The sequence below is a fragment of the Amphiura filiformis genome, chromosome 2 (assembly GCF_039555335.1).
Source record: "Amphiura filiformis chromosome 2, Afil_fr2py, whole genome shotgun sequence".
NCBI classification, from domain to species: Eukaryota; Metazoa; Echinodermata; class Ophiuroidea; order Amphilepidida; family Amphiuridae; genus Amphiura; species Amphiura filiformis.
In genome coordinates, this window is record NC_092629.1 from 83,811,393 (window position 1) to 83,883,481 (window position 72,089).

At 35.4% G+C, this 72,089-nt stretch overlaps 1 protein-coding gene and 1 long non-coding RNA gene across 2 annotated transcripts in view; one reads left to right on the forward strand and one right to left on the reverse strand.

The window, feature by feature from the left end:
* Positions 1 to 33,498: 33,498 nt before the first annotated feature.
* LOC140144063 (uncharacterized) lies at positions 33,499 to 49,055 on the forward strand. Its single transcript, XM_072165896.1, has 2 exons — positions 33,499 to 34,946; positions 48,794 to 49,055. Exons 1-2 carry the CDS (start codon positions 33,499 to 33,501, stop codon positions 49,053 to 49,055), a joined length of 1,710 nt encoding a protein of 569 aa, XP_072021997.1.
* Positions 49,056 to 66,048: 16,993 nt separating this feature from the next.
* LOC140146713 (uncharacterized) overlaps positions 66,049 to 72,089 on the reverse strand; it is a 6,233-nt gene continuing 192 nt past the window's right edge. Inside the window, exons 1-4 of the long non-coding RNA XR_011858291.1 lie at positions 71,564 to 72,089; positions 70,846 to 70,963; positions 67,333 to 67,424; positions 66,049 to 66,467 (exon numbers count right to left, since the gene is read on the reverse strand). The exon at positions 71,564 to 72,089 is cut by the window's right edge and continues 192 nt beyond it. This is a non-coding gene — a long non-coding RNA (uncharacterized lncRNA). The remainder of the gene's footprint in view (positions 66,468 to 67,332; positions 67,425 to 70,845; positions 70,964 to 71,563) is intronic.

Sequence of the window (72,089 nt, forward strand, 5' to 3'; positions counted from 1 at the left end):
CTTGCTTCTGGCAATTGTACCATTCTCCTTGATGTAACTTTAAAATATATCATGACATACACACCGCTGGCACAGTGACTATTTCGAAGTTCATGCTAACTTGGTGAATCAAAATCTTTATAGTGGGCATATAGCCAAAATATGGTTTTAAGCTCTATAGCTGATAATAAACTTTGCTCATGACATTTCCTACACACAGATGTATAGATCCTAGCGATGAATCTTGTTCTGGGGCGTCCACGATCGCCACGCCGACTGAAGGTGAGTATGAACGTGCTAAAATACCCTATTTATAAGAAAGCAGTTGACTATACCTCAGACCACCTGTCCACTCCTGTGTTTCAGTTAAAGCATATACCAACAGGTTAAGGGATAATAATAATAATAATAAAAATAAAAGAGATTTCTATAGCGCCCAATGCATAAGCCTCTAGGCACTTTACATAAAATACAAGAGTTGGCTTAAAACTAATACACTTACTTAGTACTTAAAACTTAATACATCTTAATACACTTAAAAGTACACATGGTTAAAAACATATTATATGCAGGTACATAAAGAATCAAAGATAAAAGTAGTCATGCAAGCAATAAGAACGTATAAATTATCAAAATAATATAACCAGAAATACATATTATACAAAGGCATTTAATAGCGACGAAATCAAAAAATGTGACCGGCACAATGATGAGCAATGGAACGCGGTTCAACCGGTGGTCGAGTTTCATTCGTAACCATGGTAACTGCTTGTTCTCATGAAATACAGGAAAATATCTACGGTCTGGTATCGTATAACATGAAGTCGAATCAGTAAGATGAACATATAATTATTCTAATCTTGTTTGTAAACTTACACATGTTAATGATCTCAAAACAATCGCTAAAGCGACCTGAATGATGATACTCATGAATATCGCTAAAGCGACCTGATTGAGAAAAAGAACATTGCATTCTCTTTTCTGTCAATACTTCAAGTTTTAATAACCATCACAACAACAACGTGCGCGGGGGATTCAACTTCAATATAGGCCTAGCTACATCAACACAATACACGACATGGTCATAATATTTTGTGCTTGGTGTTGTCCAAGTTTCATCTAGCAATGTTCCATTCATTAGCTGAAATGACACGTTTTTATGATCTGCGCATGCTCATTACCCTTTCTGACGTTGTCAACACACGAAAATTCTACTTTTTTTTATAAATTTTTTTCAATACACTTACTGGACGTTCAATCCACTAAGATACGATTATCGTATTATGTCAACACATATATTTAACTGCAATTCCACCGAAAGGTTTTTAAATTGACGGATAATAATGTGATTTATTCAACTGTTTGAGAATAAAATCATGTCAAAAGAATTTACACAATCAGTGTATTTTCATTTATATCAAATCAGTTCATCTCAATATGAAAAATAGGAACTTGATCTTATTGTCCCTGAGATTACAGAACATTAAAATATATGTATATTATATTCATAGCTGTATCACTACTCTATTAGCGATAGAGGTTATCCACTTTACTCATGTGTGACTTCTAACAAAAGACGCTGATTCCCGTAGTATTCCTCATTCAAATGAATTCAATACACGACCTCGCATTTGGAAGAGGGGTGTCACGAAACCGTAATAGGTACACATTTAGTACCTTCTGTCAATCAAGTATGGTTTATTCTCTACATGTTAATCTTTAAACCATTAGCATAGTGACAGCAAACCAGTGAAAAATACCCCAAAACTCGGTCATTGGATTAATATTATCACGTGGTGATAAATTTGCATTGGACAATTACTGTAATGGTTTAGTACTGCATATCTCGGTTTAATCTTCACTCAGCTGGTTTATGGCTGGAAAGGTCACGGTGAATTTGCCGTGGACATAACTGCACTATGACATGTGCTTTGATGGCTACACAATATATTATTCTTTAACTGGCGCGGACGATGTGTGCTATAATAATAGCGTTAATTCTTTATTATGGTTTTATATTTTACAGGGTTAAGTGATGTCATCATAGCTGTAATCATCTTATCTACCGTCTTCGGGGTTGTTATCTTACTGATCGCGGTAGGTGTGCTGATTTATCGTATTTCATCGCTAACATCGTCTGTGCCAACTACGTTAGGTGCTGCATATCAAAGAGGAATCAAACTTGTCACTTTAGACAACAGTGGTGGTGTCTTTGGAATTGTGAATGACGAATATGGTACAAACACGTCAAATGTAAGTAATATAACTCATATATAAATAAATATCACGGTTGTTTGATGTGATCATTTTTTAATTTTTCTAACAAAAAACGTTATAATGTTCGAGTCTAGACCTGGACAATACCAATAGATATCACACTAATACACATATATTTTAAAGCTAAGATCGATTTTCGTTTCTATGTCAAATTATTCAGTTTTCTGCTTTTTTGTTATAATCATTTTCTATAACTGTACATTTGTATGTAAATTGAGGGCGCTATTTATATATATTTTTAATTAAAATTAGCCAAATAATATGACTTAGTCCTTATATTTCATGTAATGTTTTTGAAGATTTCCTTGCCAATTGTTAGTATTTTGATGATCTAATACCATTATACGCGTACAAGTGTCTACCCCTTGTAAAGATGCAAACAGGATTTAAGATAAATAGCGCCATCATTGTTTTTCTTAATGACACAGTTTTACATTACATCAAACAACTGTCATATCAAACAAACAATCATATAACATGTATTTGTTTGTGTGTAATCATAGATTGAATACAATACCGCTCTTTTCGGAGACACTAATCGTACAGGTGTGAGCGAAACGTACATGGACTCTGCATAATATGAAATGTCCATAGAATTACAATCCATGTCTTTATGCCTATTTGTTTTAATAATCAATGATGCAATGCAGATATACAGCGTATGTCTAGTGCAAGGCAATACATGCAAAAATGTTTTCACCTATCGCTTTGGTAATTAATCCTGAAACATTACTATTCCACAGCGAATAGTTTAACTATTTATGGTATGTGGTTGTGATTTGGATGCGTATGTGTATGAGGCGGTTGTGTGTTTATATCCAAATCCATAATCGTCTCTTTTTGTTTGTGTTCATTTTAGCTGTACCAAGCCGACTATAGCAGAAATACTGACATAATAAGAGGAACAAATATACTATATGGTAATGGAACTAACTTAGCACCACTTTACTGATGTATAAATCTAGACTATAGCAGAAATCCTGACATAATAAGAGGAACAAATACACTATAGGGTAATGGAACCAACTTAGCACCACTATACTGACGTGCAGCTCAAACTAGCTCAAAATGTAGTTTAATTTTATTTAGCACGTGAATATTAACGCGTTTTATAAGTACGTGGTATTCATAACACTTTTGAGTAAAACAATCCATCAGTACTTTTAGTATAAACACATTTTCTATTAACCAAATGTATTATATGCTGTACACCCTATACACTAATCCTCCGGCCAAATCATGTATTTGGCCCTCTATCGACGTCGCGATTACTGCGGTGTTCCCGCGGTGTATTTAACTCTGACAATCAGGTGATCACTGTACACCGAAATACAACACCAGTACAACAAGTAGCAATTTTAACTAATTTTTAACTTCCATTTTCATGCCTCTTATTTAATAATATTTCATTGCGATTCAATCATGGACACGTAGGGAGATGATGTTCGACAGTGACCTAATATGTCCGATGAGGGTTCGTAAATATTTTAACATTGGTAAATGCAACGAAAGCAAATGACAAAGTTTCATCAGCTTATCAGGTTTATTGTTCTTGGAACAAAAACAGCAAAATATGTAAAACTTACGTCAATTAAATATTATTTTAGACCTTGTTGTGGTTGTGTGTGATGAGATCTGTCTAGCAAAAACGTTTTCTTCTTCCAATGAATAACCTGACGTAACCCGACAGCCACCTATCCGACATAGCTTGAAAGGGAATCGAGGTGAAAATCGAAGGACGTCATAATAAATTGTAAAGCAGAAAATATAAAAATCCTAAAAAAATATTGCGGTAGCTATCGAAGAAACGCCAGGTGGAAGAGTGCACGCACTCGCGGTAGGTGCTGATAGGAAATGCTGTACTGAATCACGGATATTGCACGTAACATCAAACACGATTTTTTTCTAGGCGTACTTTTGAGACCCGATGATACGCAAAGAAGACACCCCCCCCCCTCCACACACACCACTATTAGGGCCGACTTTTGAGTTCGTTTATCAAACCTTTTTCAATTATTTATATAAATATTCGGACAATGTCTTCCAGAATGTCCAATCTTTCTATATAGATGAGTTGACATATGATGTCACATGTTTACATTCAGAAGGAGTGTTTATGGCAGACCACCCAACTTCTAAAACCTTGTTGTTTTGTTTTGTGTGATATTATGTATATAACTTGATGCATTTATAAACAAGTTTGATAAAAGTTTTAGTATTATTTACTTTGAGTTTATGACAAAATCTTCTTCAATGTAAACTTTAGTGTTTTTGGACGGCATTTTTTTCTCAGATCAACAGAGGCCGTATCAAATGTAAACACATGTCAACTCACCCCTACAGGCTGTAAAAAATTATGCTCAGTTGCAAAACTGCCTTACAGATGCGATACAGGTCTTTACTTACATTGTAATGTCAGACTTCTTCTTTTCTTCTATTTGTGCGGGGTTTTTTTTCTTTTATTTCTTTAACGTGACTTTGCAATAACATACAAACATATTGAAAACAGCCTGAAAATATTATATTTCGAAATGTCGCCCTCTATTTTTTAAATACCTGATTATGACGTTGTAAATTTTATTAGGTATTTGCCTCTCAGATGGCGCTATTTGAAATTATAAATTGGGGCGATTGTTGTATGTGTGAAATATAGTCAATTTCAATAGTTTTACTGGAATTAAAAAATTCAAACTTTACATCTAGGAGCTTTGAATTATCATTCAACTAATACACCAATTACTATCTTGATCACGTGTTAAAATGTTGGATACCTTTAGTTTCAAAATCATTGCAAATAACGGAAAACTTTTCGGTATGGAGAAGAAGCTGTATTTTTGCACCAAGCTCAAATGTCCAATTTATTTGTACTTTTATTTTGAGCTTTTGCTGGCTTCCCTTAGCATTTTGATGGATTTGAATCAACATTTAAAAAATCTTGCAGAAATGTAATAAATAAATCGAAATAATCTTTTGGCATCATTGATGCATGCCCTTTTGACACTCAAATCTGCAATAAATGCCCACGAAACAAACTTTTGGCATGTAAATATCTGAAGATGTGATCGCATGGCAAAATGCGTAATTATCATTCAATGGCCCGGTTTATTAAAGTCTTTGATAATTTACTTGATAATGAAGTCAAATATAATAATTATCTTGTATTTCAATGCAAAACCAATCAAAATGATATCAAAGGGGTTGTGCGGTAATTATGAGCTCCCCCGGATAAAATGTCGAAAACTGCGTACCAAAAATAATATTGCTTGCACGTGGGATTCCAATTAATTAACAAACATTGAATGGTCTTTTTAGAGCGTTGGATTTCAAAATGTTAAGGTGTCCCATGGCTGCTGAGCTGCCCGTGTTCATTCATTCTATTCAAATTAGCCGCCCAGACAATTTTGTCACCGCATAGGTTTGTTTGTCTGCGCCCATATTGGTACAAGTCAGCACACCCGTGAGCTGTGTGAGAGCAATGGTATCCCTTTCTCAAGTGGTACGCTTACACACACATTTCTATGCATCCCTTATTGATACTCACCTGCCAGATCGGAAAAGCGTTAATATGTTGTCGGGTCAGTGACCAATTTTATTGGCGGAACAATGGTACCACTTTTATGAATAGTCTGTCGGCAAATCAAATCGGCATTAAAGGAACAATGCAATACGTTATCTATTGCTTCTCCTTCCTATCTAAGCTCTTTGCTTAGCATAATCATGACAATAGGCTATCATTATACGTATGGTACTATTGACCAGAGTGTGTACTTCTTACACTGAAGTTGAATTTATTTCTCCATTGCTGAGCGAAAAAAATGTTTGGCACTGACCAATGAGGTAATGGCGCTAAAATAAAGCGCTCTACTTCATTGGCTAAAACCAATTGCTATCGCTCAGCGATGAAGTATAAATTACTTTCGATGTGATGATTGCAGAAATGATCTGCTCCTGTTTTGAATCCCCTGAATGTTGGTTTCTGAACAAAACAGAAACTGAATCTTAGAACTTGAAACGAGAGATTGATTTACATTTCTTGTCAAATAAATATATTTTCACACCAAAAAGAGCGTTAAAATGGCCATTCTTGGTTTTAAAAAATAATAAAAATAATTGAAATGGATGTAAGTGTAGGGCTGGCACTTTCGCAGTAAGGGGTATTCGGTGAGAGCAAAATGTAAAAAATATGGGGTCATTGGGTGAGAATATGAACTTTTTTTTAAAATGGAATCTTTGGGGGGAGAACCGAAACAGCGCCACAGAAACCTCTTAAATCGAATTTCTAGTTCTAAATGGCTTCAAATGTCTTTGTTTTTCAAAATAGGTAACAAAATCAGTGGTAAATTAAAGTTGCTGTTCAAATTGAACTTGTAAGGGTCTTTGGGTGATTTGATTTGATTTGATTTGATTTTATTTGATTCGGTATCTCCATATTTCCATATTGCACATACAACAATACAAGGTAAATAGATATAAAATGCATTAAGATAAATAACATATAATACACATAAAAAACAAAGCAAGGAGATATCACAGGATAGCCCTTTAAGCCCACACTGAAAACAAAAGCTTGTTTTTCGTTGTGTTCTACTAATTTAAATTAGTAAAATAAACTGCTTGAGCGCATGCTACCAGGTTTACGATGTCTTACGATATATGTATACTAAGCAGACGTATGCGAGACTCGTAAATGAAGGAATAATAGTTGTGGAGTAGGTCCTACCAATTGGATTTGGAAGTTCTACGACAATGCAACATTTAGTACAGCATCGATGGTTCGTAAACGCTGTCATCGCGGCGTTTACGAACTCGTTGTACCATTTGGTTTTACAAATCTCTGGTGGTTTTACGATGTTTTAAACATTCCCGCTGTTTCGATCATGTGCTCGTGCTTGCAGACGACTGATCGAGTAGCGGTTGTGCAGCGACAAACTTGAAAGTGGAAAACTATGCTAACAGATAATATTTCAAGTTATTTCTCTCAAAATGAGCACTAGATATTGTATTGATGGTGTAAGCTTTTTTTGTATGATCAGAAATGCTGTGCCACATGTACAGTGTGGTCGTAAAGACTAAAAGTCATGATGCTGTGTCACATCGCATGTAAGCTTAAAGCTGTAAGCTTACATGCGATGTGACGCAGTTGTGACTTTGCACACTGCACATGTGGCACAGCATTTCTGATCATACAGAAAAGAAGCTTACACCATCAATACAATATTTAGTGCTCATTTTGAGAGAAATAACTTGAAATATTACCTGTTAGCATAGTTTTCCACTTTCATAGCCATCGTACATCACATTTGTACAATTGATTCGTTCGACCAGACAAACGAGTTCTAAACTTTGTTGAGCCTGTCGAACTAACCAAGATTAGTAGAAAGAGACATCGTTTTTACGATCTTATAACGTTAGTACGGCAGGTTTGAAATTCGTAAACAGTTTCATTGGTAAAGCAGACTTGTTCGGCATACCCAACCAATATAATAGCATCGCTAAACATGCCTTACAAATCACTAATTAGTAGAACGAGACATCGTTTTTACTAACTTTTATTTAGTAGAACTTACGAAATAATGTTTTCAGTGCAAAGGCTTATTTCCGAAGGGGTCCTTTATACATAGAAGGGCAAAAGGCATAAATATAAACAAAAACATACAAATAAATAAATATATACAAGTGAATATTAAAAGTAAAAAAGTATTTAAACATGATTAAAATCATTAGAAACTAAATTTGGTTAAAAAGATGAGTTTTTACAGACTTTTTGAAACTTGGTTTATCAGAAATTGATTTGATTGCACTTGGTAAGTTGGCCCAATCCTGAATGGCATTATAATAAAAAGAGCCAGAAGTGATGGTAATGGATTTTGGAACACGAACATTTTGAGGACTGTTTCTGGTACTGTATTGGTGCACGTTTGAAACTCTGGTAAAATTTTAACTAAGATAGTCTGGGCCAACTTCATTAAAAATATCAAAAACATGGTTCAACCTGAGTTGTTTTGCCCTATTTTGTATGTTAAGGAAATTAAGATCTTTAAAATCATCTTCTGTAATATGATACATGCAATTCTTATTTAAAATGAATCTGATAACTTTGTTTTGAGCAATTTGTAGGATTTTACTCATCTGCTTATGTGTACCAGCATGCCAAGAAGAAATAGAATAATCAAACAATCAAAGTACAAGAGCAGAGCATAACATTTTCTTGATATTTTGATCAAGAAACTTTGACTGTCTGTAAAGAAATTTGAGTCTAGAATTTACTTTTTTTTTATGACACCAAGACCCATTTCTTCACCATTCAAGCACTGGTCAATAGTAAGACCTAAGTATTTAACCGAGGGAGTAGCATGAATTGTTTGCCCTTCATACTCAATGGTATAATTTTGCCAATTCTTCAATTTCCGTTTTGTTCCAAAAAGAATGAGTTCTGTTTTACCCATGTGGAGAGACAGTTTATTATCAATGAGCCATTTGTTACAGCTTTCCAGATTTTTGCTAAGCTGCTGCCCAATTTTTAACGGATCTTTATCAGAAACCAAAAGAGTGCTATCGTCTGCATACTGAAGGATCATACAATCAACACAGTTGGGCATGTCGTTCACGTAACAAAGGAACAAAATGGGACCCAAGATACTCCCCTGTGGAACTCCACATGTTAAAGCCATAGAGTTGGAGTCTGAGGCATTAACATTAACAATCTGAGATCTGCAATTCAGATATGACTCAAACCATTTAGTGGAGTTCATTCCCAGAGCAGTAAGCTTTTGACATAAAATAGAGTGATTAACACTGTCGAATGCTTTCTGGATGTCAAGAAGCACCATTCCAGTAAATAGACCAGCACTGATTTGGTTTCTAATATGATCTTGTGTCTGTGGAATATTTACCTCTAAAACCTGACTGAAATTTAAATAAGATGTTATTTTCCGTGAGATATTGTACAAACACTGCTTTCTCCAAAATTTTGGAGGCCACAGACAAAATACTAACAGGTCTGTAATTGCCTAATTCCAACCTGCTCTTCTTTTTATATAATGGTTTGACCTTGGCAATTTTCATTTCACTTGGAAACACTTCAGTCCTGATAGAGAGATTAATAATAGATGTGATTGGAGTTTTAATGACCTCTGCAGCATCTTTCAGAAAACGAGCCGGCAAGCCATCTAAGCCAATGCTTTTATCGATGTTAAGATTGGTTAGTTCTCATCATAGACAAAGGCCTCACTGACCTCATGGAGATCAAAGGATCCATTTCTAATCATTATGACTGTAATAGCTTTGAAACCTGTTGGAGTTAACATCATAAAGACCACTTGGCTCAGGTAGCTCACCAACAAGTTTGGCAGCAACCCCAGTAAAGAATTTGTTGATATGATTAGCAACTTCTTTGTTCTCAAAACACTTTTTACCATCAATATCTAAAACCATATTGGTAGAGTCTTTTGTTTTCTTTTGGTACCCAAGCTCTCTGAGATTTTCCAGAGCTTTTTAGAATCATTTTTATTTGGAAAAAATAGGGGGTCTTCGGGTGACAGAGCATGTGTTCGTAAAAAAATGGGGTCTTTGAGTGACAGCGACGCTGAAAAAGGAGGTCTTAAGAGGAACTATCTGTTATTTTTGAGAATATAATTGCCACGGTCAAAAATAGATTTTCTTTATACTTTCATATTTGATGGACCTTGACCTCAAACTAACACACATGGGATAAATTTCGGAAAAATATCCCCGTTGCCATGGTAACAGGCAAATTTCAATTTTAGGCCTATTTTCACAATTTTGCATTTTTCAGCAGTCAAATTGTCAAGTTTTGAGGCCAGTGTTATTAATATACACAATATAAATATGATTTTTTCTTTATAAGGTATGAATAGGTCAAACCTTAGATACCGCAATGAAAGTATAAAAATAATCACCAGATGTCAGGGTGGGTTATACCATTTATTTGAAATAGGGTGTTTTTCAATTTTTCAAAGTATGAAAATATACCAACTTTGTATAGCTCATAACCCATATGGTAGTGTTCCGATTTCAACATCGACCACAGCATGTTGAGATGATACATTGGTCTTATGAAAAAGTTACATTTGAGCTTGGGGAAAACACATCTGTATATACAGTGTTGCCAGACATTTTCCAATTTTTCGAAATTCAACACAAATCTCACCTTAAGTTAAATGATGTGAAAATGAAACATCATCCTTTCAAGGAACATTTATTAGAAAGAGAGTTTTTATTCATATCAAATTTGATCAGTTATAATGGTCAGTGTTGTTCTAAACCACATGGGTGTTGCCATAATTGGGGTTTAATTGTGATTTGTGGATATTTTCAACTTTTTACAAGTCATAAAAATACCAAAATGCATTTCTATAATAAAGAAAGAAACATCGACCTCGTCATGTTGAGATGATATATTGGCCTTATGAAAAAGTTATTTTGATCTGGGGGCGGGGTAAGACATCAGTTTATACAGTGTTGCCAGATAAACCACATGGGTGTTGCCATAATTGGGGTTTAATTGTGAGGTGTGGATATTTTCAACTTTTTACAAGTCATAAAAATACCAAATTGCATTTCTATAATAAAGAAAGAAACATCGACCTCGTCATGTTGAGATGATACATTGGCCTTATGAAAAAGTTATTTTGATCTGGGGGGAACATCAGTTTATACAGTGTTGCCAGATATTTTCCTATTTTTTCAAAATTCAACACAAGTCTCGCCCTAAGTTAAAAGATATGAAAATGAAACTTCACCTTCATACGGAACATATCTTTTTAGAAAGAAAGTTAATTTCATATTCAATTTGATCATCTGGGATGGTCAGTGTTATTTCTAAGCCATATGGGTGTTGCCATAGCTGGCGTTTAATATGACAATTTAGATATTTCCAGCTTTTTACAAGTCTTAAAAATAGTACACATCCTTAAAATTATTGTGGAATGAACGCAATATTAAGGTTAAAAATTACCCTAAGAACACTTAGTATGTGAATTTAAATTTTAAATTTGAGTTCGGAAAATATTTCCTTCTATACAGTATTGCCAGTTATTATCACATATATTCAAAATTCAACGTATGTCTCACTTTAGGATTTATATTGTTTAAATCGCTGCCATGAATAAACCACATGGATGATGCCACTATAAATGGAGTTAATAGTGAAATGTGGATACATTTTTAATTTTAAAATGACACCTTATTAAAGTTACAGCTATAGTATTCCAATTTTTCACAAAAAACGCCCAAAAAGCACACACATTTGTCCTAATTTGGCGCTTTTATGGGCACTTTTTTGCTTTAATGCACCCAATTTGGTGTATTGTCTCCACTGCAAACCCACCAATCGACATACCAAAATTGCTAAGGTACCCCCAAAACCGTGGCATGTGTTGTATTTTAAGGGGTTGGTCACCCACCTTTGCACAGTATTTTTGTCGGACCTGAGAGCTCATCAGACATACCAAATTGCATTTTGAATACAAGGAATGCATGTCCTTCTGATATAAAATCATTTTGATTTTTTTTAAATTCGCGATACAATAAAAATTTTAGGGTAAATTATGCATATTGAATTTTTTTATTTTTTGACATATTAAAGTTAATTTAATAAATCTAATGATGTGTACTTAAAGTGTATGTAGCTGGGATGAAAAGCCGACCACTAATCAATTAATTAATGTTAATTGAAAAATTTGACCTTTCATAGTGAAGATATAGATTTTTCCCCAAAAGACCTTAGGTGTTTTGGTGAAAAAACCTATATCTTCAATACGAAAGGTCAAATTTTCATATGGACGGCTTTTCATTCCAGCTACATACACTTTAAGTACATATCACTAGATTTATACAATTTACTTTTGAGATCTGTTAAATTTCAAAAATATCAATTTTTAATCATTTGCCATAAAATATGTATTATATCGCAAATTTCAATATATGTCTGATGTGCTCTCAGGTCCACAAAAAATATGTGAAAACGTCGCTATTTGAACCCTTATGACTTATAAAAAATATCGACATCTCACTATTAAACCCTAATTATGGCAACACCCATGTGGTTTGGAACAACACTGACCATTTATACAACTGATCAAATTTAATATGAAAGTAAATTTCATTTTAATAAACTTTCCTTGTGAAGGTGAAGTTTCATTTTCGCATCATTTAACTTAAGGTGAGACTTGTGTTAAATTTCGAAAAAATAGGAAAATATCTGGCAACACTGTATAAACATATGTTTTCCCCAAGATTAAGTGTAAATTTTTCATAAGACCAAATATGTATCATTTCAACATGGTGAAGTTGATGTTTCACTTCCACATATTTTTTAAGAAATGCATACCATGGTATTTTGGTATTTTTAAAACTTGTAAAAAGTTCAAAATAACCACATCTCGCTATCTAACCCTAATTATGGCAACACCCATGTGGTTTGGAACAACACCGACCATTTATACAACTGATCAAATTTAATATGAAAGTAAATTTCTTTCTAATAAACTTTCATTTTCAACCTAAGGGGAAACTAGTGCTGAATTTTGAAAAAATAGGAAAATATCTGGCAACACTGTATAAACAGATGTTTTTCCCCAAGCTCAAATGTAAATTTTTCATAAGACCGATGTATCATCTCAACATGATGAGGTCGATGTTTCATTATCACATCTTTATTTTAGGAATGCATGCCATTGTATTTTGGCATTTTTAAAACTGAAAAATAGCTGAAAAAGCTGAAAAAAGCTGAAAAAAGCTCAACATACGTTGAATTTTGAATTATGTGATAATATCTGGCAATACTGTATAGAAGGAAATATTTTCCGAACTCAAATTTAAAATTTAAATTCACATACTAAGTGTTCTTAGGGTAATTTTTAACCTTAATATTGCGTTCATTCCACAATAATTTTAAAGGTGTGTACTATTTTTAAGACTTGTAAAAAGCTGGAAATATCTAAATTAATATTGTCATATTAAACGCCAGCTATAGCAACACCCACATGGCTTAGAATAACACTGACCATCCCAGATGATCAAATTGAATATGAAATTAACTTTCTTTCTAAAAAGATATGTTCCATATGAAGATGAAGTTTCATTTTCATATCTTTTAACTTACTGCGAGACTTGTGTTGAATTTTGAAAAAATAGGAAAATATCTGGCAACACTGTATAAACTGATGTTTTACCCCCCGATCAAAATAACATTTTCATAAGGCCAATGTATCATCTCAACATGAAGAGGTCGATGTTTCTTTCTTTATTATAGAAATGCATTTTGGTATTTTTATAACTTTTAAAAAGTTGAAAATATCCACAAATCACAATTAAACCTCAATTATGGCAACACCCATGTGGTTTAGAACAACACTGACCATTATAACTGATCAAATTTGATATGAATAAAAACTCTCTTTCTAATAAATGTTCCTTGAAAGGATGATGTTTCATTTTCACATCATTTAACTTAAGGTGAGATTTGTGGTGAATTTCGAAAAATAGGAAAATGTCTGGCAACACTGTATATACAGATGTGTTTTCCCCAAGCTCAAATGTAACTTTTTCATAAGACCAATGTATCATCTCAACATGCTGTGGTCGATGTTGAAATCGGAGCACTACCATATGGTTTATGAGCTATACAAAGTTGGTATATTTTCATACTTTGAAAAAATGAAAAACACCCTATTTCAAATAAATGGTATAACCCACCCTGACATCTGGTGATTATTTTTATACTTTCAATGCGGCATCTAAGGTTTGACCTATTCATACCTTATAAAGAAAACAGTATATATATATTGTGTATATTGGTAACACTGGCTTCAAAACTTGACAAATTGACTGCTGAAAAATGCAAAAATTGTGAAAATAGGCCTAAAATGAAAATTTGGCTGTTACCATGGCAACGGGGATATTTTACCCAAATTTATTTCATGTGTGTTTGTTTCAGGTCAAGGTCCATCAAATATGAAAGTTTAAAGGAAATCCATTTTTTGACCGTGGCAAACATTTTAAAAAAATTCTCCAAAATAACAGATAATGCCTCTTAACAGCCCTACATACGCGTCACCTCCAAAGTTGGAGTGCCCCCCGGAGGTAATATTAGGCCCTTTTCTAACTATAGGATATTCCTCATGTCTCTGTTGAGTACCTATACTAATAATATCGGTGTTTCAAAACAGGCATCTGTGTTATAAACATGCATTATGACGCTGTATGTATCATTCCGAAGGTAACAGACAAACTTGATTCCATGAAATTAGGAAAAAGGCAGATTTTAAAAAATATTACCCAAACTACGGTAACTTTTTGATTTCCAAATATTATTAACCGCGGCGGCTTGAGGGAAATGCTCCGCACTGATGAGGTGACAGGAATGTCGATGTTGATATCAAACGTATGCGGGCGCCCTTCATTTTGTCCTACGCTACCAGGGGGGGGACGTTGAGGTTTCGATACTAGATTTGGGGTTTTGAGGTTGCAAATGGCGCGAAACTTTGTGTTAAAAGCAATGGTGGCATATCCGCTAAGATCGATTACGTTGCCCAATTTCCGTCATCAATATCATTTAAACTACCGAACGCACCTCCACAAGTTTTGGAATATAGCTAGAAAACGTTATTTTAAGCAACTTTTTTCGGCTCACCTCAGAGGTGGAGCGAAGAAATGTTGAGATAAAAGCATTTGAAATTTGAGATTTCGCGGGGTTTTGGGGGATTTTTAGTTTAAAATTTGCCGTTGCATTAATCTCTTCAACAGACTCAAAAGCAGTCGGTTGTATGGGAAGAGGTTATAGTAGCGTACTGGATGTACTGTTTCATAGATGGACAAGTACATTGTAGCTCGTCGCCGGTTATTTCCTGGTGATACGAAGCATCAGCATGGTATGGAGAAGTCAGCTCTTCTGTTTACAAACAAACTAATAGCTCTGTTTACAAACGTGATGACAACCTGAGCATAATATACTTGATGGTGAGTGTGCGGAGTATTAAATTGGTATAGTAATTTCACTGAGTCGCTTTCTCGAGCTCACTGTTTTCGTAGGGTCAGGGACACTGCCACTGCACTGATGCAGAAAGCTTATAATTATTGCGAGCGAGCACACTGATCAGTGCATGATGTCCCGCATGATGTGTCTCTAGTCCACAATAATTATCCATCTCATGAGAGCGGCGCCTGACTTCATGTATTTTTACAGAGCGGCGCCGCACTTTGGCGCCGAGCCGCGGCGGCAGTGGCGGTTGCTCGGCGCCCCCTCTATTGAAAATTCCTGGATCCGCCCCTGATTATAAACTGTCACTGTAAACTGTACGTGTAACCCTGACCATGCTGACCCTGGCCATGGTAATTGCCGTAATTGTAATTTCACTAAACTTTTAACCCTTCGTAACTCATTACAGTTCGACGCGTTCACGTTCGTAAAGTTACGAATACCCAATACTAGATGTAACTTAAGGGAACTGTTCGTAAGTAATTTAGTGAAATGGAACTTACAACTCGTCACAACTCACAAGTTACGAATAATTTTGAGACTTACGAAAGCTTTGTAAAGCTTAGTCAAGTTAGTGAAATGGACACCTTGATCAAACTGTAACTGGGGCTGGGCGCACTTAACACAAATGACCATACAAGTATAGTCTGTCCACATAGAAGTACAAAGTAAATAAACCTCGGAAACGGGAGGTATGGGAATAATTAGTTCAGTGCAATGCTTCTTTGGCGCGCCAACTACTGCGCGATATGTGTACCATGCTCTTTACGCGTCGCGTCACGCTCGCGTGTGACGCAAAGCATCGACTCCCGGTGCCACAGATTTGGTTTGTACTTCTAAGTGGACAGACTGTATGTTCCCCCGTTTAAGGTGCAGCTCTGAAAGACCCCCTATAAGTGACCAAACTAGAGCTCCAAAAGACCCTTGATTTTGATAATTTCAGCTCTAGAAGGTTTTGTCAGGCAATTTTAAGCCAGAAAGCAAAGAAGGACCCTTGATTTTGACTGTTCGCAGCTCCAAAAGTCCTCATTTTGCTTGTTTGCAGCTCCAAAAGACCCCCTTTTACCGGGGCAGCTCCCAAAGACCCACCACTTCAAAATTCCAGGGGAACATACCCACCAAATGTTGTTGATGTGCCCCCCGGCCGTAACCCTGCCTATCCCCTACTACCCCTGCTAACTAGTGACGTACTGGACGCTTTAATGTTTTTTGTAATTGTAGTAGGCCTACAGCTTTTAAACACGGCAGTAATTTGAGCCAACTCATCCGATTTAAATTTGAATAAACATTACTGGAGTTTGCACAGACATCACTCTCTCGAGGAAGTCAAATGGACTATTATGCCTCACCGACTTCGGGCGGGGGGGGGGAGGGGCATTTTTGAATGCCGAGCCCTGACCATGTCTCGGCCCCATACAACATGGAATTTCCCCAATCGCTGTCCATGGACTTCCAACATGTGATTGTCTTGGTGCCTAGCAGGAAGTTGCAGAATTGCCTGGCTGTCCTGCCTACTGCCAATATGAACTTTTTATTTATCATCAGGATGATGGATTATCTCGGAATTATTAATTATCTCAGAATAATTGATTATCTCAGAATAATTGATTAACTCAAAATAATTGATTATCTCAGATTCTCAGGATAATTGATTATCTCAATTTATATTGCAAATAGGGACATTGACAGGACAGGACTTGAGATAATTGTTGAGATAATTTGAGAAAATACATTATCTCAAGATGTTTTATCTGGAGATGATAAATTATCTTGATAGTAAATTATAAATTATCTTGAGATCATTATCTTGAGATAATCAATTATCTTCAGATGATCAATTACCCTGAGATAATAAATTACCTTGAGACAATTATCTTGAGCAAGATAAATATATGGAAATAATAAATTATCTCAAGATAAATATCTCCATAATCTTTTTGTCCAGAGATAAATCCCGGGAAGATAAATATCTTGAGATAATAAATAATCTTGTCATGATAATAAATTATCTCGAAAAAATACATTATCTCAAGATGTTATTTATCTGGAGATCATAAATTATCTTGATAATCTCTAGATGATTAATTTACCCTGAGATAATCAATTATCCCAAAATAATTAATCATTCTGAGATAATCCATTAACCTGAGACAATTATCTTTAGATAAATGGAAATAATGAATTATTACTGTATCTCAAGATAAATATCTCCATAAAAAACCTCTCTCTATATATCTTTTTGTCCAGAGATAAATATCTCATGATGATAAATTATCTTGAGATAATTAATAAGTCACTCGAAAAAATACATTATCTCTAAATCTTTTTTATCTGGAGATCAATATGTTGAGATAATCTTGAGATAAATTATTTTGAAATAATAAGTTATAAGATGACTTGTCTCAAAGTAATTTATTATTTCAAGACTCTAATTTGTTATCTTTTACAGATAAGTGTCTCAAGAGAAATTATCTTGAGATAAGTTTTATTAATAAATCTCAAGATAACAAATTATCTCAAGAGAATACATCATCTCAAAACCTTTTTTCTAATAAATTATATAAAATCATCTCAAGATAAATATATGGTGATGATAAATAGCTCTTATGAGAAATTATCTCAATATATATTTTTGAAGTTAAATATATGGAGATAATAGTAATAATGTCAAGATGATAATGTATTATCTCAACTTAATTGATCATCCAGAGGCTATTTAAAGCAAGTACATGTAAAAAGCTTTTCTTTTTAATTGTTTATGTCATGTAAAATTATTGTTATTATTGTCTTCTGTTTTTTACAGGAAGCATGCATGATGGTTTGGAAAATTGACCTTGTGATGGCTATACCATGGACATAGGAAACCATTGATTTTTGAATCAACAGCGGAACTATTCTTGGTGGTTATTCAATGGAGCTCAATGGATTTTTCAACATACGGATTTGTCGCAAACTTCTCACATAGCACTATAACATGATTAGTCGTTTGGATTTAAGTACCAGCATCCAGCAGTTGGGGAAAAAAATCAGCATAGTTGAATTAATACTTAATTGTTAGTAGTTAATGGCATTATGTCAAAGTCTGGCTAACTTTGCGACTAATTTATGAGACATTGCACTGTTTCACTGTTTGATGAACTCCAATAATAAACTAAAGGTTAGATCTGCACAATAATTATTTGTGAACAAAAATATTTACGGAAATGATTGTGCTCCTGGAGAACAAAACTATGGTAAAGAGCTCCAGAATTACTCCAATAATTACATAAACAACTGAATAATGCACCAACTGCCTGCCAAGATTATAATACAGGACATTGATATGATACAGGGTCTTTGAAAGAGCTGTGCAGTCAGAAAATTTAATATATAATGGCACAACAAAAAATGATCAGAATAGAGTATGATGTTGCGTGGTATTAAGCGGGTACTACACCCCTCGATAAATTTGTGTCTATTTTTGCATTTTTCTCACAAACTAATAACACAGTGATAACAAAAGCTATGTATATTATAGGGCAAGGAATCCAATTACTACACTGGAATTTCAGTGACCCAAGACAAGCGGTTTGTTATTTATGATAAGAAATAAGGTACCACTAGGATGTACCTCGTTTCCTATCACCGCTTGTCTTGAGTCACTGAAATTTCAGTATAGTAATTGGATTCCTTGCCCCAATAATATACATAACTTTTGTTACCAGTGTGTTATTATTTTTTGAGAAAAATGCAAAAATAGTCACAAATTTACCACATGGGTGTAGTACCCCTTAAGGGCTGGGGTATGAACGTTTGGACAGTATTTATTGTGGGACATTAGAGCACATCAGACATATCGAATTGCATTCTGAATACGAAGTATGTCATTCTGATATCAAATAATTTTGATTTTTTGAAATTCTCAATTTAATACACATTTTATGGCAAATCATTAAAAATTGATATTTTTGATATTTAACAGTACTTGAAGTAAACTTTATAAATCTGATGATTTATACTTAAAGTGTATGTAGGTGGGATGAAAAGCCGACGATCAATTGAAAATTTGACCTTTCGTATTGAAGATATGGATTTTTTTCCCAAAACACCAAAAAAAAATTAGGTCTTTTTGGGAAAAAATCCATATCTTCAATATGAAAGGTCAAAATTTTCAATTGACCGTCGGCTTTTCCTCCTGCTACATACACTTTAAGAATATATCATTAGATTTATATAATTTACTTCGAGGACTGTTATATATCAAAATTTGAAAAATATCAAATTTTTATAATTTGTCATAAAATTTGTATTATATTGTGATTTTAAAAATGAAAATTATTTGATATCAGAAAGACATGCTTCGTATTCAGAATGCAATTCGATAGGTCTGAGGTGCTCTCATGTCCCACAAAAAATACTGTCGAAACGCAATAAACGCTCATTTTGGATCCCTTAAAGCATCTGCCAAATTTTTTTTTTTAATTTTGAAAATTGACCCATATGGTCTGGATAACAATTTGAAAATTGCACCTCAATAGGTGTATAGTGTATAGTTTCTTGCATTCACAGCAGTTCCGATTATTACAACATATGGGTCAAAAATATTTTTGCAAGCTATAAAATTTACCATTCTGAAATTAAAGAGGAAACCCAGCCAGAGCAGTTCTTCTGGGATAAACCAAACCTGCCTGGTTATCAAATTAGTAAGTGACAATTTACAAGTGACTTAACTATGCATATTTATACTATGCCAGGGTCATTTGTTTGGTAATATTTTCTTAACATGATCAAAGACATTTCACTCCCTGGAGGTTTGATTCACCCTGGAAGAACTACTCTGGCGGGGCTTCCTCTTTAAGGTGGTACGTACTACACCCCCTGATAAATTTTGTGACTAATTTTGCATTTTTCTCAAAAAATAACTACACACTGGTAATAAAAGTTATGTATATTATAGAGGCAAGGAATCCAATTACTTCACTGCAATTTCAGTGATTCAAGACAGGTGGTTCATTATATAAATGGGGTACATTCTAGCGGTACCTCTTTTCTTATCATAAATAACATACCACTTGTCTTGAGTCACTGAAATTCCAGTATAGTATCTGGATCCTTGCCCCTATAATATACATAACTTTTGTTACCAGTGTATCATTATTTATAGTCACACATTTATCAAGGGGCGTAGTACCACCTGCAAAAATAAAAACCTAGTAAAATTTCCAGCTATGCAGTAATGGTGATGGTGCTCTTGGAGCATATGATCACAGTGAATCCATGTTGCAACCATGTAGCATCATAGGGCACGGGGGCACATGCCCCCCCCCCAATCGATTGCAAAGTTTAGACAATCCAATTGGAAAATTGCCGGAAAATGGATTGTGCCCCATCAGACACAGATGCTTTAATTACCCCCCCAATATGATGACCTATGCTATGCCACTGATTACTTCTATTTGATCATTGATGGTGCGTAACATTTAACCTTGGCCCTTTTTGGCTTAAACACATAAAACTAGAATAAAAGCCCCAAGTAGGTCAAATTATGCATCTCTTGACTGGAATTTTCAATACAGCAATAATCAGCAAAGAAAAAAATGGCAAACCATCTTCTCTGCAACTGAACTATGCGGAGTCTGATACCATTGTTTATATGATATTTACCCATCTTACATGTATTTCTATTCCTACTCAAATGCAACACTGAAATAAATTCAAGCAAAGCAAATGATTATGCTTTTAATTTATTATTTTTTTCATTTTTACACATACAAAGTCATGATTGTTAACATCATCTGCCAGTGATTGTGTTAAAAGTTACCAAATTTGCCTTCAATAATGTAAAGTAAATCTTCAGATACCATGTAAAGAGGTTTAATAAAATGTTATTTTATATAGCATGGTTCTACTAAGTCTTGAGATTGTAGTCATTCTTCTCTCATCTTTAATGTCCATTTGCATTTTTTCCCCATTTTTTTGGCAATAGCTTGTGTTCATGGTGATCATAATTCAAAATCTTCATTTCATGAAGAACTAGCTCAGTTTGCTGATCGCAAGGCCTAATTGCCACATGACTGAGTTAGCTGGGAGTGTTTCAAAATACTTGCATTTCCCTGACAATAATGATATAAAATTGGATGGTTTGAACCCAATACGCAAATTTATTTGTCGAGCTATGAGTTTTAAAATATTGGACGAGACGAAGTCAAGTCCCAATATTTTTAAACTCATAGCGAGACCAATAAATTTTGTATTGGGTGAAAAAACATCCAATTTTATCATTATGTTTTCAGAATCTTTTTTGGTCAAAAACATGACTTTTGGTAAAAAATGTGATTTTTGGTAAAAAATGTGTTTTTTGGTCAAAATGTGATTTTTGGTCAAAAATGAGTTTTGGTCAAAAAATTGTGGAAAACAATTTTGGGGGGAAAAGTGAGCCTTTCCAACACAGTCCAAGTTTTGAGTCCAAGTGTTGATTATATTGGACTCTTTAACTCTGTACAAAGTATAGGAAGGAAGATTCTGAGAACATGATAGAAATAAATTGAATGTATGGGCGAATGGGGTTAGTTGCACCTTTGAGTCAAAAGAGTTCAGTGTGGGGCACTAATTGGGGGATGGAGGACTACCTAGGTTAAATCATGATATGACTGCTCTTGTGTTTTTTTAACCAAGAACAAATTTGTTTATTTCCCAGGGGGGGGGGTCACTCCCATTGTTGCATGTACACCATCCGCGATAATAAAAATGCGTAAAAGGGTAGTTTTTCGGGGTAGGCACGATACGTGTGTATCGTGTTTAAGGTGTTAAAAACATGAAAAATTGGAAAAAGGGTAGCAAAATTGCAATTGCTAATACGTGGAAATGAAATTTAGGGTATGAAATTTGATGCAAGGAACAAAATCCCTGTATATGTTTAGAGTGTGAAAACAGGCGTGTGATATCTGTTTAGGGTATCGTTTTAGCCAAGGGTTAATCCTTGTTTAGGGTGCATTTCAAAAGTTGATTATCGCGGGAGGTGTACAGGCCACAATGGGAGTGACCCCCTGCAGGTTTATTTAACCAGTCTGTCCGGGCAGACGCAAGGTCGGGCCCTGATAGGGCCAGGCTCAAACAAAAGGCTCAACCCAAAGCCTAAAAGCTTACAAGCATGATGTTCTCAGCTGTCTATCCAATCTATCACTACAAGATTCATGGTACTGCACTGGTTCTAAACTGGTACTCACCTGGTACTGCACAGTACCAGCCAAGTACATGTACCTCCGACTACCTCAGCGATGGTGTACCTGTGCAGGCAGCCCAATATGAATCAGGTAGTGTAACTGAGCTTCATAATATTAATCCTAAAACATTTGTTGTCACAGTCCACTGCTTAGATTTAATTTCTAAATTGGAATGTAAAATCTAAAAGTTACTTGTCGATTGCTTGTTGCCACAAATGGCACTGTAGTACACCAGTACACAGACTCGCAGAGGAATGTTTATTGCAACTTTTCGATCTCAAATATGGTTCCTGATGACTACCAGTTGCCTGAGTTATCAGTTTCCAGGGCTTGGTCAATCTTTTGCCTTACAACACACACCAACCTATAAATTAAAAAAGAAATAGAATAAAATATTGTTTCACATCGAACAAGTTTTTACTGCAAATTGAAAATGATATGTGGGATACAATGATATTCTGGGAGACAAATTACTGCTGGTGGCAAACATTGGCAAAATGGTGCAAGTGATTATGAAAATGCCACTGTTAGCGACAACATTTCAAATTCATTTCAAAGCAGTTTGAGGTACCGGTACTCACGCTTTCTTACATGTAGCTCCAACTTCCACTGACATTCTCCGCACAAAGGTGTGAGGTGTACACCACAGCCACAAGAGGGCACACAGAAAAAATAAATTATCAACAAATTCACAACTACTTTCTTCACATGAAGTTAAATTAAAGAAATCTTTTTTTTTTACATCAGTGTAAATTTTGAGCACATTTGAAGGTGTAAGGTGACCAAAACTGTGACTGAAACTATAGTCTCTTCCCGGAGACTGGCTTAATCACAAATGAATGAGCAAGGGTTTGCCGTAATAAATACAATGTACATTTGCCTACCAAATCACAGTTACTTGGCATGGGACAATTACATATTTAGCATTTTAAATCAAAAATGATGATTTAAAATTGTATTTAAATATAATGCAGGTTTTTCACAACATCCTTAACCCTGCAGTCACATGGCTGCTCACTACAAAAGGGTTGTAATGTTAGCAATACAGCAGGTTTTTTTGGGTTGGATTATTTAATGAGTTTGTGTCCCTAAGTATGTGTAGTAAACTAAAAATCAGTGGCTAAAATACAATGTACATGGCAAATTCCTTTCTATTCAAAAACTAACTTTGCTGAAACTGCAACCCATTCATGGTGGATGATCATGGAATTGTCTACATTAGGGACTGTTCACAAACACTTGTTTGACCCTTCTAGGGGGAGAGGGGCTCTGAAAAATTGACCACAAATTTTCCTGGGAAAATTGAGTATATGGGGTTGACCCATAATTTTCATGTCAAAAAGGGGGCCCTGAAATTTTTGAGATCTGAAAAAGGGGCCCGAAAAATTTTCACGATGAAATTGTTTTGCATCAGGGCCCCCAACAAGTGTTTGTGAACGGTTCCTTAATCGATTTTACTGTATGATAAATGTGTATATACGAGGGGGTATCCAAAAGTTTTTGACATCACCCAGAAGTGAAAGAGCTATATTGATGAAATTTTGTCAGTGTAATCACTGGTCCTTATAAGTACATTATGGTTCAAAAATGGTCTCATAAGTATGTTTACTTTCTTTCCAGGTGGCGCTAGATGGGCAGTAGGCGCATTACCTTTTCATGATAAGATCCTCCACTTTCTTGAGTTTCTTCACTGTGGCCGCGCCATCCATAAGTGATGGACGTCCACTTCTTGGCTAATCTGTGAGGGACATGTGGCCAGTTTGGAAATTCCTTTTTCAAAAAGCAACAGTGCAATATGATGGGCAATCATCACCGTAGATAGCTTTCATTTCATCATAGATTTTATGAGCATTGTAGGCCTAACCCTTCAAATGCAGGAACCTTAATCACGCTACGTTCCTCAATTTTCACCATCTTGCAGGTTATGCGCCTAGCTACTGCCCACCTAGTGCCATCTGGATAGAAAGTAAACTTATACTTATGAGACCATTTCTGAACCATAATGTACATAAGGACCAGTGATTACACTGACATAATTTCATCAAAATAGCTCTTTCACTTCTGGGTGATGTCAAAACTTTTGGATACCCCTCGTACAATGTACATGTCATACATCATAGACTTACTTGCAAACTCATTTTGTGTGGCATGGTGGTGCAGGGCTCTAGCCTTCACCTGTCTTTTTCTCCTGATGAAATGAAGAAAGAAATGCAAATTTAGATATCAAAATTTGAGGAAAATTGAGGTACATAATACATTAGATGCATGCATAAACTCCTCTAGTTGATTAATTTCACAAAAGTGAGGTTGAGCTTTACCCAAGGAAAATCTAGTACTTGGACGTAAAAAACAAGCAAACACAAACAGAGAAATATTGAAATTCCCAATGATTACACAGACAGTACAAGTACCCACACAGATTTGGTGCCCTAATTTGTATTTACGAACTACACTGTATTGGTAAGCACCGGAAAAATGTATGATTTTTGAGAGCAAATTTTGCGCATCAATTTCACAAAATTCCTGATTTGTGTGATTTATCCATAATATTACCAAAATGTGTGCATTTTCCGCAAAAAGTTCAAATTTGCATTTTTTTAAATTAAATTACGCGGCGCAGAGTTGAATTCGTTAAAATTAAGTCCTATGAGCAGTGGCGTACCGTGGCCAGGCCCTACCCCGGGGGCTGAAGAAAATTCAATTTTGCTGCCCCCTTCCTCAGCAGCCCGAAAAGGTTGCCCCAATTTTTTACGGTCGTTTGAAAAGTGAAGAACAAAAACAAAAAAAAAGGATTTCTAGGCGCTAGCGCCCCAAAAGCAACACATATTGATATATAGTACAATTTTTTTCAAATTTTCCGCCCCTTTTTCTTTACTAATTCTTTTTGCTGCCCCTTCTTCTTCCTCTGCCCCTTCGATTTGGCCACCCCCTGCTTTGACTCCGGGGGGCTGGCGCCCCCAAAGCCCCCCAAAATATGCGCATGATGAGGGCGGTCGACTGCATATCCGTCAGTACACGCTTTTCAATACGGAATAAATGCTAACCTCATCGTGACATCATCCAAGCAGCAAATTTCATTTCCCATGGAAAAAGCATGTATTGGCGGATATGCAGTTTACCATTCTGCTATGGTCTATTTTCTATACCGGTACTTTTTTCTGCATGGATTGTATTACAGATCACCATGGGTTTTTTCAATTTTGTGAAAACTTATGGGTTTTTTTGGAAAATGAATACTTTAAAAATGGGTATCTTGGAAAAATCTTAAAATTCGTGGCCAAACCTAAAATTCGCGATTATACCCAAAATATGTGAATGTTAGCGTTTCACATACATTGTACATATCTTTTCAGATTGATTTTTTTTTACTTCAATTACCAAGAATGAAGATGTAAATACATGATGAATTAATACATACCCTTTTCTTTCTTCCTTTGTGTGCTGCTTTGCTTGTAGCTCGATCTTCCCCGTCAAAAACAACTATGGGCGTAACATTTTGCCTAACCAACACATCTACTGCTTAACAGAAATCATTGACATACCGGGCGGTACCTGTAAGAACCATAATTGCATAAAAGTGACGTAAAAATTGGTTGATATACAACTTGTCCCTATCCCAACCCACCCCTTGACCAGTAACGTATCTGTGGCAGGGGTCACTCAGCACCCCCCCATGGCTTTGACCAGGAAGGAAAACCTGAAAAATTATGCTAAATCAGCCTATTTTACACCTCTGCCTGAGAAAATCTACCCTGTGACCGGGTAAATCTACCGCACACCAGGATTTTGCCCGCTCTGACAAGTGACCCCAATACACGGTACACCACTGCCCTTGACAATATAGTCTACCCGTCCCTTGACAATTTGCTCGAGAAACACTAGCCACGAATTTGCTCACGGATGCCCTCGCAAATCAAAGATTTGCGATAGAGACTATGCTCGAACAATTGACAATATATACATAGTATAGTCAACTACCTTAGCTTTATTCCCTCCAGCAAGCAAGGGACAGGTTGATTAGTGACGAGTTGCCTTCAAAAAATGTGGTGCAGGCCCGGGGTGCAGGTTGACGCAAGGACAGGTTGGCATAGGAACGGCTTGTCATGTATTCTTAAAAATTTACTTCATTAGGAATGTGACCAGGTAACATTAAAACCAATCAACGGTACAGGATGCTTTTTGGTCACGCAGCTATAAAAGACAATTTTCATGGTTTAGAATAGGAGATTAATGAAAAATAAGCCCTTAATCCTTTCCTTCATCACCGAATACAAGTCACACACTTAATATAATTTCTTAATATATGAATAGTATTGTAAATAATTGTGGTTCTTGAGAAATATGTCAATTATGAAGATGTTGCGTTTCAACTCTTTTCACATCATAATTACAGAACCACAAGATCTAGATCCACAAAATTGTAACTGGATTCAGCACCCCACCCGATTTAAAATGATCATAACAAATTTCACTACATGTAGATGGTATACCATCTACATTACATAGTATTTAATAAGCTTAAGCTTAACTTACTTTCGTGGATCAATTCCAGGTTGTGCAGTGTACTTCGTTAATATTTATGTGTAGATCCATAAATTGATGCGTCAATGCCTGCACTTCACCGCCCAAATCCGCCGCAGAAACCCTGGCAGAAACTTTATTTTCTATATTCTTGAATTTTGGGAGTAAAGATTTAATTCCCATTGTCACGATTCGATTGTAACCGTGTGTTGAAGCTGGTCAACTCCGGGATTGTTATTTACGATCAGCTGATTGAAGATCACAGGCTGTTTTTAACGGCTGATATCGCTAATTGTTCAAAATGCGCATGCGCTAGACATGCGCATAAAACAAATCGTGTTCCCGTGGTGTTGCCGTCGGGATTGCCCTGGAATTGCCAGAGAAGTATGTCCCACCCCCCCTGTACGCTACGGAATAGAGTAAAACAGTAGTTTCATGTGAATAAAAGTGAATAACGTAGTAAAAATAAAGTAAGGATCTCAAAAAAAGTAATTACGTAACGGACTATTGTATTACAAATCTGTAAAGTGTGATTATTTCTGCGCATTTTGACACCTCATTTGTAGCAATTGTCAAAATATTGACGTCGCAGCGTACATTTAAATCAATGTAACCCAGGATTTGAAAGTTGCAGTATATTCTATTGATTTGTATTCAGTATAATGGAAGGAAATCTGTGTAATGATATCTGAGTGTTTTTGTATTGTTGTAGTTTGCTGTCATAGTGTTTCTTTTGCTGTTTAATTCTGTGGTCGCAACTCCTGCAGAATGGTTGAACCTGTGGCCGCTGTATAATAATGCGAAATCATCTTATCTACGCCATTACTCCTACCAGTTCCGTCTCCAACCAGATATGGTAAGTTGTACAGGTCTCAGGACTCCCTGCTTGTGTTCACTAGCAGTGTCCATAGAGTATTATGAAACGCCCTTCTGTCGGAGACAAGATATTGAATCTCAAAACCGCCTGAGGTACTGAAATACCTCAATTATTTAAGCCAAAGCTGGGGCTTGGTTGATGGGCGCCAGGGCATGTCCACACGCCGGTGGGCCTGCACGCCGCATCTCTGGGGCCCAAAGCTGCTCCGAGATCCCGTACAGTTTCGCATGGGGCCGTAGGGTACCCAGTTACCGTGTTTTGTCGCCAGGAGGCACTGTAAGAGTCTTGTTTGTTTGTTTGTTTACCCAGGTTGGTCCGTGAGGAACACATGCTAATCCATGGGAAAACCATGGACCGTTTATGGCAAGCTAAGCGGCTCAGAACGTGGGACTAGCTACGCGCAGCTTCTTTCTCGTTACGTGCAGCTTATTAACCAATCAGATTCGCGATTTTAAACACGTGGAGCTGATGTAAACATCCTCTCTCACAAATATTACGTTGTTAATTTTTGTAAATGAAAATATCTGTAGTATATCAGCAAAAAATGGTATAGGTGCCATGCTATTAAAGTAATATCTGAACAGAATGATGATTGTTCTATATTTAGGGGGCTATCATTTTCTTCGGAAGGGGATCCCAAATATAGGGGGCATACTTTTTGGAAAGAAAAATAAGGGGAGGGGGGGTCATAAATTGATAATGACAAAATGTAGGGAGTCACAAGATGACTACAGATAGTGTGTTTATTGTATTCAAAAGACTGATTTCAATACAATTTTAGCCTGTAGGGGGTAAGGTGTATCGGTGGTGGGAGTCGGGGGTCATAAAATTTTGATGCCGAAATAGTGAGGGCCGCAATTTATTGACGCCGACTTTTTGTAAATTTAGGAACCCCCCTCCCGTTCCGAAAAAAATGATGACCCATTTTACTCTCTCCATATTTACACAGTGGCATGTGATATCGCTTTCCCTGCAATATCTTTACGCAGCGCTTTACACCAGTAGTAGTTGTTGTTTGACCTTCATATCCCCTGCACCGCTAATACAGCCCGAGTATAAAGTTACTTGCTATTAAACACGGTGTAAACTTGGAAACACTAAATAAATATGCTTTGTGTCATTTTAGCCAGGCATTAGCAACATGTTCTCTTGACACGTGCTGTGATTTGGCCTCCTTTACCCGTTCGTTATCATGCTAATTCCGTAAATTAATTACAAGATAATAATTGTGAAAGAGGATACCTATAACTATACTACGCGCAGCTAACGACCCAACCACGTGATTAAATTTGACTATTTTGATTGGTCAAACAGCTGCTCGTAACGAGAAAGAAGCTACGCGTAGCTGTTCCACGCTTTTGGCCCCCTTGGCTTGCCATAACCGTTCCAAGCTCATACAAATGCACAAGCCTGGATAGCCAGTGTAGGCTAATACATGCATGCTGGCCTAGATAGCTTGATAAACAAAGCACGAAATGGAAGAAAATAGCTAGGAAAAAGAGAAAAGAAGAGAAGGCCACTCCCAAACACAAATTGTACAATTTTACTCTTAGCCCTTACTTCGTGAGAGAGGAAACTGGAATTCCAATCTCAGGCCCCGATGCAAAGGCTGTTGATGTAGGAGAGGCTATGTACTGGCTGGGGAAGGCTTACGTGCTTTTCACCCGAAATAAGCAAGTATTGTTGTAAGAGAAACTTTCAAATCTGGACAGCACTACATTAATTTGACGGGTGTTTTATTGTTTTCATTTATCAAATGAGGTGTCAAAATACGCAGAAATAAATTCCGCTTCCAACGCATTTTACATAGATTTGTAATACAATAGCCCGTTTTTTAATATTGGCCCTTATTTAAGGGTGGGGGTGTAATTACTTTATTTTAGATATTTAGTTTAAAATTGGTATAATTGTGAGGCATAAACATTACATAGAATTTTGTGTGTGTTTTGGGGTTTTTTCCTTGTTGTTGTTGTTGTTTTCTTTCTTTTTTTCTTTTTTTCTTTTTCTTTGTTATAATCGTTTTGTTAATTATCATTTTATTTTATTTAAGTTAAAGTTTAAAAACACCTTATAATATACACAGACTGCTACACAAAATCAGTCAGGCATGTGACTCATAATATTGAGCTCTTGTTCAACTACGCATATAAGATTACCCAATTGACTTTCCCTGATAAACAAATAAAAGACTTCCCATTGTCCAACACAAGAGATGAGTGCACCTCATGCATGAATTTAGTGAACTTGGTAAGAGGGATCTATCTTGATATTTTCATTATTGCAGCGAATATCAGTTTGTCATTATGCTGTAGAAAAATATCCTCACCAGCATTATATCTCAGCTCCGACCTGCAAAATTGGAGAGTCGCATGTCATGAACTGGAATAAAAAGTGTTACACATAGTAAAATAACAAAAATCACACAAATTTGTATTCAACTCATTATAACGTTTTATTTTATACATAATTACATAGGAAAGTATACATATTGTAGGAAGCCTACATTCCAAGGATTTCATATGTGACAAAAACAAAGACAATATTTAGGGTGGGTAAATTTGTGACGTGTCATGTCAAAAGGAGACACTTTTGGGCAGGATCTTAAAATGGAGAAATAGCCAAAAATCTGCCCGGGTTTGATTTTTTCACAATTTGGGTTTGTTGCGAATTTGTGATGTTATTAATGTTTCAAGTATTGTCTGAATAGATTTAGACCGGAATATAACTGGCATCTTGTATTTTTTGAAACATTTTCAAGGTAATTCCTACTCTCAACATTGTCAATAATATTTTTAAAGGCCGATATCTCAATTTCCAATTTTATTATACCATAACTTACGAAGTCAATATCTTCGCTTAGGAATGTCCGATTTCATTGGGGTAAACGGCGTTGTGGCGCAAAATACCTCTGTATTTAAGATATGGTCATGTTTTTTGAGGTGGGACCCAATTGTGTCACATCTTGCAATTTGTCAAAAATCAACTCCTATTTTGTTTTTCTGATTATATTTCAAAAAGTTTTCACCCAAACTAGTAAAAGTATACATTTTTAGAAAGCATATATTGTCATGATTGCAAATCTGTAAAGTTTGAGTGGATATACAGGGTGTACCAAAAAATATACAGGGTGATTCCATTGAAAAATACCGAAAAAATTTACTTTCTTTACCACTCCAATATTTCTACATAGTATATTAAATTGGAAAATTAACTTGATATTTGGAATGTACACAGTTATTTCTTTCATTAAATATATAGTTTGCACTATATTTGTTAAACCCATTGTGTTATACAGGGTGTGAAAAAAGTTGTAAATTAAATGTTTTAATTTATGTAAAAATTCCCTAAATGCCATTAAATTTGGAAAATATATTCAAAATAGTTTACAGAATTGCTATAATATCAAATTTAAATATCCAATTCCTAATAGGGTGTTCCAAAAATCAATAGAGTGAATAATTAGTAACAAAGGTACACGTACATGTAGGCATATCCATATACATGCACAATACATGTATCAATAAACTATTTAACAATAAACCTGAGATCAATATATCATCAGATTAAATCTTTTGACTAATAATCTCCTGTGAGAAGATTTATTTTAAATTTCAAAGATAAAACAATATTGAAATTTATTTCATATGCATGCATGCAAAATTAAAGCCCATTGTATTGCATGACCCACATTCCACTGCATTAATTAAAAGCTTGTTAAATCCTTAATTACTAAGTTTATTAAGATTAACAAGGCAATTATTGTTAAAGAAAGTTAAAAAAATAAGATTAACATTATGCAAATGCATTTTAACTTCTACTAGGCAACAAAGTGCATAAATTTTATTAATGAACATCAACTTCCCATTTGAATTACACAGAGCTCCTCCGCTTCCGGCTCCTCCACTTCCGGCACCACCCCTGACTAATTAACCTAATTAAGCTGTTGTAATTAATTAATACATTTGTTTAATTGTATTTGTTATTAATTCATTAGATTAATAATTTATCTTCAAAATAAGACCAAAACCATTTGTTCATGATGAATTTCGGCAAAAATATAGGAATAAGTAGACAAAATGATTTAGCAAAATGTGACAGCACCACCTTTTTTAGGGTCCCAGTATAAAAAACATGACCATATGTAAAAATCTTAAAACTGATAACCTGCCCAAAAGTGTCTCTTTTTGACATGACACGTCACATTTTATATAGGGTGTAATATAATAATAATTGTTTCAAAATAAATGTAATTTGAAATACACTGAATTGCGATTAGAGCATACAGGGTGGTCAAAATTGGGTATTTTTACCAAGTAAGAAGTCAATATCTCTTAGATTAATTTTACAAGAGCGAAATGAAAATCGTGTATTTACTGCAGAAATCTATGGTGGGCTCTGTGGTCATTTTTAATGGTCGGCCTAACCCTAAGGTGCTGGGGTAAAAGAAAAATTTGGTACAACTCCCCTCCCCTTTAGTCTAGGGTTAATATTTAGTCATATTTTGGTAATTGGGGCTAAACACATGCGTATTAGGGCGTTTTTTGTATGCTGTGATTATCAACCCCAATACTTTGATAAAGACTATAAGTTATGCATGCAAACTTTTGGAAAATACATTTTGTAATCTTTTTCATTTTTACCAATTATTTAAAAAACAAACATATAATATGAGCTAGCGTTTATCCTATACTCAAAATTTTGAATGCTTAGACGTGTGCCAAGTCTTAGAATTTTGTGACTTAAATTGTAAGAACACATTCAAATTGTATATTTGGCCCAACATTCATCAAATTTTGCAAATATTACAATTTGACTTTCATTGCCAGTTAGAACTATAAAGATTTAGCTATGTTTCTTTGGATAAAACAAGATACTTTTTAATTCCCACAAATAATTTGTCTTGTATTTTTCTTTTGGAATATTGGCACTCAATGCTGCGCACACGACAACAATAACCTTGAATTGTAAAATCCAATAGTTAGCCTCTCGCCATGGCATTCAAATATTGGCGTAAACTCTATTTACATTTACAGGCATTTACATTCTCTATACCTCATAAATCATATTTACACAAAAAATTGTACAAATCATTTTTGTTGTCTATGTCAATATAAATCAAGCAAGCATGATAATCCATTGCTACGACTTCGTCATCAACATCGCAAAGAGACAAGCATACCGGCACGATGGCGTGCTACTGTAGCTGTATATTAAAGCAGGTCAAAGAGTGCGAGCACGTGTGATGCAGTTTGGTCACATCAACTAGTAGTTAAACAACTGCTAAAGCTAACACAATATCAAGTATTCTTCAAATCTTCAAATCGCCGGTAGTGTGATAAAATAACTGTTTCATACCTGTAAACGTGAAATTGATGTCTTCAACTGAACGCAAGATTGCTCCGTGATGTATATACAAGACTTATCGTATAGCGTAAACACAGTATCACGTTTCATTTGGTGCGTCTATTTTCTGTAACTATTAATAATTTAGAGATTGACGGCAATGCTTGACATATTTTTTTCAAATTTGGTCGCGAAGTTGTTGACAATAACTCGGTTCGTTGAAAAGTTTGAGCAAAACTAGACTGCGACGAACGAATTGAATTTGTACGTTTCTTGTGTAGTAAAATAATCTTGCAAAGATGGGTAAGAAAGCAAAGCAACCGCGACGTGATGAAGAATGTCCTGGTGGATATACCCTAGATACAGTCAGCGTGACTTCATCGCTTGCACTAGAGACATTTGAGAAGCGTAAGATGCGGCAACTAGTTGATGATATCCTCCAATCTCGCTCATCAAGACAATATTTGAAGATGTTGAGTTATCAATTGATACCATTGATAGCCTTGGTAGTGACGTGCAGCATACTATTGGCACAATCTGCTTTGATACATAGCAGCGCTAGATTGCTTCAAACAGTCGTGGAGGACAATGACAATATTGGTCGATTTGTCATCTCATTACAGGTAGAACGTGGACTCACAACGACTTATCTCAGCTCGAATCGTACCCAAACTTACATTTATGAGGAACTGCTATCAGCTCAAAGGAACACCGATAAAGCATTTAGTTTAATCAATAGCTGGCCCGATACGACGTTAGATGTAACATATGATGAGTATGTATTGGATAAAACTAGCGTGGAACATAAAATACGACAGCACAGGGAGCGTGTTAATCAAACGAGGTATACAAAGTTCCAGCCTGAGAATTGTTTTGCAGAAAACATTCATTTTTACAGTAATATCAATAAGGGTTTAATTGAGGCTAACATTATCGCGTCGCGACAATTAGAAGCCAGTGTCTGGTACCAGTTAATCGCTAAGCAAAGTCTGCTTCTAGCAACGGATTTTTATGGAATTGAGAGAGCTTTAGGATCGGTGTTTTATATTCAATGTGCTTTAAACGTTGAAAACTTGATTTGGTTTAGAACTGTACGAACTCAAGGTGAAATGATGCTGAGTCAAGCTTTCAATTATGACTATAAAGTCAGAACAGAATATAACGATCATTTGATGCGGGTTGATGTTAACAATGCTCATATCCAAGTGGAACGAATGCGAGCAGAGATTTTGAACAACTCGGATGTATGTGTGACAGGAAAAACGGATAACATTGAGACCAAATCACTCGAATGGTTTAACAATAGTACACGGCTCATCAATATCTTATCTGATGTTCGAAGCGAAATTAGCAATGATATTTCGAGATATGTAGACGAGACAAAACAAAGCACGTTTCGAATGATTATTTTATATTCATTAACTGCTACAATGACTCTCTTGGCGTGTGTTACTTTAAGTATCTTTCATGCAAGGAAATCACACACTCTATTGTCTTCAATAAGCTATTATGCTAAAGATTTAAGCGAAAAGAAAACTGAATTGGCGTCAGAGAAGAAGCTGACATTAAGGCTTGTATATCAGCTGATTCCAAAAGGAGTCGCGAAGCAGTTGCAGGCGGGGAAGTCAGTGGAGGCCATGGTGTTTGAGGAAGTGACTATATACTTTAGCAACATTGAAGGATTCACTAATTTTGCTGCGAGAAGTACACCAATGCAAGTCATCAATCTTCTTAATCAGTTATATAGGTAAGGTCAAAAAGAAGTTTACAGTCATCTTTGTCGAATGTTCCATAATCCGCCATAGGGAAAATGTTATGCCGTTTCTAAATGTTGGCATTACCCTACCGTTAACCGAACCGACACCATAGCTCTGTAAATCCTAATGTAATTTCATTCTATCATTTCATCTGTTAAAGGAGGATTTCGTGGTCCTAGCGTGCTCTTTTTATGACATTTTTCAGTAGATATCCACGAAAAAAGCTTATTTCCAAAATTTCAGTTGATTCCGATTTTGCGTTTGCGAGTTATGCATGATTATGTGTATTACACTGCTCCATAGACAATGTAGTTGTAATTTCGTTCTGGTGCACCAGAACGAAATTAAAATTTGGCGATATTTTTGCTAAACGAATTAATCTGCAAGAAATATTTGGTACATAAACATTATGTAGCCAGAGGTATCCAGTGGTGTAAAAATCTCAACTTTTTTGGGAAAAGTGGGGATGAGGCTGTGGATCACGAAATGCCCCTTTAAATCATTTGAAGTCGTATTCAATCACTGTTCGTAGTATCTCTGTGCGTGGCTTGTATGAACATGAAGTACGAGCTAGATCTCATACGGCCCTTACGTATTAAGGATTGAGTTCAACACCCATGTCTACCAATGTTTAATAGCATGAGGTGTTAGGAGAGACCCTCTAGATCACTGCTAGTTGGGTAGTGGACTCAAATCATAGGGTACGTTTTTAACTAGAGGTCACGAAAGGTCACACAGGAGTAAATCATTGAAAATGATTCGATCTTGTTGAAAGATATATTGAATTACTCGTCTGATGACATAATAATCATAGGCCAATAGGTTAGGATATCTACAACCCCTATCGTTATTTAGACCCTCGTCTAGGAAGTGAAATCCACCCCCCCCCCCCTCCTCCTAGGGATTTTTGGAGACAAATGTTTTTGAAAACCTTACCCAAATGGAAATTGAAATCAGATTGTCTGCAAAAATGTCGACCCTGGGTTAAGCGGTGACGGCGCTTTTTTTTTCAAAATGGCCACCAGAATCCCATATAATGGCATTTTAATAGCAATTTGAAGTTATTGTGAGATTTATTTTTTTTTTATTTGTAGATATAGTGTAATATTGACTCATTTTTTGTAAATGAAAAACAATGATAGAGAGCGCTTTTTCAAAATGGCCTCCAAAATGCCTTAAAATCCCATATAAGGTTCATTTAAATAGCAATTTGAACTAATTGTGAGATTTTTTATTTTATTCTTTTTGCAAATGGTGTAATATTGACTCAAGCCCCCTTCTGTGACTGAAAAGCTGTAATAGAGTGTGCTTTTTGACAAAAATGGCTGCCAGAATGCCTTTAAATGACTCAAATGTACTACAAATCTAGCTATTTTTAAAGTTATTACCATAGCCTTTGTGTAATTTGCACTTAAAATGATTAACATTTTATATATTTATTTCTTCTTTTTCTCAACAAGTCATAGACTAGAAATATCATGCACTACTATCATGAAAACCAAATTGGCGAAGTGATTTTGGTAGCGATTTCTCGTTGTTCACTGAGAGAGTTGACCGTACTTGCCGGAACGTGATTGGGCTTGGGTTAGGGCTTCCGGCAAATCATAGTCACTCTCTTACAAAATCAAATTTCGCGCGATTTTGCTCGAAGGTCAAAATGGTCCGTGACAGGCAATAAACTTGACGGACATAAAGTATTAAATATATCGTATTTGCCGGAATGGGTTTGGGTTAGGGTTTGGGTTAGGGCATCCGGCAAATCATAGTCACTCTCTTACAAAATCAAATCTCGCGCGATTTTGCTCAAAGGTTATGATACGATTCCAGCTTGTCACGGACCAATTCCGTTTAGCTGTGACTTGCAATAGCTTGGCGGACATAAAGACGTCGGATCTAGCGCTATTGTCGACTAATGTGGACGCGCTGACGGATTAGCAGAACAATTTTAATTGCATCGGACATAAGCCTAGACAAAATATTACTGGTAATAACTGCATATGTAAACACAGCTGGAGTTTCTGCTTTTGAATTGCATTTCGCAAACTCTCTAAAGCTGTGTTCACACATGCACTTATTACCGGTAATATTTTATATAGGCTTATGTCCGATCGAATTAAATATTTCCGCTAATCCCTTAGCGCGTCCACATTTGTCGGCAATTATAGCGCTATACGCTGTCGAAGTTACGTAATAATCGGATTAACTACCATAGCAATAGGTGAATCATGATAATAACTTGCACCTGTAAGATTAGTATCTTTGAAAAGACCAGTATTGTATTCAATCTATATGTTCAAAATTGTTTTCATCTATTGCTATGGTAATTAATCCGATAAATTGCGTAACTTCGCCAGCGTATGTCCGACGTGTTATGTCCGATAAGCCTATTACCGGTCATAAATCCCTCCTTTCTACATGAGCATCATCAGAAAATTTAACCCGATTTTAAATGTTTTCAACTGAAAATTCACTTTCAATAAACGCCCCTCTTTAGAAAAAAAATTACAGACTATGCGGTAGGTATGTCATGTAAGAAAAATGCAAATTCAAAAGTTCCAAAATTCAGATCAATTTTGTATTTATGTAGGTTCTATTATTATTATTATTATTATTATTATCATTATTATTATTATTATTATTATTGTTATTGTTTTATTATTATTATTATTATTATTATTATTATTATTGTTATTATTATTATTATTATTATTATTATTATTGTTATTGTTATTATTATTATTATTATTTTAGTTTGACAAAGTAGTCCCATTTTACAGTAGACTTAGCTCTATATCGCATTTTATACATGTAGGCCCTATAATGGTGGACATCTTTGAAAAAATGACAAAAATAAAAAAATAACAATGACTCCCATCATCATGCTATTTTGTTCTTGGGGGGGGGGGGTCCCAAATTTACAAAAAGTCGGCTTCAATAAAATTGCGACCTCCCCTATTTCGTCAGCAAATATTTTATGACCCCCCCCCACCGTTTGCACCCCCCACCCCCCCAAACAGGCATCAGTCTTTTGGAATAAAATAAACACACTATCTGTAGTCATGTTGTGTTGTGACTCCCTACATTTTGGTCATCAAAAATATTGTATGACACCCTCTATTTTTCTTTCCGTATATTTGGGACCCCCTAATCATCTTATAAAATCCAATTACATGCCTTTCTGTTATCATGCTTATGGCTTAATAAATGTCATCTCCATCTACTTCCAGGGCCATACCCCCCCCCGGGCCCTCTGGAGGGTTTACATTTGCTCCCCCCCCCCCCCCCTAGAAACTCGTGTAGGTCATCCCAATAAGGATGGTCAATTGCTCCTGCGCCTGAACTTTTTACCCGATGGAGAGTTTTCAGTGCCTTTATCTTAGCATGTATCTGCTCCCCGACCGTATGGGGAATCCCCCTTGTCATGTATAGCGTGGCTATCTCCTCCCGAAGCTTTTTTTTATCCCAGAAATAATTTCCGTGTCTCTCCAAATTTTGAGGATAGCCAATGTTCCATTGTCATTCAAATTGACCCCTCTATTGCGTTTATTTATATTAATATTTGCAGCTGCAGCCATGATGACATCACGCAGTAAATTACTCTGCTCAGTGGCGTAGATTTCTTTTTGACATTGGGGGATGGAGTTGGAAAAAAAATTCAAGTATAGTCAATCCAGCACCTTTTTGCGACAGAATAAGTTTTTGGTTCAATTGTGCGCGAAGCGAGCGAAAATTTTTTTTTGCTATTTTGAAGCTAAACTAATTAAATAATAGTGTAAAAGTAGAATAAATGCGCGCGAAAATTTGCACTTTGGGGGCAAAAAATGGGCAAATATGAGGTTAATTTGGTCAGAAACCCATTATCAGGCGTCAAAATGGGGGGGGGGGGTGATTGTATGGACCATCCCCCTGGCAAAATATTGGGGGATTTATCCCCCCCCCCCTCCATCCCCCCGGATCTACGCCTATGACTCTGCTTAAAATTTTGCGCGAGTGATATACTCACAGTTATATCCGACAGCCCAATAGTGCTGCATGTCCACACGTAATTACTATTACCGGACGTAACGTTTCGATCGGTCTTAACAGCTCTTAACCCTGGTCATCTTCAGCCTTAAATTTTCAGATTTAAAGCACATTACGTCGGATATAGTAATTTTTTTATATCCAACGCTCATTCACACTGCCACTTATATCCGATACTATTACCGACGTAATTTAAGTCCGACTGTGTGAACAAATTGTCGGATTTAAAGCACATTACGTCGGATATAGTTATATCCAACGCTAATTCACACTGCCACTTATATCCGATAATATTACCGACGTAATTTAAGACCGGTAATAAGTGATTTAAGTCCGACTGTGTGAACACGACTTAACACAGTTGTGAATACTCTCAATCATCTGGGAATCGTAAACGAGAGACAAGATTAAATCTAGTCAACCAGATAACATACCTTGAGCAACCAACGTTGTGGTTAGAACTACACTTTTCAGTTGGTTGTGATGTTAAACACCTTCGGGAGTTTCGGGACTCAAGGTGTTTAACATCACAACCCAGCTGAACGTCAGTGGTTCTGGCCGCAACGTTGGTTGCTCCAAGGTATATTTATCTGGTTGACTAGATTTAATCTTGTCTCTCGTCTCTCTCTAACAAAGTCAATGCGTTCAATAATTATTCCTGTTACATCACTACTTTACGGCGGATTGAGTATTCTAATCCTCGTCTTTGCAAACTCGTTTGCTCTTCTGCAAACGCTTTTAAAGCTTTTATAGCCGTGTTCACACGGTCGGACTTAAGTCACTTACTACCGGTGATAAGTCACTATTACCAGTTGTAAGTCAGTTATTACCGGTAATAACTCACTTATGTCCGACCGTGTGAACACGACTTAACTTTACTCTTGAAATCGTATTATATTTCATCCGAATCATTCATTGATCTTTTTATATGATTGTTGAGTTTTTGAAATTATCATTGTTCACGCATACTTATTTTATGTTCCGGTCATCATAACAATTTACAATGTGTGTCATTCATTAAAATTAAATGGTATTTATGACATCCAGGATTTAACTGTCCTATACAGCTGCACTCGTTCCGATTAAAAGGAACCTACTAAATTATCTAGTGCATTTATAATTGCTGCTTTTATTGCTGTTGTTGCTTAGAACTTCTAGAAATGAAGAGATTAAATTTGTTTCCAAAAGGGATTAAACCATTTTTTTTTCTTGTACATAGCTGTTGTACTTGGATTAAGTTTATTTTCTGCCCAACGAAGGTACCATATGATGGTTTACGGAAGAATAATGTAAAGCTATGTGGAACATTATGAGAAAGTATTATAAACATCTCAAAAAAGTAACTACCCCCTCCCTTAAATAATGGCCATTATTCAACAACGGGCTATTGTATTATAAATCTGTAAAATGCGTTGGAAGCGGAATTTATTTCTGCGCATTTTGATACCTCATTTGATACGATCGCTTAGAAAACAATAAAACACTAATGTAGTAAGGTCCAGATTTGAAAGTTGCACTTATATACAATACAAAACACTCAGATATCATTACACAGATTCCATTCCATTATACTAGGCATATCACCTCAAAAATAATCGCAGCAGAAACATGTTATTTAATGTTCCTACATTATTGAGCTTTATTAAAGAAAAAAAAAAAAAAAAACAGAATTGAAATCGGTCAATGCATTGTGACGTAGTGTCAATTTAAAGATGCTCGTAGATGGAATGAAATCCTGCCACAAATGGCTGTAATGACAAAATTGGCACATTTTAAGATTTTGAAGATATATTTGGACGCTTGCTTGAAAAAGCAGCGTTAATTTAAATATCACATGTTAAATGCATATCTTTCCTGACTTCGTTACAGAAAACAAAATTAAAAAATCTATCATTGAATAATTATAATAAATTAACCAAATATACTATTTTAGCAATTTCGGCCAATCTGCAGACAAATTAAATCTCCAAAAATGACTAAGTTCAGCTAATTAATATGCAAAATTGATGCCAGTAGAAAACCGTACATGATATAAAGATGCGGGTTTTTTCGCACACATATGTATACAAAGTTCTTTCAATTGATAACAAAAAATACACAAAAAGTAATTAATTATGCAAATTAGGTAATTACAGCTAATTATGTATTTATGATATTATTATGCAAATTAGGCATGAGTAATTTTAGGTTTTTTTCAATATTTAATGAACGTCTGTTCATTCATCATAAATTTTTTAATTATGATCCTGTTATGAGGTTGAATAAATGAACTGCAGTTAATTATTTAAAAACAATACAAAAAAATAAAAAGTTTGACATTTTGACGGTGTCTGGAATATAATTTTCATTTTTACTGTAAACATGGTATGTGTCACCATTACTCAAAGCCAAGTCCGAAAAGTAAAAATTAAAATTCAGTTGCAATGAGACTTTAAATTAACATTTTGTCATCTGGATTAACATGGGAGGATAATCGGTAAAAGCAAAAGCCATTTTACTGTACCGCGTATACAAAAATAGTATGGCCTTTGGACACACACAATGGCTTAGAGCTATTGTGGTTTGGAAAATTACTCCCTAAAAATATCATTGATTAATGTTTTGCTTCAACTAGTTTTAGGAAGTGTTTCATTCGTTGTCGACGAAATTAATTTACATGCTAAGAAAGATTAGTATTTCAGCTAAATGGTGGTAGTTCCTTTACTTCAATAGGCCTATATTTACTGATTTATGAGCGATCTTCAAAAATCCATAAAAACAGGCAGTAGCTCTTAAACAAAACAATATTTTTATTTAAGGACTGATGTTAGCCTCGGAAAGGCTTCACACACCATATATTAAAAATTTAAACAATTTGGATAAATGAAGCATATGAAGAAATTCATTTATCGACATGGATGTTTTCTAAAATTGGCCAAATTTGAAGCGCGCCCTTTTCAATTCACTGTTATGCTTGCATGCACAGTGTAGCAGAATTATTGTGCAGCCACTGTGACATACCTAATTATACTGAATACAAAATCAATACAATTTACTGCAACTTTCAAATCTTGGGTTACAGTGATAAATGTACGTTGTGACGTCAATATTTAGTCAATTGCTATAAATGACGTGTCAAAATGTGCAGAAATAAATTCGGCTTCCGACGCATTTTTCAGGTTTGTAATGCAAATGTCCGTTTTGAATAATGTTCATTATTTAAGGGGGTTAGTTACTTGTTTATATGAGAAAGTTTTTAGCACAAATCCTCACATATATACATGACAGTCATTGAAAACAATCACTGGTATTTAAATAGGTTTAAAAACCTTTTTTAATCCTAAATCTTTGTTAATATCAGATTATGAGAGAAAACTGCCAGTTTTAACAGTGATAAATGTACGTTGTGACGTCAATATTTAGTCAATTGCTACAAATGACGTGTCAAAATGTGCAGAAATAAATTCGGCTTCCGACGCATTTTTCAGGTTTGTAATACAAATGTCCGTTTTGAATAATGTTCATTATTTAAGGGGGTTAGTTACTTGTTTATATGAGAAAGTTTTTAGCACAAATCCTCACATATATACATGACAGTCATTGAAAACAATCACTGGTATTTAAATAGGTTTAAAAACCTTTTTAATCCTAAATCTTTGTTAATATCAGATTATGAGAGAAAACTGCCAGTTTTAACAACTTTTCCATATGTTTTTGAAACAATACCAACTTGCATGAATACACAGAATATCCCAATAATTTTTTTTTTAAATGAGCACATATTCAACATTGTGCTTTAAAAATAGTGAATTATGCTCAAATTTTTATAATATACCTACAGTGAAATAGCCTTGTAAACTAACCTGGCAACACCAGCCAAAACCTCTTTAGAAATGTCTACTGTTTGCGGATTATACGTTTTAGATTGGAAAAATGACTGAATCTAAGTTGTTTTTAAGAAAAAAATGGGGTGAAGTGAATCTGGGTTGTTTTTAAGGAAAAAAATGCGGTGAGGAAATGCGTTGTTTTAAGCAAATTGATCGCGTGCACAATTGGAATAAATGAATATCAAAAATGAATAATAATTAAAATAATTTATGTATATGATTTCAGTCGTCAACGATCTCTTTATGCACCTGTCAATTGCAACCCTGGCACCTGGGTACCAGGGAAAGACCCGAGACTTGACATCATGTAACCCAGGATGTTACTCAAAATATGTTCCGGGGGTGTTGGCCCGGATTTGTTATAAGAATTGACGTCGGCAAAGGTCCTTTAAAACCGGGCGGGGACTTACTCGGGGTTTTCAAAACAGTAAAATGAGAAATACCTGCTGCCTTTAACCATGTTAACTCCCTGTAAAAAGACTAGTTTGCGTCTGACGTCAGGGCAAAGGCGCGACGTGATTGGTTGCTGACCTGCGCAGTACAGCATTTTTGGTCTGGTTGACAGGACGTCATACGCAAACTAGTCTTTTTATTTCGGTCTTCAATTATAGTAGATACATCAGATAATATTATTTTCCCATAAACCCTCTTTTCATTGATCAACGCATAAGGATTTATATTAAATAAATGTGGCGTCGTCGTTGTGGTCCGATGGTTCAATTAAAAAAGGACTCTATAAAGTCTATTGCATTGATATGGTTCAGCTCCAAAATGGCACTGTTTCTTCGTGTTTTTGGTTTGATTTTGGTTGTGGTATCAGTGTTCACGGTTGTTTGATGGCATGTAAAACAGTCACTTTTAAAGAAAAGTTGAACAATGATGGCGCTATTTATCTTAAATCTTGTTTGCATTTTTTCAAGGGGTAGACACTTTTATAATGGTAATAGAACATCAGCAAAAAGAATAACAAATGACAAGGGAATTTTCAAAAAAACTTTATATCATGAATGAAAGGTATAACTCATATTATTTTTGCTAATTAATTTAAAATATATGTAAATTTGCACACAAATGTACAATTTATAGAATAAAAATTACCACAAAAAAGCAAAAAATTTGAATAATTTGATATAGAAACGAGAATCTATGTTAAAAATTGCTACAAAATATGTTTGTAGATATAGTTTATTAGTTTGATAGCTGTTGGTATTGAACGTGCGTGTGAATTAATCCATATGTGCGTGAATTAATTGTAGTGGGGGTGTGTGGGGAGGGGGGTAAATTAAGGTGTGTGTGTGTGCGAATTGTTGCCAATACGTCCCTCTCATAACTCTATAATATAAATTAGATGGATAAAGCTCATAAATGTACAAAGTAGGTTAGAGTTGGGTTCAGAATCGTGAACTAGTAGTACTTACTTTATGAAGATGAGTAATAATGGTTTACAAAGAACAGCTTGAGTGACCCTCAAAAGTAATGTATATTTTCCTGTAATTTGGTACACGTACGGTATGTACATGTAGTCTCGTACCCAGGCCGATCCTACCAGGGGAACTGGAGGAAAGGTGAATTTTGGCGCTCCCTTCAACAGCCCGAAAAGGTCGTCCAACTGTTTTTCGATTTAACTAGCGTTAAATGTCATTGGACCTCGACCATTGCCCAAAAAAGGGCAACAGAATCAAGAAGATAATATTAAATCGCATGGCAGACTGAAACGGTTACAGGCAGATCGTTTGTCCGACTGTTATTAGTCCGAAAAACCAATTAGGGTTGTTATTAATGAACCCTTATCCTTACCCTAACCCTATACTTTGATCAGCTCGTAATTGGCGGGAAAAGTTAGGGTTTTTACCACTACGGCGAAAAACAGACCCACGTTATTAAGAGTGATATTACTTAAACTATTAATTGGTCTATATTTTGCGTGTTAAAAAATTATATTAAGTATAGGACTAGAATTAATATTTTGGGCTGCTTCTGGCGATATAGCATAAAACAATTCTTGGGCTACATTGATTTAAACGTACGCTGTGACGTCAATATTTAGTCAATTGCTAAAAATAAGGTGTCAAAATGTGCAGAAATAAATTCTGCTTTCAACGCATTTCACAGATTTGTAATATATTCACCCGTTTTTGAATAATGGTCATTATTTAAGGGGGGTTAGTTACTTTTTTTGAGATGTTTATTACGCACTGTACAACAGTCTCAGTTCATTTTGATTTAGTTAAACAAATATTTTAAGTAAAAGTATTAATGGGGCTAGGGTAGGCTGTGGTGGTATCAACTAAAGGGTTCAAAAGAAATAACTCCCCCCCTAAAATTACAAAACATTTCTTAGCATAACTTGACATACATTTGGTTGATTTGAAAAATTTAAAAATCTGTAAATAGAGGAATCTTTTTGCTACCCTCCCAACTTCCTTTTTTTGGAAAATCCTTTTTTGTTGATTAAAATTTATCACATTTTCCAAAAATGATGCTTTCAGAAAAAGTTGCACTTTTCAACATCCTATACATGTAATGTACAAAAATGTTCTCGATGTCAACGTGATCAATGTTTTGATTGATTTAATTGTTAGTTAATTTTCTTAAATTTTGTGTATCCGATTACTCAGTCACCCATGCAATCATCTTTCAGTGTAAAACAATGATTCATCGACATGAATTTTAACATGAATGGGGTTTTCAGTCGGTGCTTCAAAAATGGTAAAATCACTATAGCAGTAGAAATAAGGTTTGTAGTGTGATGCTTATTTCTTTCGTTGGCTAGAAGAGATGAAAAATTTACTTGCAAATGGTAGACAGAAACGGTTGCAAAGATCTATAGCAACGAATCTCTTGAATAAAGGCGTACATAACAAAGAAGAAATGGCCAACAAAGATTGGAGGTTGGAAGTCAGCATCCAGCCAATTAACTGCATGCAGCCAATCTCTTGTGGCCACATCATGAGTGTTACACCTTTATCCAAGAAAGCCATAATTTTAAATCAAAATGCAAGATGCTTTGACTGACCCAATACAGGTAAATGTTCATCATTTTGGTCAAATTTATGCGTGGAGAGCTCATTTCTCCTTCCTAGTGATTTTATCATTTTGAAACAACTGATGATTAAAAACATCAAAGAAAATCTCATTTTACATCAAAATTAAGTTTAACAAATCTTTCTTTTGCACTGAATGATGGTTGCATGGGTGCCTGAAGGATCAGAGACAGAATGGTGAAGGAAAAAACAAGAATTAAATCAACCATAACATTAATATCGAGAACGTTTTGTACAAAATGTGGTAAAGTGCAACTTTTTCTGAAAGCATCATTTTTGGAAAATGTGATTATTTTTGACCAAAAATATTGCTTTTGCAAATGAAACAACTTTGGGAGGGTTGAAAAACGATTCCTCTATTCATAGTTTTTTGAATTTCTCAAATCAACAAAATAAATGTCAAGTTATGCAAAGAAATGTTTTCTAATTTTAGGGGGGGAGTTATTTCTTTTGAACCCTGTATTTATGCTATTAACCGATCATGTTTATAACTATGCTTTTTAAAAGCTGTCAAAGATAAACAAAATATGTATAAGCCGGGGTACAATAAATTCGAGTATAATAATTATATCAAGAGCCATGCTTCTGGATATCGTTTGATGTCAAATAATATACCATTTTGAAGCTTATGATATATATATTATATAAACACGAAATAAAACAAAATTGACAGGGGTCGACTTTACGGCTCATTCGTGGTAACAAAACTTTGCTTTAAATCTGGCGCAGTACCGTCAATATGTTCATATTGATAGAATAAAAGAGAAGAGTAAAGACGGGAATCTGAAAAAAAAAGTATATTAATGAATGGAACGATAGTTGTTGTTTAATGGTTTGTGGAATGATGTGGGGCCGTAGTGGTCAGCGACAACCTGTAAAGTGTGCTGAGGCTTGTGGATCAACGTCTAGGCGTTGTGCCTGTGCGTAGCGCACTATAAATCACTGCGCTTTTTGTTCTTTTTTTTAGTAATAACAATCAACAAGAATCGTTAATTAAGAACACATTCATATAATAAATCGAATTATATATGCAAACACACTTCTTTACCATCTCTACGTGGTTGTATATTTTTTCCTATTTAAAACAAATCGTGGTAAAAAGCAATTTATTTAAAATCAGTAGCGAGAAGTTGGCTTTCGCTTACTCTTATTATTTTACACTCGAGCGGATGCAACTGTTGTTTTTAACATGTTTAATAAAGTTTAATAATAATCCTTTGTCACTTTATTAAACCTGTTGGGTGATGATCATTGATTCTCCTTCTTAATTCCAATGATTATTACAATTTAATGAAAAAAATATATATTGAATATTGCTTGTTATTGCTTATTGCCGACTTTATCGTATGACGCATCACAGTAGATACATTGCGATTTCCAAACGTAGGCATCGGACTTACGTTGATTTATTCAAAACCACTCTCCTGTATCAAAGCGAGGTCACGTATTTAGCTATTTTTGAAGATATTCCACGTGCGAAATCGACGTAGATACATCGTTGAAAATGCACAAAATATGTCCATTTCACAATATGTTAAAGACAGTCAAAGATAATGAACATACGAAGGAAAGTCTAAGTATTATTATGATCCTTTTTGTTTGTAACAAATCATTATAATTAAGGTACAGCGATGTGTTAAAAATTGACTAAATTTAAACGCAATATTCATACGCAGAGATTGCCCATTGAAATGTGTGTGATACTTTGCGTACAAAAAATGACATTGCGATTTCCCATTTTGGATTCCAACGTAGTATAAAACGCAGATGCTACGTTGAAATATGCTGATTTTACCTCATGTCGAAGTTCATGCAACGCACCCAATTTTCAGGACGAAAAAATCTCATTTTGAAAGTAAAGTCATGATATATGGATGTAGTGATCTTTAATCTACCAAAATATATGTTTTTGGGCAACTATAATATTTGGGGAGCACAAAAAAAACCAAGTTTAATCAGCATGTTATATCAAAATTTTAGTCAAAATCAAAAGCGGCTTGTTTGAATTAGGCACAGACTCAGTAGCCTGCACTTACTGTTATTTTTTCAATCACTGTGCCCTCTATCGACCTAGATTAGATTAGATCAAATATTATAGCCTTTATTCCAGCCGACTTGTTCTCCTTCGTGACGAATGAGCACAATCCAGTTAGGAACCGAGACTAGCAATATTTAACACCGTATTAACGTACGTGAAAACGTACGTTCCACGTGTTGCGTTTGGAACATCACAATCTCTCTAGTACCTATACGAAAGTACTAATATTACGCACTGTACAACAGTCAAAGATAAACAAATATGCATTAGCCGGGGTACAATAAATTCGAGTATAACAGTATGTTTTCAAAGTACCCAGCTGAATATAATATTTTATGCGCAGATGATGTGCACGAATAATAAAAAAAATAAAGTAATAAAGTAATAAAGTAATTAATTTATTTATTTATTTATTTATTTATTTATTTATTTATTTATTTATATATTTATTTATTTATTTATTTATTTACAAATTCAAAGTATAGACCTCTGGAAAAGGCAACCGTTACTAATAGTTTCACTTACGATCATTGGGTATACCGATCATCAGACAGATAATTTGTCATGGTTTCAACTTAACAAATATGTGTATACATTCTGTGGTGTCAAAATTATGACAAACCGAGCCATTCCAGCACAGCCTCTACTCCAAAAGTAGTCGAAAGTGCTCAACCATTATAAATAGTGGGGGCGTAATATAACAAGTATTATTTTTAAGGTGACTAACTTTGGAATTAAAAGTACTCTACGCTCACCTGTAATGGGTTTGAGCACTTTTAATAAATAAATACTTTAAAAATAATACTTGTTATATTTTTTTTTTCCATTTATTTATTTATTTATTTATTCATTCATTTTATTTTCAGCATATGTGATAACTGTATCGACAAACATGAAGTATATAAGGTAGAAACAGTTGGGGACGCATACATGGTAGTGTCAGGTATACCGGAACCAACCAATAGTCACGCATTTGAGATAGCATCCATGGCAGTAGAGTTACTACAAGTCACAGAAAAGTTAGACATTCCGTATTTCCGAGACGAGACCATTCAGTTTAGAATTGGTATTCACACAGGTAAGGTCAACGGTTCATCATCTCTCATCTCTGCGCAAGTGTTTTCTTAAACAACGTTTTATTTCAGTCCTTCAGTATTATCAATAGCATTATATTAGTTTACTTCAATACTAAAATGAATTCTGTTCAGCACGTAGGGTCGGTTCATAGTGAATATTCGAAGGCGAATATTCGGCTTCGAATACTTTTTGTGACGTCAAAATATATACGGCAACGAATAAAATATGAGTTGGATCGGATTAAATATCGCTCAACTGATAGCGAGATACTATTGATTTATATGAAAGGCTCGAGGTCACCTGAATATCGTTCGACGAACGATGATTTCAAAAATCCCCAATGATTTTGACATGCTCTCAAGACTGCAAACCCGATTCTGCCATTTTTAATTCGCGGACCTATTTTCTCAATAATTATAAAATGCGACTTTTTTGTAAAAATGCGACGAATTTATGTATAGGCTTTCCACTTTTATTTTAATAAGCTATTTAATTCGCCACTCTTTCTGATTAATAAGTCTAAAGACCAGCCCAAAATACCTCAAATAGTTTCTGTATTTTACCGGAACAAATGGCGCATTGATTTAGTGGTGTGCCCCCTTATTAGTGCGGTAAAAGCGTACCCATTTTTATATGATACTAGATTTCGCGGTTCTCGGGCCGGGCGCTTCTCGTGTCGTGATAGGCCTATTTCTAATTACCCAAACTCGTTATCCAGTAAGGGACTATTAAGACGTCCAGGAAAAGGAAAATGCCTGGCATGAGGCAATAGCATTCCAATGCTGTAGTGATGGTACATGTATAAAGTAAATTATGATATTTAGGCTTACAAAACATAACCTAAATGTACAAGTGAATGTTTCCATATTAACGTAGCTCTATTTAAATCGACTGATGCAGGAAAAAAAGTCTAACTCCAAATTCAGATTTATGCCTCCACCCCGGTTCAGAGGATGATTTAAGCACTTCCCACCACGCCACTGTGTTGACTTGCGGTTAGCACAGCTGTGTGAGTGAACATGACACCACTGCTCGCACATTGCATTGACGGGCATGGTTAAATTTGAATTTGGACTGATATATTTACAATAATGCTAGCCGATTTCACATTTTATGTTACCTACAGAAGGTGAATTATCCTTTATGCATACATCACTTTTGTTCTGAAATCGACCAAGTAATAATGACACACGCACAATATTCTTAAACAACATCTTTTGCACAGAATTCAATGGGATTTGAAAAGTAAAGTGGCAGTTGAAACTCTATAGTGATAACACGTTTGCAGTGCATGATGGGACTTCCTTAAATCATCCTCTGACCCCGGTTTTACATAAATAATGTTTGGCCCCAGTTCTAGATCCCCATATGCATCTGCCCCTGGCAGAGGATGTGTGAGGGTCTGGGGGTGGTAAATCATTGGTTATTGATATAAAAATGCCTTTGCCACGGAGGTTCACCCATTTTTGTCATCTTTTCCGCACTAGCGGAATTCTTGACGTTTTTTGGGGCACCTATAAACGATGTTATTTTGGGCGGAATAAAGATGTAATGCGTTCAGTCAAATTCATAATTATAATTATAATTAATAATTAAGAGGGCAAAATAAGTAACATGTAGGAATGGATATATAGCGCTTTGCAATGAATATCTCCATAAACTATGCAGAACAACCAAAACCACGAGCGTTGGTACCCTATATCATTGTGTGTTCTTTAAAAAAAAATTCTTGTTTATTTCTATAATTTGTGAATCAGGCATTAAAACACACTTAGGCCCTAGCAATGTAGGCCTACACAAGTTCGGAACGAGACTTTTTATCTTTTGACGCGTATTTCGGTCGAATGCCAAAATTGATTGCTCAATGAATCATGAAATGAGAGCAATACTACTTTGATGATACCGATCTCAACTTCTCAAGTGGATATCAGCCAATGAAAAAAGTATTTACCGGAAATATATTTGTGGGAGTTGAATTTTGTTGAACTCGATAGATATATATTTGGTGGGTCACCGTTGGTGGTCTCATATATAACACTTGTGAGGGCTGTCATATTTGTCGTCGCTTCAATCATATCTTATGATATTTATTTATTTATTTATTTATTTATTTATTTATTTATTTATTTATTTATTTATTTATTTATTTATTTATTTATTTATTTATTTATTTATTTATTTAATTATGTATTTATTGACTTATTTATTTATTTTTTATTTATTTATTTATCTATTGCCTCATTCATTTCTTGATTTGCATTGCAGTTGAAACCTGCAAGAAGGTATGGGTCAACCTCCGCGCCGGTTACAGACAGGTCGTAAATGCCCCGAAAAGCAAATCTTTTTGACTCTCAGGGTCGTAACCAGACCTGACCTTCCGGGGGGGCAAGATTGAAAAATTTCCCAATTTCTGATCAAAAGTTTTAGTATTTATGTTCGAGAGAAAGCTCGCTTGCCGCGAAGCGTTAAACGAAAGTAGTAGGCCTATAGATCTTCTTCTCTCTTTCTTTCCCTTTTCTCTTCTCAAGTAGTGAGTCCCTTCCCCTTTTCTCTTCTCTCTCCCCCCTTTTATTCCCTCTTTTTTTTTCTTCTTTCCCTTTCTCTTCCCTCTTTCTTTCGCTTTTTTCTCTTCTCCCTTCCCCTTTGTTCTCTTATTTCCCCTTTCTCTTTCCCCCTTCCCAATTTTTGACTCTTCTTCCAGGGTTTTTGTGTCCGGGGCAGCTTGCACCCCCCGGCCCCCACTGGTTAGGCTACGCCACTGCTCCTATTTAGACCCATTTATACAGAAATTAAATCATGACAATAGTTAAATGGAGTTTACCTAATATGATTTTATTAACTTCGTTAAAGAAATTCTCTAAATTTTGCTTACCTTGGTCAACGGGCAATACTTGTTAACAGTCGGGCAACGCTGTGAATTGTAGAAATATATCTTTCTCCGGTTCATAGTTTTATATTCGAAGCCGCATATATTTTGACGCCCAAAACGTATTCGAAGCCGAATATTCGCCTTCGAATATTCACTTTGAACCAGCCTTAACTCATAGAATATGATCAATAATGATTATTTAATCTCTCGATCTCGAAAACGTGGACCAGTTTAACGCGAGGGATGTCTGAGCAGTGGGTGATTCAATTGAACCCATTCGTGGACAATTTGTCACTATTACTGTAATTATTGCTAAAGTGTACGGGTGTCCAAAAAATAAAGCAAAAACGGCCACTCCAAAGTTGGAATTTTTTTTATTTAATTAAAGCCTAATTGAAGCCATGTGGTGAGATGGTGCATCATTTTTAGTTTTTTACCCTACTATTGGTTTTTTTTAATATGTGCGGGTGTCTAAAACAGAAGCAAAAACAGCCAACTTTTCAGTGGCGGATCCAGGAATTTGGTAAGGGGGAGGGGGCACACTGGAAGTTCTGTCGCCACCATCGCGTCGCGCTTTTGTATGACACGGTGAGGGATGTGCCCCAAAAAGAGAGAGAGTGAGAGACACAGACACGCAAAATGAAGAGAGTGAGAGAGAGAATGAAGATAATGCTTATAGAATTCAGTCGAGATTTCTTAAAAAGATGACATATATGTAACAAAAATATCTCTTCATATTTTATGAAAGTCGTATTATTAAGGGAAAATTTACAAGTATAAGAAGATTTATTTTTTGCCTTTAATTGTTTGAAATGAAGTCCAGTTTAGAGCACCCCGTTAGCAACAAAACTACATATCAATTTTGCTATTGTTACTCTACAGTGCAAATGCTTTTATAGCTTGGATAGATGTATTCTATTTTTATTTACATCATTAGCATTATCAACAACTGTCTTCAAGGTTGATCTATTGTATTTGAAATCCATACACCCCCTATGGAAGACATGACCTTAATCTCCAACATAGGGGAATGTGAATATGGTAACCCAATTTGAGTGTGGAAGATTAAGGTCACGTCTTACATATGGTGTATGGATTTGAACAGGAATAGCCAATTTTGACTAGAAGTAACAATAGCTAATGCAATGGTGAAAATGAAACAAATATAGCTATCTGTCCCTTAAGTGCTTTCAACTGGATTTAAAGGAAGTCTCCGGCAATCACAACATTATGCCTTATATGGAAGAAAAATAATTATCAAGCACGAATCACATAGTTTTAATTAAAACAAACTCATAGTGACCATAAAACGAATAAAACATCAACTCTCAACACGCGATATTAAAATTCCCGGCACCGAAATTGTCGAGTGCAATGACGTCCCAATAATACAATGAAGGCTGACGACAATTGAGCACAAACAATTATTACGTCATTGCACTTAAACTATTTCAGTGCGGGAATTTTGAATATCGCGTGTTGAGAGCTGACTGTTTTTATTAGTTTGTATGGTCAATATGAGTTTATTTTAAATAAAACCATATGATTCGTGCTTGATATTTATTTTTCTAACATATAAGGTATAATGTTATGATTGCCGGAGACCCCCTTTAACTCCATTAATAAACGTCACACTTTCATACTTGTTTTAAATGCAATAGGCTACAACAATATTATGTGACGTGATCAAGCAAAATCAGTCGGGAGTCGGATATATTGATTTTCAGATATAGCCAAAGAAAGACAATAATTTCTCTTGTTGCAATTTGTTTTGGAAACACTTCAACTGTTCATATCTTCGGAACTTACTTTTCAATTTCAACATGGGGTTTCTGCAAAATGTAGCTTTGCAATTGCTTTATACGATCATGTAAAAACCTTATAATTGAATATGCCCGACTTCAGATTGATCACACCCCATTTTCATTATTTTGTCTATATTTTGTCCATACAAATAGAAGGATTACATTACACTGTAATAAAGTGTTTTTTGTTTGTAGAAGAAAGAAGAAATTTCCCTCTGCAATAAGGGGGTGGCATTTTCTTCGGAAGGGTAGGATCATGGTAAAGAAATATTTTTAAATGTTGCTAGGTGTCAAAACAAAAAATATAAGAATAATAAATAAAATATGTAAGATCTTTAAAACAAATGCAAATCTTAATTCCTTTACGGGGGTCAAATTTGGTGTTATGATTGATACAAAATCAGAGCATTGCTAAAAACAGCTCAAATTTACACACTAAATTTATTATTATACCTTGCGTCATTCATTTGTAAGAATATTTGTACTGTGATCAAGCAAAATCATTCGGAAGTCGGAAATATTGATTTTGAGATACTGTCAAACAACGGAAATATTTCCTTTTGTTCCCGGCTGTTTTGGAAACTCCTTAACTGCTATATCTTTTTGTACTGGTTGTCCAATTACAATGGGATTTTCTGCAAAATATAGCTTTGCAAATACTTCTAATAGCAAACTGATCCTGTAAGAAACTGAAAATTGAATATGTCCAACTTCAGATTGATTTTCCTTGATCACACCACGTTTAGAAACATTTCAATGTTGCTATCTCAATTGTCTTCAATTGCATAGCTGTCTCATTGTTTGATAGATTTCTTAAACATTAAAGATCCACATTCATGTAGGTAATGTGTTTGCATTAGGTGAAAGAAAATAAGCGAGTGCTCGAAAATCGAAAATCTGAGACGTCTTTCCTACTCTAGATTGTAAAGCTAGTTTAAACGACATACTAGTACTACCTCAAAGTGGCCGACTGTTTTGTTTTTGATCTGATGGGCAAGTACGTTATGAATAAAACAGAATCATGCTGAATGTTTGTTACAAGTAAATCTCCACTTCATTGGCTTGTTCAAAAAAGTAGGTTGTTAATTTTGCAAAACGGGATAAGGGTGTCAAATCCAAGATGAACGCCAATTAAATATCAAAATATCAAAATGTCCTGATCATGTTGTACAATACATCAGACTCTTCCTCTAATTATATTAAAGTAAACAAAGCAGCAAACTAATATCCGCGTATCTCTATGATGATTGTTATTAAGTTACTTGGTAGACTTGTTATCTGTGATCATTGTTTTTCCTGTACTGAATATCCTCTGTATATGAAATGCAGGAATTGAAAGGGGTGTATTTTAAAAAGAATCAATCAAAAGTAATTATTACGCTATTTTTATCAAATAAACATCATAGAAAACACACAATGCTTTTGAAAGGTTTTACACTGGTTATGTTTGAGTTTTAACTTTGGTAAAAACGTTTTATATTAAATGTTGGGTTATATAATGAGGAATAATTTGTTTGGTGTGTTTTTGAGTATTTGAACTTTGATTTCTCGGTTTAACAGTTTTCGGAAGTGGGTATGAGGGTTACCACCAAGCAAACACAAAGCATATATATTAGGTTTTGGTTTTGGTAAAAACGTTTTAAGAGCATTAAATGTCAAGTTATATAAGCAAACCACTACAACATTTTTAATTGTTGTCAAAATGTTAGTGTAAAATATTGTGTTGCAAACATTTTTGCCACATATTTTTGTCAACATTGTGTCAGAATATTTCAAAAGAAAATGTTTTTGAATGTTATGAAAACGTTTTATACTATTATACATAACCTGACATTTACGTTTCTGGTAATCTTCTCTTACGAATAATCTTGAAAATGTTTGGTGTTTATATTTGCTTATTATGTGCTTATTGATATTATGAAATATGATGTTTTAAACTCATTCTCCTCGTCGCTTCATATGTGCCTTTTGTCGTGCCAGGCCGTGTGTCCTGAACTCGCCACCCTTAGCGTTACATGACAAATATTATGAATTTTTACACAAATCGGGTTTCTAATTAGATTATCTCCACAATCATCAACCCTAAACTAGCAAAAGTATACATTTTTGGAAAGCTGAAGACATACGCAATTCAAATATATACATTTCAACTCATTATACAGGGTGACCTGCAAGTTATACAGGGTGGAATAAAAAAGATTTTGATAAAAAATGGGCCACTCAATGCATTACTTATTACCAACTTACAGTAATAAACTGGAAGTAAACAACATTCATTTGGTTAGAGGATATGGAGAGCCAACTGACTTTGGAAGAAACCAAAATCGCATTCCTCGTCAAATTTCCCTTCAGAAAATCTATACTTTGACTATGATAGGATAAGGGTAAATCCTGTTTAAGCTATGTTTTCAAAATCACTATAGTCGCGCATCAACTAGCGTTTTTTGGGCCACTTAACGCCATTCGTGAGATTTATTCTTATGAAACTTATGTGACCGCGTAGCCCTATATTGTTGCTTGAGAAATGTTTGAACAATATTGTTAACCCAAACAGAAAGGTGCGAAAAACATTCTTTGAGAGATTAATTGATTGGTTATTTTTTTATATTGTACTCAGCAACTTCATTTCTTTTTGTCCATTATAAACTACAATGCAGCACATTACTGTTTAATGTGTATTGCCCCATTGGAACGGTCCAAAAATGGGTCTATTTGTAAAAGCCCAATTATCTCTGTGACGCATGAACGGATTTTGATGTTTTGTGCACCATTTTAAAGAAGAAACGTCATGGTTTTTTGAATCTTTAAAAATGTTTTGATTTTACAGTTGACATTTTACGTTCGTCCCCCAATCCACAGGGCCTATTTTTATTGAGACACCCTGTATGTATCTCCTCTATCCATCTAAATCATATAGTTTCACCTGATATCAGTGGCATTTAACTGTGAGAGTTCTGAATATGAGAAAATTCCACCCGAAATTAGCCATTTTCCCATTGAAACCCGTAATTAGTGGTATTTAACCACAAGCCTCAATTATGACTGACGTAAATTCCGGGAAATAGCAGTAAAATGTTGATGAACCTTATTGTTGACGGTTTTGATTAAGCATGTTAAGTGAGTAATCGGAGCTTCAGTAGTTCACTTTAATTCGTTAGGTTTAATTTAGTCGTGATTTGATGCAAGCAAGGTTAAAAATAATCTGTGTGATGACCTAAAAAGAACATTTAATTACTGTATCTCATTCGGTGATTGAAATTATAGTTACCTGCAAAACAAGGACCAACCAGGTCAACTGCAATTGTTAGGATTTATTTTTTGGCATATTATTGTAGACTTAACACTCTCTAGCGGCGATATTTGAAGTTTGAAAAACTGCGCGCGCAAAAGACAATAAGTATGGGATTATGTGCTACCATATTTGAATTGACAATTGGGTGGGGCTATCAAAAAATCATCATACATACATTCGCTTAAAATCATAATGTACGATCTTATAATATGAATTTGGTTAATTTTTTTCAAACCTGATTTTTTTGCATATTTGTAATGTTTACACATGTCACAACGTGCACCTAAAAGGAATCAGCCAAATTTGTTGTGTTTGTAGGTAAACAGCAAAGTTCGACATAAAGTCATAATTCAAGAAATTATGACTTTATGTCCGCCCATAGAACTGCGTGTTAAACGGCCAAAATAACAAGCAGTGTTTCTTTCACGTTACCTCGTTATTTCAGCTCAAAATGGACAGTGACCATTCCCGATCATTATTACTAGTATTATTTCAGCATTTTGAGTATACAGTAAGCCAAAAAATTAAGGTACCAGTTATGCTCACCTCCTGTATATCGTAAACAAAGGCAGATCTGTCATAATTGGAACCAGCAGCCAATAGCTGCATCTTTTAGTTTCTAATTTAAGACCTCATTCGTTGTAATTGTTCAAGAAATAAAGACACAGCGATCCCAAAACCCAAGGAAGATACCAATGTAAAAGTTGCAGTTTGCTGCATTAAATGCCCTATTGATTTGTACACAAAGCGTTCGTGAACAAGAGAACTAGCGCTGCGCTTCCATTGATTAGCATGTTAAAACTAGCGTCGTGCTTTCATTGATTAGTACACAAAAGTGCAACTTTTGATTTCGTTTCTTCATTAGGTTTTAGATCACTGTTTCTTTAATTCTCAACCAATTTCAACAAGTAAGGTCTTAAATTAGAGCTAAAGAGTACATGCATTGGCTGCTTGTTTTAATTTTGACATATTTATCTTTATTTAGGATATACAGGGGTGAACACAACTGGTACCTTAATTTTTTGGCTTACTGTATAATGACAAATTTAAAATTTGAAGGAAATCGTACATTAAGCCTTTAAGTTATGAGCATTAAGATTGGTTTTAGTTTTGGTCACGTATTCCAAAGCTCTTGACTGACGTTATTACCGATACTTTTGTCTATGCTCGTAGAAAGCAGTTTCGGTTTCATTTCAATTTGTTATATATTCGCGTGACCGCAGAATTATGAAGAAAATTACGAGAATTGAAAATTATCATCTACATGAAATTTATTTTTGTGTTTGACTTTGTTTTATTATGATTTTTGAATAAATTTCCTTTTGTTTTTCATTGCATTATGAGGAAAATTATAATTCATATAATCCTAAATCTTGCCGTATCTAGTTTCCAAGAAACCACCAGAGCTAAACAACATCGAGCAAAATAAACAAGTAGTGTTGAGTTTAATTAAAATTACCATTGTTGTATTACCACTACGCATGAATCTGCAGTTATATACTTTCCAGGTGTACAAAGTTGCAAAAACATTGTGATGATAATATGTGACGTGTCATGTCAAAAGGAGACACTTTTGAGCAGGTTATCAATTTTCAGGTTTTTACATATCTTAAATATAGAGATATTTTGCTCCACAACGCAATTTTCCCCAATGCAATCGGACATTCCTAAGCGAAGATATTGAGTTCGTAAGTTATGGTTTTAAAAAATTGGAAATTGAGATATCGGCCTTCAAAAATATTATTGACAATGTTGAGAGTAGGAACCTTGAAAAACGTCTCAAAAATACAAGATGCCTGTTATATTCCGTTCTGAAACTATCAGACAATATTTTTAACATTAATTAGATCACAAATTCGCAAAAAACCCAAATTGTGGAAAAATCACCGCAGACAGATTTTTATTTATTTCTCCATTTACGATCCTGCCCAAAAGTGTCTACTTTTGACATGACACATCACATATATCAAATTCCAATATATTAAAAATAGACAAAAAAGAACTCCAATGTCCAAAAAATTAATCATTCCAGTCGCGTTTAGGTTTCCTTTTTACACAGTATTGTGAAGACACCTCTTAGAGCAGAGAGGGATTTTAAGTTAAGTGCAATTCAGTGTCGCCAAACTCTTCGTTGAATAATACGGCACGTAACTGATGTTTTCATTGAAGCAGACGCCAAGTCATTAAAATGGAACCTTTATAATGCCCAAGTAATGGCCAAGATATCTTAAATGATTTTCAGCTATATTTGTATCCATAATTTAGTCAGGTCTAAGGTTCGACACTATTTTAAACAGTTGGTATTTGGTAGTACACAACATCTTGCGAATAGCAGTGAGCTTTGGCAAAAATTGTGTATCATGAGTAATGTTGCAAAGAGGGCTGAAACAACAACACTTTTGTAAAACGTACATAACTCAATCAAGCAAATGTTCCCCAATACCCGCGTTACCCTTAAGGTCGATTTCATCAACGTCTTGGTCACCCAACATTGCAGAGTGTATTTGAGGGACTTGGGAGCACACACGATACTTCAAATTGCATTCGGATTAGTAGAAATGTCCGTCGGATATCAAATAATGTGTTTTCTAATTGGCGATATAATACATAATTTATGGCAAGTATTATTAAATAGGATTTTTTTTTGACAGTTTACCCTAGAACTACGAACGTTTTTTTTTTTTACAAACCCCCTAAGATTTTTTATCCGTCATAAAAAACGCACGCGTTTACGCCCAAACTACCATTATAGCTAATCGTAGATGCCAAATGATCAAAAACTCAATATAGGTTGACCTGAGACTTTTCTTGTTTTAACGCACTGAACCGTAAACACCTTAAAATGGCAGTGCGCCCTCGAAGTTGAAAGTTACAATATGGTAGGGCGAATATTTACTAAACACCGAAGCCGTGCGTATTACAACAAAAATGTCATATAATGAGAGAAAATATACCATTTTGAAGCATCAAACCCTAAAAAGTACTTTTTGGCTATATAACTTGATCAATTCCAGCGATTTTAATGCAGTCTTTTCAGATGCCACGCAAACAAATAGTTATTCGTCCCTCGCTCGCGAGTAATAAGATCACTCCGAAAGCCAGAAGGCTGGATTACACCGCCCCGGTAGGCAGTATCACCCTCCCTACATACAGGGTGTCACGGAAGGACTTAGCCGTATCATACGCAAAGCTGGCGTACAAGTTCATGTCAAGCCTACCAACAACATCATAAGTATGCTGGTGGCTCCTAAGCATAAGCCCAAGAAATGCGATATACGGTATCTCATGTAACAACTGTGCGTAGTATGTAGGCGAAACTGAAAGGCGTATGTAGGCGAAAGGCGTATGTAGGCGCATGTAGGCGTATGTAGGCGAAACTGAAAGACCTCTTTGCAAGCGCCTAACAGAACACAAACGGCCTTCTTCTCCTGTAGGGGCTCACCTCAATTCTGAAGGACACGAATTTAACATGGAGAATGTCAAAGCGCTCGACCCCGACTGAAGATGGCTTCAGAGGGGCATCAAGGAAGCGTATCATGATGCACGCATGTCTACAGTAGAATTCACCACGACTTAAACCCCATTAAAAGCAATTAAACCAAGATAACACTCATTGAAAACAGCTCAACTATGTTACATCAGATCTTCTCTGGTTAAATCCACACACACACATGTGTCTGTTTCACCTGTGCAATGAGTAATGAGCTGGTATTAATAGTTCCAGTTGGGTGAACGATTGTAAAGCAAACGCAAGGTAACAATTACTGTGTGGCCTTTGTTCACGAAATGAGACAATACTGTGCATATTGTTAACCACATTCTTGAAAATGAGAAACATAATGGCTGTGGGCCGTAACACTGTTTGGAAATAATTTCTTCATATTTTTTGGTGTTATCTGTCGTTTACATATCCTTAATAAAACACCAAAAGGGTGCGAATATTTCAAAACTCCTAAATTAGCTAAAAATTTAGGACATGTTACAAAACTATATTTTCTAGAATTTCAGAAGAGTGCTTTTAATATTGGCCGGTTATTTTTCACACAGCGACGTTAACTAGGCAATGTACTATTACCTATAACATACACTAAAACACTAAAGTGGGAATATTTCCAAACATCTATTAGCTAAAAATTTAGGACATGTTACAAAACTATATTTTCTAGAATTTTAGAAGAGTACTTTTAATATTGGCCGGTTATTTTTCACGCAGCGACGTTATCTAGGTAATTACCCATACTTCTATCATACACTATTTGTAGAGGTTACCCGTCAATGGTAAGAGCACTGTGTATTGTGTATAGGAAAACGGACAGTAACTGCAGTATGTTACATAGCGGCCTTGGACCCCGACCTCAACCAAGACAGAGGGAGACACGTGCTATCTGGCGTCTACACACCGATCATCAAGTCATGTGTGTGACCGCGGGTTACCCCGTGGGTCACATGACTAGGTCTTTACCGCTCTATTTCACTTTCTGATGAAATCCCATGGATGTCAAATATTTGTTCAGAGAACTGGTTAAAATCTCTGTTTATCACGCTAAAGAATTTGTAGCTGCCAAGAGCATACTGCAGTTACTGATCGTTTTCCTATACACAATACACAATACTCTCACCATTGAGGTGTGACCTCTACAAACAGTGTATATTAGAGATATAGGGCATTTCCTAGTTAACGTCACTGTGTGAAAAATAACCGGCCAATGTTTATTGTACTCTCTGAAAAATAATTATAGCTTTGTAACATGTCCTAAATTTTTAGCTAATATATATATTTGGAAATATTCGCACTTTGGTGTTTTAGCAAGTAGGGCACGGCATGGGCTGCAAAATTCCCTGTGTAAATCGAATGCAACTTTTAGTGACTATCATTCACTTGTAGACCGCTCTCTTCCGAAGGGCATTAACGCTAAACCACTTGACGGATTATTTTTGTACTTTATGTTAATCAAGAATATTGTATACATTACATGTAGGCCAAACACTGAGTATGTGGGCCATCTGCAAATGTTCATACCTTCCTGATGTAAATGACAGATACCAGCAAAAACAGCTTCCATATCTGTCCATAACTTTGGTCAGTGCAGCGAGCCAGGGGGTTTCAAGTGGGTGATTGATTAGCAAGTGCCATATTTAAGCATAAGTGCAGTCCACCATTCAATGTGGAGGATAAACTCGACTTTATCGAATGATTTTGCTGGAATAGTTTCCTGTTAACCAAGTTTAAGTACTGCAAAGGTCAAATCATGTTTGATGTGCAGTATAACTGCACTATGGGTGCTTAACATACTACAAGTACAGTGTGCGCGGCCGTCCCGGTTTGCCCTTCCAATCTGATGGAATATTAATGGCATATTCTTTCACAACTCGTCGTCTGTAAGACGCTAAAGTATATGGCCGACACATTTGAGTTGATGAGTCTTGACTCTGGCAACCAGTGTGGTAGTGTTGGTTAGATTGTAGATTGTTTCATTTGGAGACCAATCCATACGCTTGATGTTTAACATGACTCTGTGGCAAATGTAGTAAAGGCAAATATCTTGTTTTCCACGCCCTTGGTGATTACCCGTGACTCCCACTGTACAGAAAGACAGCTTGAATTGGGCTACTCTAAAGGCGTCCCAGCTTCCAGAATGCTGCACAGGCTAGTGCTTTCCTTCTTTTACAGCACTACAGCCTATCTTGGAACCCAGGTACTGTGACATGGTTGATGGTACTAGCATAGACTTCAAGTGCTGGCTGGGCGTTACAGTTTGCAGACATATTCTTTCTAAGGTGCGCTTATGACAAGACCTAGATCTCCTGCTGCAGTTGCAGTCGTAGTAAGCTGTGACTGGACTATGGAAGATTCTAACAGCATCATCAGCGAAATTCAGGTCATTCAGCATGCTAGTAGGATACCAATATGGGTTGGTAACAATTCCAGAAGTGGATTTCTTCAGAAGGTAGTCAACCAGCAGTTGTTACTCTACCAATACGGCACTATTAGAGTCCTTGTAGATCATCTTAATAGCACTGACCACATCCTTTGGTATTCCATAATGCCGCAGCAGTGAAAACATGACGGACCTATTGATGGAGTAGAAGGCCTTTTTGAAGTCCACAAAAGTGACTGTCAAGGGAAGTTGGTACTCCTTGAAACCTTCAATGATCCAACAGTGTACATATACCGTATTTGGAATGTTGAAAATTGACCCGTCCATTCTTGAATTATAATAATTTGAAAATAATACTTCATTTTTGATCCATTCAACGAGTCACACAAATTTTGTATTGAACCACTTTAATATGCCGAATATCCAGTGCTTGATTGCTTGATCAGGCTCATATTATTGTATGCTGTGTTGAATCTGTGAAAAGAAATATGTGCACTATCGTCGTAAATGTCTTATATTCTAAGAACGAAGCAATCAATTTTCAAAATTCCAAAAACAACGGAAAGCTGTCTTATCATTTATTACAATTAATACATTTTTCAAGCTTGCTTATCCATATCCCAGAAGCTATACTATATTAATTCTGTTGAATCTGTGAAAAGGAATCAAAATAAACTATCGTCGTTAATGTCTTTTATTCTAAGAACGAAGCAATCAATTTGAAACGAAAAAAGAGATATATATTTCTCGTTGATTCACGTGAAAGATTTCTGAAACAAAAAGTGATGCATAATTTTGCCCGAAAATTTCATAAATGGCTGTATTTTTCAGTAGAGATGATAAAAGATAAGAACAAAAATCATTTATCTTGGTACATAGCTAATCAGGCTATGTTCCAAACTTTCAAACAAGAAAATTGATCAAGCAGTTTTTGGATTTTATCAAAATGTCTGGGGCTTACCTTTTGGAACCGTTAATATATAAGTATGTTTTTTTACTCACAAGTTCTGATAAACTATAAAAGCACTGAAATGTTTAGATAGGGATAGATATACCGTACCAGAAGACCACAAATCAAAACAACCTGTACATCAAACATTGAAACAAACTTTATTATTAAGGGTAAAAACAGGTACGAATCTTTTTGCAACACATCATACAGAGTGTATCATGTACGGTAGCAAATTGCAATTTACTCGCACAAGATGAAATGATATAAATAATCACATAGTAAGAAAGCATACATATATAATTTTGGAATTTGAAATTAATCGCCTCGTTCATGAACTATAAGTATTTTACGATGATAGTGTATTGAATCCTGTCCATGGATTCAATCCCTTATGAAAATGGCAAGCATATTTGCAAGCTTGCAAAGTGGTTGCGCATGCTTGCATTATGCAAGATTGCGCAAACAATTCTGCACGCTTGCGCAAGCAATTCTGCAAGCTTATTTTTGGAACAATACGGGCATGTGCAAGCAGGCAAATAGGTCCGTAGCATGCTTGCAATAAGCATGCATGCACTGTTTGCTTGTTGCATGCTTGCGTTGAGCATGCTTGCGCCCTGCATGACTCGATCACCGCGTGCTTGCCTCTGCATGCTTGCAATTGCTTGCGCAGGCATCTAAAAGCTTGTGCAAGCTTTTATTTGGAACAATATGGGCATGCGCAAGCTTTCACTGCAAGCACCCGCAGTGTTTTGGTTGATGCATGCGCAAACAAGCCCATCTTTCACAAGCATGCGCAAGCTTGCAATACGCAGCCATGTGAAAGCTTGCAATGCACTTGCCAAATGTGCGCATGGTGGGATATAGACATCAGATCCAATTTAATTGGAAATATGTATTTCACCTGTATAACTGTAAACCTACTGAAAGTGTAAACCTACTAATTTTACATAACATTGATGTTTCTTCAATCTGTCTGCAGCACAGTCCTCAAGTTTATTCAAATAGATACATCAGTTTTTGCCATCTTTTCGCTTTAATATTTTACTAGTACACATATTTTAGAGCGGTTTAACCGATGTTTACATTCATGAACTATTGAGATTGAGATTGAACAAATTTCATGACACAGTACTAAAACTTGGCTGTTCCTAGGAAATAATACAGATAATAGAAAATATTTTTTCTAGACTTGTTTACAATGTTCAGTAACATGTTATGGTTGGATATATTTTCAAACAAATATGATACATTTCACATCTAAATTGTCTTTGTTGGCAATTAAATTTTTGTTTCAAGTAACAGTACAATCTTGTAAAATAATAAGACTTTCTGCATGTGTAGTTATTTCACCCGGCTATACCTTAATCATTGATTTTGCACCCTAGTTGTTTTACATGTTCACTGTTGCATTTGTTTGGTTCCCCACTTACACCTTGAAGCTAAGCGTTTAACTAATCAAGCATGAAAGACATATACTGGATAAATAATAATGATAATAATAATTGTTGGAAACATTGCACATCATTTTACCTAATATTCATAGCTACGTACGTAGCACACATGGGCAACACATTTTCCAAAAAAATACTGATCATACATTTCAATAGATACAGCAGGTTTGGTGAATAAAGAACTAAAAACTTAATCCGTCAAAACCATGCTAAAAACTTACTGTCGTCTAGCTAAAAACTGCTTGGTTTTGACCGGTGGTTTGACAGATTCAAAACATTTTACTGATCATGCTGATTACATTTCGCAGTATAAATATTTAAAGTCTATCCAGATGTCATAAATAAGCATCATTGGCAATAGGTATACCATTTTCACCCTAATGTGGCAGCGACATCAGTGCGTATTTTATTGAGCGCATCAGCTTAAAATTGCTAGCATTCGCTCAAAGTGCCAGCGTACATGCTTAAAGACGCCGCATAGATACACAAGCGAAACAACTTTCTCAACGCGTTGACTTCACTGTCACATTAGGGTGAAAAATGGAATAGTGACTCACCCAGCAAACACACTCAAATGTCCCTTTTTTTAAATCTTCAATTCATATTTTTAAATCAAACAATAAAAAGGCAGGTTAATGTGGCTTAAATGATGTTACATATTATTGTACAATGTAGATACAGTGGAAACTGGTTACCACAAAAACTGTTAACACAAGATTCCTGATAACACCAAATGTTTTTCAAGTTCCGAGCATATTTTATACATGTACAATATTAACAAATGACCTGATAACATTTGAGGCCCTGACAATTTTGTGTTAATGAGGTTCCACTGTATATTTTTGGATATTCATGAGGCCTAAAAAATGTATTGCCCATAAGAGCTCCAAAGTCAAGGTTCGTCGGATATAACTTATATTTTGCCAATTTAATACCACAATCAGAAGTTCTGATGGATCCATTTTACACTGCCTTAAAATGAATCCAAAAATGGTCTTTAAAGTTAAGTTTCATGTGCATCATAAGTGCATGACCCAGATAAATCCATCTTTGACAGGCAAAATTTGTGCAAGGTTCACATGACTTTTTTGTGTAACATCTTAACTCGTCATTTTGCATGGCTGATTTATGTAGAGCATTTTCTTCTTGATGAATTGCAATTGTTGGAAGTCTGTCTTCTATTCCTGCCACAGTTGGGTCACATTTCAGCAGCAACTGAAAGCAAATTGTAGATAAGTTACTGTTAGTTACACTTCAATAGCAAAATGAATATTCCCACTTACACATCTCTGAAATAACACCATTCTGAAAAAATATTTTGTGTCTATGAGAACTGAGAAATTAGGATCATTAAAGTATTTCACTTTTAGTTTCATAGCCCCATCAATTAAACCAACACAAATCGTTTTGATGAACATTCAAAATGAGAAAAAGAGACGTGAAAATACCTGACCCACCATATACATATTTTTTGTAGACCCTATAAAATGTCATTGGATTATATGAGAAAAATATGAATGATCCATGCAAAAATCTCCATTCTGATAAGATAAAGTAAGGGGATGATTGATTCGGATGATCTATGAGACTGGTGATTTGGGTCACACATTTTTTAATTGCCATACCTTTAGTATTTAAATGAATTCCTCCAGACTTCAGTGTGTATGTCGTGTATCCCACCTTTGTTTCCAATGGACATTTTATTGTGAAATTTCATTGTATAAGGAATACATTAAAAAAAAAATCCACATAGCCCCCGCATGAAAAGTATTTAATTATCTTTGTAATCACTCAAAAACCCATTTTGTGTGAATTTTACATCCGAACTAGGTGCTATTAAATTTGTATGAGCCTTTTTATTTTACATGTAAAGTCTATGGGGGTGACGATTAGAAATGGACGGCAATATTGAAAAACCCTCATTTTGGGCCATTTTAAACACTAAAATGCCCATAAAAAAGAATAGCACTTAGTTTGGATGTAAAATTCACACACAATGCTAACTGAGTGAGTACAAACATAATTAAATACATTTCATATGGGGGCTATAGCAAAAACAAAAAAAGTCCTATACCGGTACCTTAATGGTTATGGAACAAAGGTGATCCATTGAGTCTTGGACTTTTCAAGCCTAGTGTCCTGGTTGCATCATCAGAAAACGAATCAGAGTACCTGTGTAAAAAATGCATGAAATAATTTAAAATGGCATTTGACAAGCTGTCGAGTCTGATCGAGTGTAGGTTTTGAGTGGTGGAGAATGGAGATGCAGTCAAAAAAACGGTAAATTGCAGACCATGCACATGTTTTCTTTTTTGCCTTCATATTAAAATATTACGGTTAGCAACTATTTTAAACTGACATTGCGATTTGGTAGTTCACAGTATCTTGCATTGCGATGGTAAAACAAATCCACCAGCCATTTTCTGAAATACACATTGCGAGGGCTCAGCGCAAGAGTATCGTAACTCCAAAATTGCCATTTGGAGAAAAACACAAAAAAACATTATCGTAACTCCATGGAGATAAGATTTTGTGGTGCCGAGTGCAAAAGATCCCCTGCAGAGCCAATGCAAACTCTATAGAGCTCCATGGAGTTAAGATGTTGTTGCTGTGACACATTCAGGAGCCTGATATTTCAGCTGTGTATAGTGTATATGGTCGCATGTCACAAATAGGTCACCCAAAAATGGGGGAGCCGTAACATGAACATGCTTTCTTCACACTTCAAGTTTGGTTTATTCTAACTTATATAGTACCTATTGTGGAAAGTTTGGTGTCATTTTGTAGATAATTATGTTCTTTATCAAATACAAGAAAACCCCAAGTCAATTGGACAACTACTTTGAGATTTATACTTCAATATGTAAGATGTGTCAATAATAATAATAATAATAATAATGGAGGGTTCTTAGTAGGCGCACAATCTTCAAAAGAACTCAAGGCGCACAAACAATAAAGACAAACAAGTTACATATGTGAATCCGGAAAAGCACGAAGAAAAGATGAGTTTTAAGTTGCTTTTTGAACTGCGTAAGCGAATGTGTGTTACGGAGGCTGTTTGGAAGCGAGTTCCAAACAGCCGGGGCAGCGAAATGAAAGGAGCGTTCACCAGCCGATTTCAGATTTACACGGGGAGATTTACAATGGGGGAGCCGGGGCGGGGAGCTGGGGCGGGGGAGCCCCATAGGGTTGTACACAAAATTGTGAAAATATGGCAAACTTCAAACCTTTGTATCTTAAAAAGTACAACTAGCATGGACCACAAATTGCACATATATCATCATGGATTGTAGATCTACCTCATAGTAGATCAACTGTAACAAAAGATGTAACTAATTAATTGCCTAATTAAATGCTAATTAAGACACTTTTTCCTATATGTTACTGTACAAAGTGTGCACGTATAAATGCTCTGACATTTCTAAATGGCCTATCTTTGGCCGAATCATCCTGCTTATTCAAAAGTACACATATTTTTAAGGAAATTTGATGAGGAATTCAATTATGCTATTAGTTTTAGTGCCAGAAATGGAGGGAAAAAGTTTTGATTGATAAATGTCATAAAAATTGTAAAATTATTTTACAATTTTTGACCACCCTGTATGTTTAACACAAGGGATACCGGTACCAAACTTTTTCTTCCTAATTTGTTTGATGGGCCCATGAAATGTCTTTCTGAATCCATATTTATTTTGAGCTACATAGCTTTCAGAAAAGAAAATATGGGGTTCACTGTGACAAGAAAGATGCTAATTTTGTTGATGTTCCACCCTGTATATTTCTTACCCACCCTGTATTATGATGTTATATTTTGTTGATTTGGCATCCTTGTAATATAAGCTTTCCAGAAATATATACTTATAATGGTCTAAAATGTATTTATTAAAAGTTGTGTTGAAGTGAATCACAATTGGTGATATTTTCCTCATTTTACAGTATGTTACACAAAAGATGACCAATTCATGACATGTGACCATATACCATGGTGGAGTTAAGATTTTGTGGCTGTCAAATGGACGGTGTTGCTAGCTACATTTTCATACTCTCATTTTTGCCCAAATTGGAGTTAAGATATTGTTGCGCTGAGCCCATTTTTGTTTTCTATCATGAAGCGATATCATTAGAAAGCTAATGTTCTCTTTTTAAAACTGCATTAAGAATGGAGGGGTACATATGAATGAAAATCAGTAACCGGTAAGGTAACCCAAGTAAGCTTCATCTTAAAATGAAAAAATTGCTTGCATTTTTTACATTATTTCTTTCCACATACACCCTACACTAGTTCTGACACCATTTTGAGATTCCTGGGATCAATAGCTTTCGAAAAATGTATACTTTTACTATCATAGGGTGTATAGATTTCCAAATATGACCTTTGGTACCGTACTCATGACAGAAAAATCAAGGTGTATGTGACCCAAAGTCGGCGAGTTCAGGACGCATGGCCCAATGCATACATGTAACATCATCAAGTAGTCATTGTAGTGATCCTGGGAGTTACTTGAGAACTCTAGCTTCAAATTTGCACATGGTACGCATTTGAAGTTAGAGTCAGAGTTGACATTTTTTGGAACCAATGTTTATTTTCTGTTTTAAATTAATGATGAAAGTTATTGAGTCGTATCTTTTGAGTAAAGATTGCTTATTTTGAACAGTCCAAAATTTTATTAGTGCAATTTTAGCAATATATTTCATGCGATTGTCTATCGTGATTGCTTTACACATAGGCTGTGATTAAGAAGCGCCAGGGTTTTACAGGGAACCAAGGGCTATTTTTAATGAATCAGGGGCTATTCAATGGATGAGAAAATTTGTTGTGTATATGGCTGAGAAATAAGAAGCACCGGACCATGCAAGGGCTAGTACTTTGTAAAAAGCCCCTGGTTCACGCGGTTTTACAGTGAATTATTTCCCAGTTACACAGTGTCATGCTTCAATGAATCTGACTATAGAAAAATTACTTAATTTGTGTACATCGTCTTTGCGTGGCTGTGCGTAGTAAGCTGTTGTACGCAGATAACCTCGCAATGGACGCGTAGAGTAGCGCGTTGTACGCTCGTGTATTAGCATGATTAGTCGCGGAGTAACAAACGTAGTTGAATGTTCCACAATGTACACAAATTTAATAATTTTTTATAGTTAGCTTTCTAATGCAATGTTCTCTAGCCTCAAATGTGAAGCTCATGATCGGTGAGCGACTTCTCGAGCAACTTACCCGGGAGTACAGTGATCCATGGTTCCTGTTATGAACAGTACCGTAACTCTTTCATTCCGTCAATTTCTTGCATCAAAGACAACATGATTATAGGCTATAGTATAGAGTCATTGCTAGCTCAAATCTAGACTTAGAAATCAATGAAGCATGACACCCATTAAAAGAAATGGAAGTTCGGGAGTAAACAGTTGTTAAAATTGCACTTTCAACTTTTGCTCATGTGCTCTAAAGACAGTAAAAAGCTACATTTGACTCATCATGTGCTCTAAAGACAGTAAAAAGCTACATTTGACTCATCAAAGTAATCATCCATTTAATGTCCAAATAATTTAATTGAGTGAAAAACATTGCAAAAATAACAACGCTGATCTACCATACCTTGCTCTCTAGAACTGAAGTCTAGCCACAACTTTGCTCACTGCTTCACATTCGTTGTTAGCTCTGTCAGACTGCATGTTGCATTCAAAATCTAGTCAGATTCGCTGAAGCATGACACCTGTAATGTAAAGCAATGGAAGTTCAGAATTAAGTACATTGTAAACACAGCCGATCATGACGGGTGATTGCATCAAAATAATGCACTTCAAAAAAATTTAGACTGTTCAAAATACAAGGCAATTTTTTCCTCAAAAGATGCAACAGCAGATTTGTTGAAATCATGTTCATCCAAATTTCAAATTCAAAATTAACAGAAATTGAGAATGAGAATTTACATAATCCATTGCAAAAATGTCAACGCTGTTCCACCGAAAAACGATAGCAACATACCGCACTCTAGTACTAGTCTAGCATCGGATGAGTAAAACTATCGTACATGCGTATCGTGTGACGTTTGCAAATTCAAAGCTAGAGTTAAAGTAAACCGTACCGTACTGAAAAAAAACCAAATGCAATAGTTCCATGCTACATTTTTTGTAGCCTCTCATACAATACTGTACATGCATGTACATCATACAGTACCGTATAAAATGATGTACAATGTACATTGTAGGACTTCACTCGAAAAAAATTTGTAGCAAGATGATATTCAGATATTGTAGGTAAGCTTATCAATTTTATTTCAAAAATGAAATCAAAATGTCGACTGTATACTTACAGTAGTTCACACACCTCAAGATGCCACTCATCAGCCGATCATCGATCACACAGTGTCCGACGTGCGTGTACATTGTGCAACATCATCTCACAATCATGAATCACATTGTCTCATGCATGAATCTGCTTGATGTTTAAGCTTTTACTACCATAACTACGCTGTCACTGTCATAGTCGTCTCGATGGCGATACCCAGCCTCAATTGGTAGTGGACCCCATAAAATTCCTTTTCTGTAACGCAAAATTTAGCCCCAAATTTGGACAAAAACTGCAACACCAACCGTCATCCCATTTGAATGTGTGAGCTGCCATTGTTATTGTACATTAATGGATGGTTGCAGATCCCTCCTTTCTATAGGAGCACCATACATGTGCTTGCATTGCAAGCAGACAGGTGATTGCATTGCAAGCAGACAAGTGCTTGCATTGCAAGCTTGTTTTGCAATTACAACTTGCAAGCACATTGATGCTTGCAGGATGCATGCAGCTGGTTTTGCAAGCTTAATGCTTGCAGCGTGTGCAGTTTG

Bases quoted from the DNA above. Each gene is read 5' to 3' on its own strand.
- LOC140144063 (XM_072165896.1), top strand. From the start codon at position 33,499: ATGGGTAAGAAAGCAAAGCAACCGCGACGTGATGAAGAATGTCCTGGT. The intron at 34,947-48,793 runs GTAAGGTCAAAA...TTTTATTTTCAG, and splicing joins CTTCTTAATCAGTTATATAG to CATATGTGATAACTGTATCG.